The following is a 72,089-nucleotide window of genomic DNA, read 5'->3' as shown; positions in this document are numbered from 1 at the left end:
CCTCCTACTTTGAATATTGATATTTTCAGGGTGCATTGCTTTGAAAAACTAAATGAGTTCTCATAGTGAAACACTGTGCTAGACGTGGCAGTTTCTACCATTGATGGATTTCTTTGCATACATGCATGTGTATCTTCAATTCACCCAAATAGGCCTATTTAGAGTAAGCACATGCTCTCTCCACCTTGAAACACCTAAGTGGCAGTAAGTATTCCTTTCAAAAATAACTCAAGTCTCAGAGGGAAACAACGTGCACAATGCAAATGCTTCCATCACAGACGGTTTCCTTTTGAGAGGTACATGTGTTACATCTCCTTAGGGGAAAAGGCCTATTTGGAGCAAAATGATCCTTTCTCCACTGTGAAAACTATGACTTGCAGGACGTATTCCTTTCAAAAAGTAACTCAAGTCTCACAAGGAAACAAAGTGGTAGGTTCTTTGCATCTAACACAGATTTTTTTCTTTCGAGATACACACAGGTTTCATCAACTTACTTGAACTGGCCTATTTGCAAGAAAATGAGACTTTCTCCACCTTGAAAAGTAGGATTTGCACGAGTTATTCTTCCAAAACCTATCTGAAGTCTCACAGGGAAACAATCTGGTTGAAACTCCTGCTTCTAACTCCATGGTTTTCTTTCTAGGAATGCATGTGTTTCATCAACTTAGTTGCCTAGGCCTATTTGGAACACAATGAGCCTATCTTCAACCTGAAAACTGTGATTAGCAGGATGTATTCCTTTCCAAAACTTCCTTAATTCTCAAAGGGAAACAAAGAGCTAGAAGCTGCGGCTTCCAGCATAGGTGATTGTCTTTGCAGGGATACATGTGTTTCTTCAACTCAGCAGAATACGCCTACTTAGTGCAAAGAGAGACCTTCTGCACCTTGAAACAACTATGTTGCAAGAAATAGTCCTTTCCAAAACTAATCTAATTGTCACAAGAACAAGGTGCGGAATGCTGCAGTTTCTAGCATACATAGTTTTCTTTGGGGAGGAACACGTGTTACTTCAACTCAGCTGAATAGGCCTATTTGGAGCAAACACAGCCTGTCTCCACTTTGAAACACCAAAGTTGCAGGAAGCGTTCCTTTCCAAAAGGGACACAATTCTCACTGGAATACAATGTGTTAAATGCTCCGGCTTCGAACATAGATGGTTTTCTTTGGAGAGATACATGTGTTTCTTAAACTCAGCTGAATATACTTTAAGGGAGTAAACAGAGTCTATCTCCACCTTCAGCCACCTAAGTTCCAGGAAGTATTCCTTTAAAAAACTATCTGAATACTACAGGGAAACAATGTGGTAGAAGCTCCTGGTTCTAAGACAGATGATTTTCTTTCAACAGATACATGTGTTTCTACAAGTTAGCTGAATAGGCCAATTTGGAACAAAATGAGCCTTTCTCCACCTAAAAAATATTGATTCTCAGGAGTTATTCCATTCAAAACCAAATTCAATTTTGACAGGCAAACAGTGTGCTAGGTGCTCGCGCTTCAAACACGAATTGTTTTCTTTCGAGAAATACCTGTGTTTCTTCACTGGAGCCGAGTAGGGTATTTGGAATAAAATGAGCCTTTTCGACCTTGAAAAGTGTGATTTGCAGGGATTACTCATTTCAAAAACTAATTCAACTCTCAAACTGAAATAATGTGTTCTGCTACAGCTTCTAGCATACATGCTTTTCTTTGAAGAGGTACATGAATTTCTTCAACTCAGCTGGATAGCCCTAATAGACCAAACGCAGTCTATATTAACCCTTCAACACCTAAGATTCAGGAAGTTTTCCTTTATAAACTAATGCAGTTCTCAGAGGAAAACAGAGTGCTTCTAACATGGATGGTTTTAAGGGAGAGATATATGTGCTTCTTCAACTCAGGGGAAAAGGCATAATTGGAGCAAAGAGAGACAATCTATCTTGAAATTCCTTAGTTGCATGAAGCATTGCATTGAAAACCTAACTCAATACTCCCAAGGAATCAATGTTCTACATGCTCCTGCATCTAATAGTGATGGTTTTCTTTGAGAGATACCTGTGTTTCTTCCACTTGGGTGAATAGGCCTTTTTGGAACAAAATGAGCTTTTCTGCACTTTGAAAACTATCATGAACTACAGGAAGTGTTTCTTTCCAAACCTAACACTATTCTCATAATTACAGAGATGCTGAATGCTGCAGCTTCTAACATAGATGGTTTTCTTATGAGAGATACAAGGGTTTCTTCACCTCAGCTGAATATACGTTAAGTTAACAAACAGAGTCGATCCCCACATTGAATCACCTAAGTTCCAGGAAGTATTCCTTTAAAAAACTAAGTGAATTCTACAGGGAAACAATGTGGTAGAAGCTCCTGGTCATAAGACAGATAGATTTCTTTCCAGAGATACATGTGTTTCTTCAAGTTAGCTGAATAGGCCTACTTAGAACAACGTGAGCCTTTCTCCACCTAGAAAATTCTGATATGCAACAGATATTCCTTTCAAAACCAAATTCAATTCTCACAGGGGAACAATGTGGTAGATGCTGCATCTTTGAAAACAGGTGCTTTTCTTTAAGGAGACAGATGTGTACCTTCAACTGAATGGAAAAAGCCTAGTTGGAGCCAATGGAATCTATCTGCACCTTGAAACACCTAAGTTGCAGGATGTGTTTTTTCAGAACAAACTGAATTCTCACAGGAAAAGCATGTGCGACATTCTCCTGCATGGGACAATGAAGGATTTCCTTGAGAGACACATGTGTTTCATCACCTCACCTGAATAGGTGTATTTGAAGCAAAAGGAGCCTTTCTGCCCTTTGAACATTTTGGTTTGCAGGAATTAGTCCTTTCAAAACATAACACAAGTCTCCCTGGAAGAAAGTTAGATGCTCCTGCTTCTAACACAGGTGTTTTTCTTTTGAGGGATACAAGGGTTCCTTCAATTTAGCTGAATAGGTCTATTTGCAACAAAATGAGCCCTTCTCCACCTGGAAAACTATCGTTCACAGGAATTATTCCTTTCAAAACTAACTCAATTCTCTGAAGGAGACAATGCACAAGATGCTGCGGCTTCTATCATAGTTGGTTGTCTTTGGAGAGATACACGTGTTTCCTCCCCTCAGTTGAATAGGCCTATTGGGAGCAAAAAGTGCCTATCTCCACCTTGAAGCACCTAATTTTCACAAAGTAGTTCTTTCAAAAGTTAACTCAGTTATCACAGAGAAACAATGTGCTGCTAGCTTCTGTTTCTACACAGATGGATTTCCTTCGAGAGATACATGTGTTTCTTCAAGTAAGATGAATTGGTGGATCTGCAGCAAAATGAGCCTTTTCCATCTTGAAACCTTTGGTTTGCAGGAAGTACTCCTTTCAAAAACTACCTGAGTTCTCATGGCATAACAATATGCTCGATGTGGCAGCCACTTTCATAGCTGGTTTTCTTTGGAGCGATACATATGGTTCTTCAACTCAGGTGAATAGGCCTACTTGGAGCAAACTGAGGCTATTTCCACCTTGAAAGACAGTGGTTGCAGTAAGTATTCTTTTCCAAAACGGACACAATTCTCACAGGAAAACAATGTGCTAGGTGCTCCTGCTTCCATCAGGGATGGTTTTCTTTCGAGAAATACCTGTGTTTCTTCAACTTAGCCAAGTAGGGCTATTTGGAATCAAATGAGCCTTTTCGACCTGGAAAACTGTGAATTGCAGGAATTACTCTTCTCCAAATCCAATTCAACCCTCAAAGGGAAACATTGTGCTAGATGCTAGAGCTTCTTCCATGCATACTTTTCTTTTAGAGGTACATGTACTTCCTCTACTCAGCTGAATAGCCCTCATGGACCAAACGCAGCCTATCTCCCCCTGCAAACACCTAAGATTCATGAAGAATTCCTTTCACAAACTAACACAGTTCTCACAGGAAAACATGTGCTTCTAACATGGATGGTTTTCCTTTGAGAGATACATGTGTTTCTTCAACTTAGCTGAATAGGCCTATTTGAAATGAGGTGAGCCTCCTACTTTGAATATTGATATTTTCAGGGTGCATTGCTTTGAAAAACTAAATGAGTTCTCATAGTGAAACACTGTGCTAGACGTGGCAGTTTCTACCATTGATGGATTTCTTTGCATACATGCATGTGTATCTTCAATTCACCCAAATAGGCCTATTTAGAGTAAGCACATGCTCTCTCCACCTTGAAACACCTAAGTGGCAGTAAGTATTCCTTTCAAAAATAACTCAAGTCTCAGAGGGAAACAACGTGCACAATGCAAATGCTTCCATCACAGACGGTTTCCTTTTGAGAGGTACATGTGTTACATCTCCTTAGGGGAAAAGGCCTATTTGGAGCAAAATGATCCTTTCTCCACTGTGAAAACTATGACTTGCAGGACGTATTCCTTTCAAAAAGTAACTCAAGTCTCACAAGGAAACAAAGTGGTAGGTTCTTTGCATCTAACACAGATTTTTTTCTTTCGAGATACACACAGGTTTCATCAACTTACTTGAACTGGCCTATTTGCAAGAAAATGAGACTTTCTCCACCTTGAAAAGTAGGATTTGCACGAGTTATTCTTCCAAAACCTATCTGAAGTCTCACAGGGAAACAATGTGGTTGAAACTCCTGCTTCTAACTCCATGGTTTTCTTTCTAGGAATGCATGTGTTTCATCAACTTAGTTGCCTAGGCCTATTTGGAACACAATGAGCCTATCTTCAACCTGAAAACTGTGATTAGCAGGATGTATTCCTTTCCAAAACTTCCTTAATTCTCAAAGGGAAACAAAGAGCTAGAAGCTGCGGCTTCCAGCATAGGTGATTGTCTTTGCAGGGATACATGTGTTTCTTCAACTCAGCAGAATGCGCCTACTTAGTGCAAAGAGAGACCTTCTGCACCTTGAAACAACTATGTTGCAAGAAATAGTCCTTTCCAAAACTAATCTAATTGTCACAAGAACAAGGTGCGGAATGCTGCAGTTTCTAGCATACATAGTTTTCTTTGGGGAGGAACACGTGTTACTTCAACTCAGCTGAATAGGCCTATTTGGAGCAAACACAGCCTGTCTCCACTTTGAAACACCAAAGTTGCAGGAAGCGTTCCTTTCCAAAAGGGACACAATTCTCACGGAATACAATGTGTTAAATGCTCCGGCTTCGAACATAGATGGTTTTCTTTGGAGAGATACATGTGTTTCTTAAACTCAGCTGAATATACTTTAAGGGAGTAAACAGAGTCTATCTCCACCTTCAGACACCTAAGTTCCAGGAAGTATTCCTTTAAAAAACTAACTGAATACTACAGGGAAACAATGTGGTAGAAGCTCCTGGTTCTAAGACAGATGATTTTCTTTCAACAGATACATGTGTTTCTACAAGTTAGCTGAATAGGCCAATTTGGAACAAAATGAGCCTTTCTCCACCTAAAAAATATTGATTCTCAGGAGTTATTCCATTCAAAACCAAATTCAATTTTCACAGGCAAACAGTGTGCTAGGTGCTCGCGCTTCAAACACGAATTGTTTTCTTTCGAGAAATACCTGTGTTTCTTCACTGGAGCCGAGTAGGGTATTTGGAATAAAATGAGCCTTTTCGACCTTGAAAAGTGTGATTTGCAGGGATTACTCATTTCAAAAACTAATTCAACTCTCAAACTGAAATAATGTGTTCTGCTACAGCTTCTAGCATACATGCTTTTCTTTGAAGAGGTACATGAATTTCTTCAACTCAGCTGGATAGCCCTAATAGACCAAACGCACTCTATATTAACCCTTCAACACCTAAGATTCAGGAAGTTTTCCTTTATAAACTAATGCAGTTCTCAGAGGAAAACAGAGTGCTTCTAACATGGATGGTTTTAAGTGAGAGATATATGTGCTTCTTCAACTCAGGGGAAAAGGCATAATTGGAGCAAAGAGAGACAATCTATCTTGAAATTCCTTAGTTGCATGAAGCATTGCATTGAAAACCTAACTCAATACTCCCAAGGAATCAATGTTCTACATGCTCCTGCATCTAATAGTGATGGTTTTCTTTGAGAGATACCTGTGTTTCTTCCACTTGGGTGAATAGGCCTTTTTGGAACAAAATGAGCTTTTCTGCACTTTGAAAACTATCATGAACTACAGGAAGTGTTTCTTTCCAAACCTAACACTATTCTCATAATTACAGAGATGCTGAATGCTGCAGCTTCTAACATAGATGGTTTTCTTATGAGAGATACAAGGGTTTCTTCACCTCAGCTGAATATACGTTAAGTTAACAAACAGAGTCGATCCCCACATTGAATCACCTAAGTTCCAGGAAGTATTCCTTTAAAAAACTAAGTGAATTCTACAGGGAAACAATGTGGTAGAAGCTCCTGGTCATAAGACAGATAGATTTCTTTCCAGAGATACATGTGTTTCTTCAAGTTAGCTGAATAGGCCTACTTAGAACAACGTGAGCCTTTCTCCACCTAGAAAATTCTGATATGCAACAGATATTCCTTTCAAAACCAAATTCAATTCTCACAGGGGAACAATGTGGTAGATGCTGCATCTTTGAAAACAGGTGCTTTTCTTTAAGGAGACAGATGTGTACCTTCAACTGAATGGAAAAAGCCTAGTTGGAGCCAATGGAATCTATCTGCACCTTGAAACACCTAAGTTGCAGGATGTGTTTTTTCAGAACAAACTGAATTCTCACAGGAAAAGCATGTGCGACATTCTCCTGCATGGGACAATGAAGGATTTCCTTGAGAGACACATGTGTTTCATCACCTCACCTGAATAGGTGTATTTGAAGCAAAAGGAGCCTTTCTGCCCTTTGAACATTTTGGTTTGCAGGAATTAGTCCTTTCAAAACATAACACAAGTCTCCCTGGAAGAAAGTTAGATGCTCCTGCTTCTAACACAGGTGTTTTTCTTTTGAGGGATACAAGGGTTCCTTCAATTTAGCTGAATAGGTCTATTTGCAACAAAATGAGCCCTTCTCCACCTGGAAAACTATCGTTCACAGGAATTATTCCTTTCAAAACTAACTCAATTCTCTGAAGGAGACAATGCACAAGATGCTGCGGCTTCTATCATAGTTGGTTGTCTTTGGAGAGATACACGTGTTTCCTCCCCTCAGTTGAATAGGACTATTGGGAGCAAAAAGTGCCTATCTCCACCTTGAAGCACCTAATTTTCACAAAGTAGTTCTTTCAAAAGTTAACTCAGTTATCACAGAGAAACAATGTGCTGCTAGCTTCTGTTTCTACACAGATGGATTTCCTTCGAGAGATACATGTGTTTCTTCAAGTAAGATAAATTGGTGGATCTGCAGCAAAATGAGCCTTTTCCATCTTGAAACCTTTGGTTTGCAGGAAGTACTCCTTTCAAAAACTACCTGAGTTCTCATGGCATAACAATATGCTCGATGGGGCAGCCACTTTCATAGCTGGTTTTCTTTGGAGCGATACATATGGTTCTTCAACTCAGGTGAATAGGCCTACTTGGAGCAAACTGAGGCTATTTCCACCTTGAAAGACAGTGGTTGCAGGAAGTATTCTTTTCCAAAACGGACACAATTCTCACAGGAAAACAATGTGCTAGGTGCTCCTGCTTCCAACAGGGGTGGTTTTCTTTCGAGAAATACCTGTGTTTCTTCAACTTAGCCAAGTAGGGCTATTTGCAATCAAATGAGCCTTTTCGACCTGGAAAACTGTGAATTGCAGGAATTACTCTTCTCCAAATCCAATTCAACTCTCAAAGGGAAACATTGTGCTAGATGCTAGAGCTTCTTCCATGCATACTTTTCTTTTAGAGGTACATGTACTTCCTCTACTCAGCTGAATAGCCCTCATGGACCAAACGCAGCCTATCTCCCCCTGCAAACACCTAAGATTCATGAAGAATTCCTTTCACAAATTAACACAGTTCTCACAGGAAATCATGTGCTTCTAACATGGATGTTTTTCCTTTGAGAGATACATGTGTTTCTTCAACTTAGCTGAATAGGCCTATTTGAAATGAGGTGAGCCTCCTACTTTGAATATTGATATTTGCAGGGTGCATTGCTTTGAAAAACTAAATGAGTTCTCTTAGTGAAACACTGTGCTAGATGTGCCAGTATCTACCATTGATGGATTTCTTTGCATACATGCATGTGTATCTTCAATTCACCCAAATAGGCCTATTTAGAGTAAGCACATGCTCTCTCCACCTTGAAACACCTAAGTGGCAGTAAGTATTCCTTTCAAAAATAACTCAAGTCTCAGAGGGAAACAACGTGCACAATGCAAATGCTTCCATCACAGACGGTTTCCTTTTGAGATGTACATGTGTTACATCTCCTTAGGGGAAAAGGCCTATTTGGAGCAAAATGATCCTTTCTCCACTGTGAAAACTATGATTTCCAGGACGTATTCCTTTCAAAAAGTAACTCAAGTCTCACAAGGAAACAAAGTGGTAGGTTCTTTGCATCTAACACAGATTTTTTTCTTTCGAGATACACACAGGTTTCATCAACTTACTTGAACTGGCCTATTTGCAAGAAAATGAGACTTTCTCCCCCTTGAAAAGTAGGATTTGCACGAGTTATTCTTCCAAAACCTATCTGAAGTCTCACAGGGAAACAATCTGGTTGAAACTCCTGCTTCTAACTCCATGGTTTTCTTTCTAGGAATGCATGTGTTTCATCAACTTAGCTGCCTAGGCCTATTTGGAACACAATGAGCCTATCTTCAACCTGAAAACTGTGATTAGCAGGATGTATTCCTTTCCAAAACTTCCTTAATTCTCAAAGGGAAACAAAGAGCTAGAAGCTGCGGCTTCCAGCATAGGTGATTGTCTTTGCAGGGATACATGTGTTTCTTCAACTCAGCAGAATATGCCTACTTAGTGCAAAGAGAGACCTTCTGCACCTTGAAACAACTATGTTGCAAGAAATAGTCCTTTCCAAAACTAATCTAATTGTCACAAGAACAAGGTGCGGAATGCTGCAGTTTCTAGCATACATAGTTTTCTTTGGGGAGGAACACGTGTTACTTCAACTCAGCTGAATAGGCCTATTTGGAGCAAACACAGCCTGTCTCCACTTTGGAACACCAAAGTTGCAGGAAGCGTTCCTTTCCAAAAGGGACACAATTCTCACTGGAATACAATGTGTTAAATGCTCCGGCTTCGAACATAGATGGTTTTCTTTGGAGAGATACATGTGTTTCTTAAACTCAGCTGAATATACTTTAAGGGAGTAAACAGAGTCTATCTCCACCTTCAGACACCTAAGTTCCAGGAAGTATTCCTTTAAAAAACTAACTGAATACTACAGGGAAACAATGTGGTAGAAGCTCCTGGTTCTAAGACAGATGATTTTCTTTCAACAGATACATGTGTTTCTACAAGTTAGCTGAATAGGCCAATTTGGAACAAAATGAGCCTTTCTCCACCTAAAAAATATTGATTCTCAGGAGTTATTCCATTCAAAACCAAATTCAGTTTTGACAGGCAAAGAGTGTGCTAGGTGCTCCCGCTTCAAACACGAATTGTTTTCTTTCGAGAAATACCTGTGTTTCTTCACTGGAGCCGAGTAGGGTATTTGGAATAAAATGAGCTTTTCGACCTTGAAAAGTGTGATTTGCAGGGATTACTCATTTCAAAAACTAATTCAACTCTCAAACTGAAATAATGTGTTCTGCTACAGCTTCTAGCATACATGCTTTTCTTTGAAGAGGTACATGAATTTCTTCAACTCAGCTGGATAGCCCTAATAGACCAAACGCAGTCTATATTAACCCTTCAACACCTAAGATTCAGGAAGTTTTCCTTTATAAACTAATGCAGTTCTCAGAGGAAAACAGAGTGCTTCTAACATGGATGGTTTTAAGGGAGAGATATATGTGCTTCTTCAATTCAGGGGAAAAGGCATAATTGGAGCAAAGAGAGACAATCTATCTTGAAATTCCTTAGTTGCATGAAGCATTGCATTGAAAACCTAACTCAATACTCCCAAGGAATCAATGTTCTACATGCTCCTGCATCTAATAGTGATGGTTTTCTTTGAGAGATACCTGTGTTTCTTCCACTTGGGTGAATAGGCCTTTTTGGAACAAAATGAGCTTTTCTGCACTTTGAAAATCATCATGAACTACAGGAAGTGTTTCTTTCCAAACCTAACACTATTCTCATAATTACAGAGATGCTGAATGCTGCAGCTTCTAACATAGATGGTTTTCTTATGAGAGATACAAGGGTTTCTTCACCTCAGCTGAATATACGTTAAGTTAACAAACAGAGTCGATCCCCACATTGAATCACCTAAGTTCCAGGAAGTATTCCTTTAAAAAACTTAGTGAATTCTACAGGGAAACAATGTGGTAGAAGCTCCTGGTCATAAGACAGATAGATTTCTTTCCAGAGATACATGTGTTTCTTCAAGTTAGCTGAATAGGCCTACTTAGAACAACGTGAGCCTTTCTCCACCTAGAATATTCTGATATGCAACAGATATTCTTTTCAAAACCAAATTCAATTCTCACAGGGGAACAATGTGGTAGATGCTGCATCTTTGAAAACAGGTGCTTTTCTTTAAGGAGACAGATGTGTACCTTCAACTGAATGGAAAAAGCCTAGTTGGAGCCAATGGAATCTATCTGCACCTTGAAACACCTAAGTTGCAGGATGTGTTTTTTCAGAACAAACTGAATTCTCACAGGAAAAGCATGTGCGACATTCTCCTGCATGGGACAATGAAGGATTTCCTTGAGAGACACATGTGTTTCATCACCTCACCTGAATAGGTGTATTTGAAGCAAAAGGAGCCTTTCTGCCCTTTGAACATTTTGGTTTGCAGGAATTAGTCCTTTCAAAACACAACACAAGTCTCCCTGGAAGAAAGTTAGATGCTCCTGCATCTAACACAGGTGTTTTTCTTTTGAGGGATACAAGGGTTCCTTCAATTTAGCTGAATAGGTCTATTTGCAACAAAATGAGCCCTTCTCCACCTGGAAAACTATCGTTCACAGGAATTATTCCTTTCAAAACTAACTCAATTCTCTGAAGGAGACAATGCACAAGATGCTGCGGCTTCTATCATAGTTGGTTGTCTTTGGAGAGATACACGTGTTTCCTCCCCTCAGATGAATAGGCCTATTGGGAGCAAAAAGTGCCTATCTCCACCTTGAAGCACATAATTTTCACAAAGTAGTTCTTTCAAAAGTTAACTCAGTTATCACAGAGAAACAATGTGCTGCTAGCATCTGTTTCTACACAGATGGATTTCCTTCGAGAGATACATGTGTTTCTTCAAGTAAGATGAATTGGTGGATCTGCAGCAAAATGAGCCTTTTAAACCATCTTGAAACCTTTGGTTTGCAGGAAGTACTCCTTTCAAAAACTACCTGAGTTCTCATGGCATAACAATATGCTCGATGGGGCAGCCACTTTCATAGCTGGTTTTCTTTGGAGAGATACATATGGTTCTTCAACTCAGGTGAATAGGCCTACTTGGAGCAAACTGAGGCTATTTCCACCTTGAAAGACAGTGGTTGCAGGAAGTATTCTTTTCCAAAACGGACACAATTCTCACAGGAAAACAATGTGCTAGGTGCTCCTGCTTGCATCAGGGATGGTTTTCTTTCGAGAAATACCTGTGTTTCTTCAACTTAGCCAAGTAGGGCTATTTGGAATCAAATGAGCCTTTTCGACCTGGAAAACTGTGAATTGCAGGAATTACTCTTCTCCAAATCCAATTCAACTCTCAAAGGGAAACATTGTGCTAGATGCTAGAGCTTCTTCCATGCATACTTTTCTTTTAGAGGTACATGTAATTCCTCTACTCAGCTGAATAGCCCTCATGGACCAAACGCAGCCTATCTTCCCCTGCAAACACCTAAGATTCATGAAGAATTCCTTTCACAAACTAACACAGTTCTCACAGGAAAACATGTGCTTCTAACATGGATGTTTTTCCTTTGAGAGATACATGTGTTTCTTCAACTTAGCTGAATAGGCCTATTTGAAATGAGGTGAGCCTCCTACTTTGAATATTGATATTTGCAGGGTGCATTGCTTTGAAAAACTAAATGAGTTCTCATAGTGAAACACTGTGCTAGATGTGCCAGTATCTACCATTGATGGATTTCTTTGCATACATGCATGTGTATCTTCAATTCACCCAAATAGGCCTATTTAGAGTAAGCACATGCTCTCTCCACCTTGAAACACCTAAGTGGCAGTAAGTATTCCTTTCAAAAATAACTCAAGTCTCAGAGGGAAACAACGTGCACAATGCAAATGCTTCCATCACAGACGGTTTCCTTTTGAGAGGTACATGTGTTACATCTCCTTAGGGGAAAAGGCCTATTTGGAGCAAAATGATCCTTTCTCCACTGTGAAAACTATGACTTGCAGGACGTATTCCTTTCAAAAAGTAACTCAAGTCTCACAAGGAAACAAAGTGGTAGGTTCTTTGCATCTAACACAGATTTTTTTCTTTCAAGATACACACAGGTTTCATCAACTTACTTGAACTGGCCTATTTGCAAGAAAATGAGACTTTCTCCACCTTGAAAAGTAGGATTTGCACGAGTTATTCTTCCAAAACCTATCTGAAGTCTCACAGGGAAACAATGTGGTTGAAACTCCTGCTTCTAACTCCATGGTTTTCTTTCTAGGAATGCATGTGTTTCATCAACTTAGTTGCCTAGGCCTATTTGGAACACAATGAGCCTATCTTCAACCTGAAAACTGTGATTAGCAGGATGTATTCCTTTCCAAAACTTCCTTAATTCTCAAAGGGAAACAAAGAGCTAGAAGCTGCGGCTTCCAGCATAGGTGATTGTCTTTGCAGGGATACATGTGTTTCTTCAACTCAGCAGAATACGCCTACTTAGTGCAAAGAGAGACCTTCTGCACCTTGAAACAACTATGTTGCAAGAAATAGTCCTTTCCAAAACTAATCTAATTGTCACAAGAACAAGGTGCGGAATGCTGCAGTTTCTAGCATACATAGTTTTCTTTGGGGAGGAACACGTGTTACTTCAACTCAGCTGAATAGGCCTATTTGGAGCAAACACAGCCTGTCTCCACTTTGAAACACCAAAGTTGCAGGAAGCGTTCCTTTCCAAAAGGGACACAATTCTCACTGGAATACAATGTGTTAAATGCTCCGGCTTCGAACATAGATGGTTTTCTTTGGAGAGATACATGTGTTTCTTAAACTCAGCTGAATATACTTTAAGGGAGTAAACAGAGTCTATCTCCACCTTCAGACACCTAAGTTCCAGGAAGTATTCCTTTAAAAAACTAACTGAATACTACAGGGAAACAATGTGGTAGAAGCTCCTGGTTCTAAGACAGATGATTTTCTTTCAAGAGATACATGTGTTTCTACAAGTTAGCTGAATAGGCCAATTTGGAACAAAATGAGCCTTTCTCCACCTAAAAAATATTGATTCTCAGGAGTTATTCCATTCAAAACCAAATTCAATTTTGACAGGCAAACAGTGTGCTAGGTGCTCCCGCTTCAAACACGAATTGTTTTCTTTCGAGAAATACCTGTGTTTCTTCACTGGAGCCGAGTAGGGTATTTGGAATAAAATGAGCCTTTTCGACCTTGAAAAGTGTGATTTGCAGGGATTACTCATTTCAAAAACTAATTCAACTCTCAAACTGAAATAATGTGTTCTGCTACAGCTTCTAGCATACATGCTTTTCTTTGAAGAGGTACATGAATTTCTTCAACTCAGCTGGATAGCCCTAATAGACCAAACGCAGTCTATATTAACCCTTCAACACCTAAGATTCAGGAAGTTTTCCTTTATAAACTAATGCAGTTCTCAGAGGAAAACAGAGTGCTTCTAACATGGATGGTTTTAAGGGAGAGATATATGTGCTTCTTCAACTCAGGGGAAAAGGCATAATTGGAGCAAAGAGAGACAATCTATCTTGAAATTCCTTAGTTGCATGAAGCATTGCATTGAAAACCTAACTCAATACTCCCAAGGAATCAATGTTCTACATGCTCCTGCATCTAATAGCAATGGTTTTCTTTGAGAGATACCTGTGTTTCTTCCACTTGGGTGAATAGGCCTTTTTGGAACAAAATGAGCTTTTCTGCACTTTGAAAACCATCATGAACTACAGGAAGTGTTTCTTTCCAAACCTAACACTATTCTCATAATTACAGAGATGCTGAATGCTGCAGCTTCTAACATAGATGGTTTTCTTATGAGAGATACAAGGGTTTCTTCACCTCAGCTGAATATACGTTAAGTTAACAAACAGAGTCGATCCCCACATTGAATCACCTAAGTTCCAGGAAGTATTCCTTTAAAAAACTTAGTGAATTCTACAGGGAAACAATGTGGTAGAAGCTCCTGGTCATAAGACAGATAGATTTCTTTCCAGAGATACATGTGTTTATTCAAGTTAGCTGAATAGGCCTACTTAGAACAACGTGAGCCTTTCTCCACCTAGAAAATTCTGATATGCAACAGATATTCCTTTCAAAACCAAATTCAATTCTCACAGGGGAACAATGTGGTAGATGCTGCATCTTTGAAAACAGGTGCTTTTCTTTAAGGAGACAGATGTGTACCTTCAACTGAATGGAAAAAGCCTAGTTGGAGCCAATGGAATCTATCTGCACCTTGAAACACCTAAGTTGCAGGATGTGTTTTTTCAGAACAAACTGAATTCTCACAGGAAAAGCATGTGCGACATTCTCCTGCATGGGACAATGAAGGATTTCCTTGAGAGACACATGTGTTTCATCACCTCACCTGAATAGGTGTATTTGAAGCAAAAGGAGCCTTTCTGCCCTTTGAACATTTTGGTTTGCAGGAATTAGTCCTTTCAAAACATAACACAATTCTCCCTGGAAGAAAGTTAGATGCTCCTGCTTCTAACACAGGTGTTTTTCTTTTGAGGGATACAAGGGTTCCTTCAATTTAGCTGAATAGGTCTATTTGCAACAACATGAGCCCTTCTCCACCTGGAAAACTATCGTTCACAGGAATTATTCCTTTCAAAACTAACTCAATTCTCTGAAGGAGACAATGCACAAGATGCTGCGGCTTCTATCATAGTTGGTTGTCTTTGGAGAGATACACGTGTTTCCTCCCCTCAGTTGAATAGGCCTATTGGGAGCAAAAAGTGCCTATCTCCACCTTGAAGCACCTAATTTTCACAAAGTAGTTCTTTCAAAAGTTAACTCAGTTATCACAGAGAAACAATGTGCTGCTAGCTTCTGTTTCTACACAGATGGATTTCCTTCGAGAGATACATGTGTTTCTTCAAGTAAGATGAATTGGTGCATCTGCAGCAAAATGAGCCTTTTCCATCTTGAAACCTTTGGTTTGCAGGAAGTACTCCTTTCAAAAACTACCTGAGTTCTCATGGCATAACAATATGCTCGATGTGGCAGCCACTTTCATAGCTGGTTTTCTTTGGAGCGATACATATGGTTCTTCAACTCAGGTGAATAGGCCTACTTGGAGCAAACTGAGGCTATTTCCACCTTGAAAGACAGTGGTTGCAGGAAGTATTCTTTTCCAAAACGGACACAATTCTCACAGGAAAACAATGTGCTAGGTGCTCCTGCTTCCAACAGGGATGGTTTTCTTTCGAGAAATACCTGTGTTTCTTCAACTTAGCCAAGTAGGGCTATTTGCATTCAAATGAGCCTTTTCGACCTGGAAGCCAAGTAGGGCTATTTGCAATCAAATGAGCCTTTTCGACCTGGAAAACTGTGAATTGCAGGAATTACTCTTCTCCAAATCCAATTCAACTCTCAAAGGGAAACATTGTGCTAGATGCTAGAGCTTCTTCCATGCATACTTTTCTTTTAGAATAGCCCTCATGGACCAAACGCAGCCTATCTCCCCCTGCAAACACCTAAGATTCATGAAGAATTCCTTTCACAAACTAACACAGTTCTCACAGGAAAACATGTGCTTCTAACATGGATGTTTTTCCTTTGAGAGATACATGTGTTTCTTCAACTTAGCTGAATAGGCCTATTTGAAATGAGGTGAGCCTCCTACTTTGAATATTGATATTTGCAGGGTGCATTGCTTTGAAAAACTAAATAAGTTCTCATAGTGAAACACTGTGCTAGATGTGCCAGTATCTACCATTGATGGATTTCTTTGCATACATGCATGTGTATCTTCAATTCACCCAAATAGGCCTATTTAGAGTAAGCACATGCTCTCTCCACCTTGAAACACCTAAGTGGCAGTAAGTATTCCTTTCAAAAATAACTCAAGTCTCAGAGGGAAACAACGTGCACAATGCAAATGCTTCCATCACAGACGGTTTCCTTTTGAGAGGTACATGTGTTACATCTCCTTAGGGGAAAAGGCCTATTTGGAGCAAAATGATCCTTTCTCCACTGTGAAAACTATGACTTGCAGGACGTATTCCTTTCAAAAAGTAACTCAAGTCTCACAAGGAAACAAAGTGGTAGGTTCTTTGCATCTAACACAGATTTTTTTCTTTCGAGATACACACAGGTTTCATCAACTTACTTGAACTGGCCTATTTGCAAGAAAATGAGACTTTCTCCACCTTGAAAAGTAGGATTTGCACGAGTTATTCTTCCAAAACCTATCTGAAGTCTCACAGGGAAACAATGTGGTTGAAACTCCTGCTTCTAACTCCATGGTTTTCTTTCTAGGAATGCATGTGTTTCATCAACTTAGTTGCCTAGGCCTATTTGGAACACAATGAGCCTATCTTCAACCTGAAAACTGTGATTAGCAGGATGTATTCCTTTCCAAAACTTCCTTAATTCTCAAAGGGAAACAAAGAGCTAGAAGCTGCGGCTTCCAGCATAGGTGATTGTCTTTGCAGGGATACATGTGTTTCTTCAACTCAGCAGAATACGCCTACTTAGTGCAAAGAGAGACCTTCTGCACCTTGAAACAACTATGTTGCAAGAAATAGTCCTTTCCAAAACTAATCTAATTGTCACAAGAACAAGGTGCGGAATGCTGCAGTTTCTAGCATACATAGTTATCTTTGGGGAGGAACACGTGTTACTTCAACTCAGCTGAATAGGCCTATTTGGAGCAAACACAGCCTGTCTCCACTTTGAAACACCAAAGTTGCAGGAAGCGTTCCTTTCCAAAAGGGACACAATTCTCACTGGAATACAATGTGTTAAATGCTCCGGCTTCGAACATAGATGGTTTTCTTTGGAGAGATACATGTGTTTCTTAAACTCAGCTGAATATACTTTAAGGGAGTAAACAGAGTCTATCTCCACCTTCAGACACCTAAGTTCCAGGAAGTATTCCTTTAAAAAACTAACTGAATACTACAGGGAAACAATGTGGTAGAAGCTCCTGGTTCTAAGACAGATGATTTTCTTTCAAGAGATACATGTGTTTCTACAAGTTAGCTGAATAGGCCAATTTGGAACAAAATGAGCCTTTCTCCACCTAAAAAATATTGATTCTCAGGAGTTATTCCATTCAAAACCAAATTCAGTTTTGACAGGCAAACAGTGTGCTAGGTGCTCCCGCTTCAAACACGAATTGTTTTCTTTCGAGAAATACCTGTGTTTCTTCACTGGAGCCGAGTAGGGTATTTGGAATAAAATGAGCCTTTTCGACCTTGAAAAGTGTGATTTGCAGGGATTACTCATTTCAAAAACTAATTCAACTCTCAAACTGAAATAATGTGTTCTGCTACAGCTTCTAGCATACATGCTTTTCTTTGAAGAGGTACATGAATTTCTTCAACTCAGCTGGATAGCCCTAATAGACCAAACGCAGTCTATATTAACCCTTCAACACCTAAGATTCAGGAAGTTTTCCTTTATAAACTAATGCAGTTCTCAGAGGAAAACAGAGTGCTTCTAACATGGATGGTTTTAAGGGAGAGATATATGTGCTTCTTCAACTCAGGGGAAAAGGCATAATTGGAGCAAAGAGAGACAATCTATCTTGAAATTCCTTAGTTGCATGAAGCATTGCATTGAAAACCTAACTCAATACTCCCAAGGAATCAATGTTCTACATGCTCCTGCATCTAATAGCGATGGTTTTCTTTGAGAGATACCTGTGTTTCTTCCACTTGGGTGAATAGGCCTTTTTGGAACAAAATGAGCTTTTCTGCACTTTGAAAATCATCATGAACTACAGGAAGTGTTTCTTTCCAAACCTAACACTATTCTCATAATTACAGAGATGCTGAATGCTGCAGCTTCTAACATAGATGGTTTTCTTATGAGAGATACAAGGGTTTCTTCACCTCAGCTGAATATACGTTAAGTTAACAAACAGAGTCGATCCCCACATTGAATCACCTAAGTTCCAGGAAGTATTCCTTTAAAAAACTTAGTGAATTCTACAGGGAAACAATGTGGTAGAAGCTCCTGGTCATAAGACAGATAGATTTCTTTCCAGAGATACATGTGTTTCTTCAAGTTAGCTGAATAGGCCTACTTAGAACAACGTGAGCCTTTCTCCACCTAGAATATTCTGATATGCAACAGATATTCTTTTCAAAACCAAATTCAATTCTCACAGGGGAACAATGTGGTAGATGCTGCATCTTTGAAAACAGGTGCTTTTCTTTAAGGAGACAGATGTGTACCTTCAACTGAATGGAAAAAGCCTAGTTGGAGCCAATGGAATCTATCTGCACCTTGAAACACCTAAGTTGCAGGATGTGTTTTTTCAGAACAAACTGAATTCTCACAGGAAAAGCATGTGCGACATTCTCCTGCATGGGACAATGAAGGATTTCCTTGAGAGACACATGTGTTTCATCACCTCACCTGAATAGGTGTATTTGAAGCAAAAGGAGCCTTTCTGCCCTTTGAACATTTTGGTTTGCAGGAATTAGTCCTTTCAAAACACAACACAAGTCTCCCTGGAAGAAAGTTAGATGCTCCTGCATCTAACACAGGTGTTTTTCTTTTGAGGGATACAAGGGTTCCTTCAATTTAGCTGAATAGGTCTATTTGCAACAAAATGAGCCCTTCTCCACCTGGAAAACTATCGTTCACAGGAATTATTCCTTTCAAAACTAACTCAATTCTCTGAAGGAGACAATGCACAAGATGCTGCGGCTTCTATCATAGTTGGTTGTCTTTGGAGAGATACACGTGTTTCCTCCCCTCAGATGAATAGGCCTATTGGGAGCAAAAAGTGCCTATCTCCACCTTGAAGCACATAATTTTCACAAAGTAGTTCTTTCAAAAGTTAACTCAGTTATCACAGAGAAACAATGTGCTGCTAGCATCTGTTTCTACACAGATGGATTTCCTTCGAGAGATACATGTGTTTCTTCAAGTAAGATGAATTGGTGGATCTGCAGCAAAATGAGCCTTTTAAACCATCTTGAAACCTTTGGTTTGCAGGAAGTACTCCTTTCAAAAACTACCTGAGTTCTCATGGCATAACAATATGCTCGATGGGGCAGCCACTTTCATAGCTGGTTTTCTTTGGAGAGATACATATGGTTCTTCAACTCAGGTGAATAGGCCTACTTGGAGCAAACTGAGGCTATTTCCACCTTGAAAGACAGTGGTTGCAGGAAGTATTCTTTTCCAAAACGGACACAATTCTCACAGGAAAACAATGTGCTAGGTGCTCCTGCTTGCATCAGGGATGGTTTTCTTTCGAGAAATACCTGTGTTTCTTCAACTTAGCCAAGTAGGGCTATTTGGAATCAAATGAGCCTTTTCGACCTGGAAAACTGTGAATTGCAGGAATTACTCTTCTCCAAATCCAATTCAACTCTCAAAGGGAAACATTGTGGTAGATGCTAGAGCTTCTTCCATGCATACTTTTCTTTTAGAGGTACATGTACTTCCTCTACTCAGCTGAATAGCCCTCATGGACCAAACGCAGCCTATCTTCCCCTGCAAACACCTAAGATTCATGAAGAATTCCTTTCACAAACTAACACAGTTCTCACAGGAAAACATGTGCTTCTAACATGGATGTTTTTCCTTTGAGAGATACATGTGTTTCTTCAACTTAGCTGAATAGGCCTATTTGAAATGAGGTGAGCCTCCTACTTTGAATATTGATATTTGCAGGGTGCATTGCTTTGAAAAACTAAATGAGTTCTCATAGTGAAACACTGTGCTAGATGTGCCAGTATCTACCATTGATGGATTTCTTTGCATACATGCATGTGTATCTTCAATTCACCCAAATAGGCCTATTTAGAGTAAGCACATGCTCTCTCCACCTTGAAACACCTAAGTGGCAGTAAGTATTCCTTTCAAAAATAACTCAAGTCTCAGAGGGAAACAACGTGCACAATGCAAATGCTTCCATCACAGACGGTTTCCTTTTGAGAGGTACATGTGTTACATCTCCTTAGGGGAAAAGGCCTATTTGGAGCAAAATGATCCTTTCTCCACTGTGAAAACTATGACTTGCAGGACGTATTCCTTTCAAAAAGTAACTCAAGTCTCACAAGGAAACAAAGTGGTAGGTTCTTTGCATCTAACACAGATTTTTTTCTTTCGAGATACACACAGGTTTCATCAACTTACTTGAACTGGCCTATTTGCAAGAAAATGAGACTTTCTCCACCTTGAAAAGTAGGATTTGCACGAGTTATTCTTCCAAAACCTATCTGAAGTCTCACAGGGAAACAATGTGGTTGAAACTCCTGCTTCTAACTCCATGGTTTTCTTTCTAGGAATGCATGTGTTTCATCAACTTAGTTGCCTAGGCCTATTTGGAACACAATGAGCCTATCTTCAACCTGAAAACTGTGATTAGCAGGATGTATTCCTTTCCAAAACTTCCTTAATTCTCAAAGGGAAACAAAGAGCTAGAAGCTGCGGCTTCCAGCATAGGTGATTGTCTTTGCAGGGATACATGTGTTTCTTCAACTCAGCAGAATACGCCTACTTAGTGCAAAGAGAGACCTTCTGCACCTTGAAACAACTATGTTGCAAGAAATAGTCCTTTCCAAAACTAATCTAATTGTCACAAGAACAAGGTGCGGAATGCTGCAGTTTCTAGCATACATAGTTTTCTTTGGGGAGGAACACGTGTTACTTCAACTCAGCTGAATAGGCCTATTTGGAGCAAACACAGCCTGTCTCCACTTTGAAACACCAAAGTTGCAGGAAGCGTTCCTTTCCAAAAGGGACACAATTCTCACTGGAATACAATGTGTTAAATGCTCCGGCTTCGAACATAGATGGTTTTCTTTGGAGAGATACATGTGTTTCTTAAACTCAGCTGAATATACTTTAAGGGAGTAAACAGAGTCTATCTCCACCTTCAGACACCTAAGTTCCAGGAAGTATTCCTTTAAAAAACTAACTGAATACTACAGGGAAACAATGTGGTAGAAGCTCCTGGTTCTAAGACAGATGATTTTCTTTCAAGAGATACATGTGTTTCTACAAGTTAGCTGAATAGGCCAATTTGGAACAAAATGAGCCTTTCTCCACCTAAAAAATATTGATTCTCAGGAGTTATTCCATTCAAAACCAAATTCAATTTTGACAGGCAAACAGTGTGCTAGGTGCTCCCGCTTCAAACACGAATTGTTTTCTTTCGAGAAATACCTGTGTTTCTTCACTGGAGCCGAGTAGGGTATTTGGAATAAAATGAGCCTTTTCGACCTTGAAAAGTGTGATTTGCAGGGATTACTCATTTCAAAAACTAATTCAACTCTCAAACTGAAATAATGTGTTCTGCTACAGCTTCTAGCATACATGCTTTTCTTTGAAGAGGTACATGAATTTCTTCAACTCAGCTGGATAGCCCTAATAGACCAAACGCAGTCTATATTAACCCTTCAACACCTAAGATTCAGGAAGTTTTCCTTTATAAACTAATGCAGTTCTCAGAGGAAAACAGAGTGCTTCTAACATGGATGGTTTTAAGGGAGAGATATATGTGCTTCTTCAATTCAGGGGAAAAGGCATAATTGGAGCAAAGAGAGACAATCTATCTTGAAATTCCTTAGTTGCATGAAGCATTGCATTGAAACCCTAACTCAATACTCCCAAGGAATCAATGTTCTACATGCTCCTGCATCTAATAGCGATGGTTTTCTTTGAGAGATACCTGTGTTTCTTCCACTTGGGTGAATAGGCCTTTTTGGAACAAAATGAGCTTTTCTGCACTTTGAAAACCATCATGAACTACAGGAAGTGTTTCTTTCCAAACCTAACACTATTCTCATAATTACAGAGATGCTGAATGCTGCAGCTTCTAACATAGATGGTTTTCTTATGAGAGATACAAGGGTTTCTTCACCTCAGCTGAATATACGTTAAGTTAACAAACAGAGTCGATCCCCACATTAAATCACCTAAGTTCCAGGAAGTATTCCTTTAAAAAACTAAGTGAATTCTACAGGGAAACAATGTGGTAGAAGCTCCTGGTCATAAGACAGATAGATTTCTTTCCAGAGATACATGTGTTTATTCAAGTTAGCTGAATAGGCCTACTTAGAACAACGTGAGCCTTTCTCCACCTAGAAAATTCTGATATGCAACAGATATTCCTTTCAAAACCAAATTCAATTCTCACAGGGGAACAATGTGGTAGATGCTGCATCTTTGAAAACAGGTGCTTTTCTTTAAGGAGACAGATGTGTACCTTCAACTGAATGGAAAAAGCCTAGTTGGAGCCAATGGAATCTATCTGCACCTTGAAACACCTAAGTTGCAGGATGTGTTTTTTCAGAACAAACTGAATTCTCACAGGAAAAGCATGTGCGACATTCTCCTGCATGGGACAATGAAGGATTTCCTTGAGAGACACATGTGTTTCATCACCTCACCTGAATAGGTGTATTTGAAGCAAAAGGAGCCTTTCTGCCCTTTGAACATTTTGGTTTGCAGGAATTAGTCCTTTCAAAACATAACACAATTCTCCCTGGAAGAAAGTTAGATGCTCCTGCTTCTAACACAGGTGTTTTTCTTTTGAGGGATACAAGGGTTCCTTCAATTTAGCTGAATAGGTCTATTTGCAACAACATGAGCCCTTCTCCACCTGGAAAACTATCGTTCACAGGAATTATTCCTTTCAAAACTAACTCAATTCTCTGAAGGAGACAATGCACAAGATGCTGCGGCTTCTATCATAGTTGGTTGTCTTTGGAGAGATACACGTGTTTCCTCCCCTCAGTTGAATAGGCCTATTGGGAGCAAAAAGTGCCTATCTCCACCTTGAAGCACCTAATTTTCACAAAGTAGTTCTTTCAAAAGTTAACTCAGTTATCACAGAGAAACAATGTGCTGCTAGCTTCTGTTTCTACACAGATGGATTTCCTTCGAGAGATACATGTGTTTCTTCAAGTAAGATGAATTGGTGCATCTGCAGCAAAATGAGCCTTTTCCATCTTGAAACCTTTGGTTTGCAGGAAGTACTCCTTTCAAAAACTACCTGAGTTCTCATGGCATAACAATATGCTCGATGTGGCAGCCACTTTCATAGCTGGTTTTCTTTGGAGCGATACATATGGTTCTTCAACTCAGGTGAATAGGCCTACTTGGAGCAAACTGAGGCTATTTCCACCTTGAAAGACAGTGGTTGCAGGAAGTATTCTTTTCCAAAACGGACACAATTCTCACAGGAAAACAATGTGCTAGGTGCTCCTGCTTCCAACAGGGATGGTTTTCTTTCGAGAAATACCTGTGTTTCTTCAACTTAGCCAAGTAGGGCTATTTGCATTCAAATGAGCCTTTTCGACCTGGAAGCCAAGTAGGGCTATTTGCAATCAAATGAGCCTTTTCGACCTGGAAAACTGTGAATTGCAGGAATTACTCTTCTCCAAATCCAATTCAACTCTCAAAGGGAAACATTGTGCTAGATGCTAGAGCTTCTTCCATGCATACTTTTCTTTTAGAATAGCCCTCATGGACCAAACGCAGCCTATCTCCCCCTGCAAACACCTAAGATTCATGAAGAATTCCTTTCACAAACTAACACAGTTCTCACAGGAAAACATGTGCTTCTAACATGGATGTTTTTCCTTTGAGAGATACATGTGTTTCTTCAACTTAGCTGAATAGGCCTATTTGAAATGAGGTGAGCCTCCTACTTTGAATATTGATATTTGCAGGGTGCATTGCTTTGAAAAACTAAATAAGTTCTCATAGTGAAACACTGTGCTAGATGTGCCAGTATCTACCATTGATGGATTTCTTTGCATACATGCATGTGTATCTTCAATTCACCCAAATAGGCCTATTTAGAGTAAGCACATGCTCTCTCCACCTTGAAACACCTAAGTGGCAGTAAGTATTCCTTTCAAAAATAACTCAAGTCTCAGAGGGAAACAACGTGCACAATGCAAATGCTTCCATCACAGACGGTTTCCTTTTGAGAGGTACATGTGTTACATCTCCTTAGGGGAAAAGGCCTATTTGGAGCAAAATGATCCTTTCTCCACTGTGAAAACTATGACTTGCAGGACGTATTCCTTTCAAAAAGTAACTCAAGTCTCACAAGGAAACAAAGTGGTAGGTTCTTTGCATCTAACACAGATTTTTTTCTTTCGAGATACACACAGGTTTCATCAACTTACTTGAACTGGCCTATTTGCAAGAAAATGAGACTTTCTCCACCTTGAAAAGTAGGATTTGCACGAGTTATTCTTCCAAAACCTATCTGAAGTCTCACAGGGAAACAATGTGGTTGAAACTCCTGCTTCTAACTCCATGGTTTTCTTTCTAGGAATGCATGTGTTTCATCAACTTAGTTGCCTAGGCCTATTTGGAACACAATGAGCCTATCTTCAACCTGAAAACTGTGATTAGCAGGATGTATTCCTTTCCAAAACTTCCTTAATTCTCAAAGGGAAACAAAGAGCTAGAAGCTGCGGCTTCCAGCATAGGTGATTGTCTTTGCAGGGATACATGTGTTTCTTCAACTCAGCAGAATACGCCTACTTAGTGCAAAGAGAGACCTTCTGCACCTTGAAACAACTATGTTGCAAGAAACAGTCCTTTCCAAAACTAATCTAATTGTCACAAGAACAAGGTGCGGAATGCTGCAGTTTCTAGCATACATAGTTTTCTTTGGGGAGGAACACGTGTTACTTCAACTCAGCTGAATAGGCCTATTTGGAGCAAACACAGCCTGTCTCCACTTTGAAACACCAAAGTTGCAGGAAGCGTTCCTTTCCAAAAGGGACACAATTCTCACTGGAATACAATGTGTTAAATGCTCCGGCTTCGAACATAGATGGTTTTCTTTGGAGAGATACATGTGTTTCTTAAACTCAGCTGAATATACTTTAAGGGAGTAAACAGAGTCTATCTCCACCTTCAGACACCTAAGTTCCAGGAAGTATTCCTTTAAAAAACTAACTGAATACTACAGGGAAACAATGTGGTAGAAGCTCCTGGTTCTAAGACAGATGATTTTCTTTCAAGAGATACATGTGTTTCTACAAGTTAGCTGAATAGGCCAATTTGGAACAAAATGAGCCTTTCTCCACCTAAAAAATATTGATTCTCAGGAGTTATTCCATTCAAAACCAAATTCAGTTTTGACAGGCAAACAGTGTGCTAGGTGCTCCCGCTTCAAACACGAATTGTTTTCTTTCGAGAAATACCTGTGTTTCTTCACTGGAGCCGAGTAGGGTATTTGGAATAAAATGAGCCTTTTCGACCTTGAAAAGTGTGATTTGCAGGGATTACTCATTTCAAAAACTAATTCAACTCTCAAACTGAAATAATGTGTTCTGCTACAGCTTCTAGCATACATGCTTTTCTTTGAAGAGGTACATGAATTTCTTCAACTCAGCTGGATAGCCCTAATAGACCAAACGCAGTCTATATTAACCCTTCAACACCTAAGATTCAGGAAGTTTTCCTTTATAAACTAATGCAGTTCTCAGAGGAAAACAGAGTGCTTCTAACATGGATGGTTTTAAGGGAGAGATATATGTGCTTCTTCAACTCAGGGGAAAAGGCATAATTGGAGCAAAGAGAGACAATCTATCTTGAAATTCCTTAGTTGCATGAAGCATTGCATTGAAAACCTAACTCAATACTCCCAAGGAATCAATGTTCTACATGCTCCTGCATCTAATAGCGATGGTTTTCTTTGAGAGATACCTGTGTTTCTTCCACTTGGGTGAATAGGCCTTTTTGGAACAAAATGAGCTTTTCTGCACTTTGAAAATCATCATGAACTACAGGAAGTGTTTCTTTCCAAACCTAACACTATTCTCATAATTACAGAGATGCTGAATGCTGCAGCTTCTAACATAGATGGTTTTCTTATGAGAGATACAAGGGTTTCTTCACCTCAGCTGAATATACGTTAAGTTAACAAACAGAGTCGATCCCCACATTGAATCACCTAAGTTCCAGGAAGTATTCCTTTAAAAAACTTAGTGAATTCTACAGGGAAACAATGTGGTAGAAGCTCCTGGTCATAAGACAGATAGATTTCTTTCCAGAGATACATGTGTTTCTTCAAGTTAGCTGAATAGGCCTACTTAGAACAACGTGAGCCTTTCTCCACCTAGAATATTCTGATATGCAACAGATATTCTTTTCAAAACCAAATTCAATTCTCACAGGGGAACAATGTGGTAGATGCTGCATCTTTGAAAACAGGTGCTTTTCTTTAAGGAGACAGATGTGTACCTTCAACTGAATGGAAAAAGCCTAGTTGGAGCCAATGGAATCTATCTGCACCTTGAAACACCTAAGTTGCAGGATGTGTTTTTTCAGAACAAACTGAATTCTCACAGGAAAAGCATGTGCGACATTCTCCTGCATGGGACAATGAAGGATTTCCTTGAGAGACACATGTGTTTCATCACCTCACCTGAATAGGTGTATTTGAAGCAAAAGGAGCCTTTCTGCCCTTTGAACATTTTGGTTTGCAGGAATTAGTCCTTTCAAAACATAACACAAGTCTCCCTGGAAGAAAGTTAGATGCTCCTGCTTCTAACACAGGTGTTTTTCTTTTGAGGGATACAAGGGTTCCTTCAATTTAGCTGAATAGGTCTATTTGCAACAAAATGAGCCCTTCTCCACCTGGAAAACTATCGTTCACAGGAATTATTCCTTTCAAAACTAACTCAATTCTCTGAAGGAGACAATGCACAAGATGCTGCGGCTTCTATCATAGTTGGTTGTCTTTGGAGAGATACACGTGTTTCCTCCCCTCAGTTGAATAGGCCTATTGGGAGCAAAAAGTGCCTATCTCCACCTTGAAGCACCTAATTTTCACAAAGTAGTTCTTTCAAAAGTTAACTCAGTTATCACAGAGAAACAATGTGCTGCTAGCTTCTGTTTCTACACAGATGGATTTCCTTCGAGAGATACATGTGTTTCTTCAAGTAAGATGAATTGGTGGATCTGCAGCAAAATGAGCCTTTTCCATCTTGAAACCTTTGGTTTGCAGGAAGTACTCCTTTCAAAAACTACCTGAGTTCTCGTGGCATAACAATATGCTCGATGTGGCAGCCATTTTCATAGCTGGTTTTCTTTGGAGAGATACATATGGTTCTTCAACTCAGGTGAATAGGCCTACTTGGAGGAAACTGAGGCTATTTCCACCTTGAAAGACAGTGGTTGCAGGAAGTATTCTTTTCCAAAACAGACACAATTCTCACAGGAAAACAATGTGCTAGGTGCTCCTGCTTCCATCAGGGATGGTTTTCTTTCGAGAAATACCTGTGTTTCTTCAACTTAGCCAAGTAGGGCTATTTGGAATCAAATGAGCCTTTTCGACCTGGAAAACTGTGAATTGCAGGAATTACTCTTCTCCAAATCCAATTCAACTCTCAAAGGGAAACATTGTGCTAGATGCTAGAGCTTCTTCCATGCATACTTTTCTTTTAGAGGTACATGTAATTCCTCTACTCAGCTGAATAGCCCTCATGGACCAAACGCAGCCTATCTCCCCCTGCAAACACCTAAGATTCATGAAGAATTCCTTTCACAAACTAACACAGTTCTCACAGGAAAACATGTGCTTCTAACATGGATGTTTTTCCTTTGAGAGATACATGTGTTTCTTCAACTTAGCTGAATAGGCCTATTTGAAATGAGGTGAGCCTCCTACTTTGAATATTGATATTTGCAGGGTGCATTGCTTTGAAAAACTAAATGAGTTCTCATAGTGAAACACTGTGCTAGATGTGGCAGTTTCTACCATTGATGGATTTCTTTGCATACATGCATGTGTATCTTCAATTCACCCAAATAGGCCTATTTAGAGTAAGCACATGCTCTCTCCACCTTGAAACACCTAAGTGGCAGTAAGTATTCCTTTCAAAAATAACTCAAGTCTCAGAGGGAAACAACGTGCACAATGCAAATGCTTCCATCACAGACGGTTTCCTTTTGAGAGGTACATGTGTTACATCTCCTTAGGGGAAAAGGCCTATTTGGAGCAAAATGATCCTTTCTCCACTGTGAAAACTATGACTTGCAGGACGTATTCCTTTCAAAAAGTAACTCAAGTCTCACAAGGAAACAAAGTGGTAGGTTCTTTGCATCTAACACAAATTTTTTTCTTTCGAGATACACACAGGTTTCATCAACTTACTTGAACTGGCCTATTTGCAAGAAAATGAGACTTTCTCCACCTTGAAAAGTAGGATTTGCACGAGTTATTCTTCCAAAACCTATCTGAAGTCTCACAGGGAAACAATGTGGTTGAAACTCCTGCTTCTAACTCCATGGTTTTCTTTCTAGGAATGCATGTGTTTCATCAACTTAGTTGCCTAGGCCTATTTGGAACACAATGAGCCTATCTTCAACCTGAAAACTGTGATTAGCAGGATGTATTCCTTTCCAAAACTTCCTTAATTCTCAAAGGGAAACAAAGAGCTAGAAGCTGCGGCTTCCAGCATAGGTGATTGTCTTTGCAGGGATACATGTGTTTCTTCAACTCAGCAGAATACGCCTACTTAGTGCAAAGAGAGACATTCTGCACCTTGAAACAACTATGTTGCAAGAAATAGTCCTTTCCAAAACTAATCTAATTGTCACAAGAACAAGGTGCGGAATGCTGCAGTTTCTAGCATACATAGTTTTCTTTGGGGAGGAACACGTGTTACTTCAACTCAGCTGAATAGGCCTATTTGGAGCAAACACAGCCTGTCTCCACTTTGAAACACCAAAGTTGCAGGAAGCGTTCCTTTCCAAAAGGGACACAATTCTCACTGGAATACAATGTGTTAAATGCTCCGGCTTCGAACATAGATGGTTTTCTTTGGAGAGATACATGTGTTTCTTAAACTCAGCTGAATATACTTTAAGGGAGTAAACAGAGTCTATCACCACCTTCAGCCACCTAAGTTCCAGGAAGTATTCCTTTAAAAAACTAACTGAATACTACAGGGAAACAATGTGGTAGAAGCTCCTGGTTCTAAGACAGATGATTTTCTTTCAAGAGATACATGTGCTTCTACAAGTTAGCTGAATAGGCCAATTTGGAACAAAATGAGCCTTTCTCCACCTAAAAAATATTGATTCTCAGGAGTTATTCCATTCAAAACCAAATTCAATTTTGACAGGCAAACAGTGTGCTAGGTGCTCCCGCTTCAAACACGAATTGTTTTCTTTCGAGAAATACCTGTGTTTCTTCACTGGAGCCGAGTAGTGTATTTGGAATAAAATGAGCCTTTTCGACCTTGAAAAGTGTGATTTGCAGGGATTACTCATTTCAAAAACTAATTCAACTCTCAAACTGAAATAATGTGTTCTGCTACAGCTTCTAGCATACATGCTTTTCTTTGAAGAGGTACATGAATTTCTTCAACTCAGCTGGATAGCCCTAATAGACCAAACGCAGTCTATATTAACCCTTCAACACCTAAGATTCAGGAAGTTTTCCTTTATAAACTAATGCAGTTCTCAGAGGAAAACAGAGTGCTTCTAACATGGATGGTTTTAAGGGAGAGATATATGTGCTTCTTCAACTCAGGGGAAAAGGCATTATTGGAGCAAAGAGAGACAATCTATCTTGAAATTCCTTAGTTTCATGAAGCATTGCATTGAAAACCTAACTCAATACTCCCAAGGAATCAATGTTCTACATGCTCCTGCATCTAATAGCGATGGTTTTCTTTGAGAGATACCTGTGTTTCTTCCACTTGGGTGAATAGGCCTTTTTGGAACAAAATGAGCTTTTCTGCACTTTGAAAACCATCATGAACTACAGGAAGTGTTTCTTTCCAAACCTAACTCTATTCTCATAATTACAGAGATGCTGAATGCTGCAGCTTCTAACATAGATGGTTTTCTTATGAGAAATACAAGGGTTTCTTCACCTCAGCTGAATATACGTTAAGTTAACAAACAGAGTCGATCCCCACATTGAATCACCTAAGTTCCAGGAAGTATTCCTTTAAAAAACTAAGTGAATTCTACAGGGAACCAATGTGGTAGAAGCTCCTGGTCATAAGACAGATAGATTTCTTTCCAGAGATACATGTGTTTCTTCAAGTTAGCTGAATAGGCCTACTTAGAACAACGTGAGCCTTTCTCCACCTATAAAATTCTGATATGCAACAGATATTCCTTTCAAAACCAAATTCAATTCTCACAGGGGAACAATGTGGTAGATGCTGCATCTTTGAAAACAGGTGCTTTTCTTTAAGGACACAGATGTGTACCTTCAACTGAATGGAAAAAGCCTAGTTGGAGCCAATGGAATCTATCTGCACCTTGAAACACCTAAGTTGCAGGATGTGTTTTTTCAGAACAAACTGAATTCTCACAGGAAAAGCATGTGCGACATTCTCCTGCATGGGACAATGAAGGATTTCCTTGAGAGACACATGTGTTTCATCACCTCACCTGAATAGGTGTATTTGAAGCAAAAGGAGCCTTTCTGCCCTTTGAACATTTTGGTTTGCAGGAATTAGTCCTTTCAAAACATAACACAAGTCTCCCTGGAAGAAAGTTAGATGCTCCTGCTTCTAACACAGGTGTTTTTCTTTTGAGGGATACAAGGGTTCCTTCAATTTAGCTGAATAGGTCTATTTGCAACAAAATGAGCCCTTCTCCACCTGGAAAACTATCGTTCACAGGAATTATTCCTTTCAAAACTAACTCAATTCTCTGAAGGAGACAATGCACAAGATGCTGCGGCTTCTATCATAGTTGGTTGTCTTTGGAGAGATACACGTGTTTCCTCCCCTCAGTTGAATAGGCCTATTGGGAGCAAAAAGTGCCTATCTCCACCTTGAAGCACCTAATTTTCACAAAGTAGTTCTTTCAAAAGTTAACTCAGTTATCACAGAGAAACAATGTGCTGCTAGCTTCTGTTTCTACACAGATGGATTTCCTTCGAGAGATACATGTGTTTCTTCAAGTAAGATGAATTGGTGGATCTGCAGCAAAATGAGCCTTTTCCATCTTGAAACCTTTGGTTTGCAGGAAGTACTCCTTTCAAAAACTACCTGAGTTCTCATGGCATAACAATATGCTCGATGTGGCAGCCACTTTCATAGCTGGTTTTCTTTGGAGCGATACATATGATTCTTCAACTCAGGTGAATAGGCCTACTTGGAGCAAACTGAGGCTATTTCCACCTTGAAAGACAGTGGTTCCAGGAAGTATTCTTTTCCAAAACGGACACAATTCTCACAGGAAAACAATGTGCTAGGTGCTCCTGCTTCCAACAGGGATGGTTTTCTTTCGAGAAATACCTGTGTTTCTTCAACTTAGCCAAGTAGGGCTATTTGCAATCAAATGAGCCTTTTCGACCTGGAAAACTGTGAATTGCAGGAATTACTCTTCTCCAAATCCAATTCAACTCTCAAAGGGAAACATTGTGCTAGATGCTAGAGCTTCTTCCATGCATACTTTTCTTTTAGAGGTACATGTACTTCCTCTACTCAGCTGAATAGCCCTCATGGACCAAACGCAGCCTATCTCCCCCTGCAAACACCTAAGAGTCATGAAGAATTCCTTTCACAAACTAACACAGTTCTCACAGGAAAACATGTGCTTCTAACATGGATGTTTTTCCTTTGAGAGATACATGTGTTTCTTCAACTTAGCTGAATAGGCCTATTTGAAATGAGGTGAGCCTCCTACTTTGAATATTGATATTTGCAGGGTGCATTGCTTTGAAAAACTAAATGAGTTCTCATAGTGAAACACTGTGCTAGATGTGCCAGTATCTACCATTGATGGATTTCTTTGCATACATGCATGTGTATCTTGAATTCACCCAAATAGGCGTTTTTAGAGTAAGCACATGCTCTCTCCATCTTGAAACACCTAAGTGGCAGTAAGTATTCCTTTCAAAAATAACTCAAGTCTCAGAGGGAAACAACGTGCACAATGCAAATGCTTCCATCACAGACGGTTTCCTTTTGAGAGGTACATGTGTTACATCTCCTTAGGGGAAAAGGCCTATTTGGAGCAAAATGATCCTTTCTCCACTGTGAAAACTATGATTTCCAGGACGTATTCCTTTCAGAAAGTAACTCAAGTCTCACAAGGAAACAAAGTGGTAGGTTCTTTGCATCTAACACAGATTTTTTTCTTTCGAGATACACACAGGTTTCATCAACTTACTTGAACTGGCCTATTTGCAAGAAAATGAGACTTTCTCCACCTTGAAAAGTAGGATTTGCACGAGTTATTCTTCCAAAACCTATCTGAAGTCTCACAGGGAAACAATGTGGTTGAAACTCCTGCTTCTAACTCCATGGTTTTCTTTCTAGGAATGCATGTGTTTCATCAACTTAGTTGCCTAGGCCTATTTGGAACACAATGAGCCTATCTTCAACCTGAAAACTGTGATTAGAAGGATGTATTCCTTTCCAAAACTTCCTTAATTCTCAAAGGGAAACAAAGAGCTAGAAGCTGCGGCTTCCAGCATAGGTGATTGTCTTTGCAGGGATACATGTGTTTCTTCAACTCAGCAGAATACGCCTACTTAGTGCAAAGAGAGACATTCTGCAACTTGAAACAACTATGTTGCAAGAAATAGTCCTTTCCAAAACTAATCTAATTGTCACAAGAACAAGGTGCGGAATGCTGCAGTTTCTAGCATACATAGTTTTCTTTGGGGAGGAACACGTGTTACTTCAACTCAGCTGAATAGGCCTATTTGGAGCAAACACAGCCTGTCTCCACTTTGAAACACCAAAGTTGCAGGAAGCGTTCCTTTCCAAAAGGGACACAATTCTCACTGGAATACAATGTGTTAAATGCTCCGGCTTCGAACATAGATGCTTTTCTTTGGAGAGATACATGTGTTTCTTAAACTCAGCTGAATATACTTTAAGGGAGTAAACAGAGTCTATCTCCACCTTCAGACACCTAAGTTCCAGGAAGTATTCCTTTAAAAAACTAACTGAATACTACAGGGAAACAATGTGGTAGAAGCTCCTGGTTCTAACACAGATGATTTTCTTTCAAGAGATACATGTGCTTCTACAAGTTAGCTGAATAGGCCAATTTGGAACAAAATGAGCCTTTCTCCACCTAAAAAATATTGATTCTCAGGAGTTATTCCATTCAAAACCAAATTCAATTTTGACAGGCAAACAGTGTGCTAGGTGCTCCCGCTTCAAACACGAATTGTTTTCTTTCGAGAAATACCTGTGTTTCTTCACTGGAGCCGAGTAGGGTATTTGGAATAAAATGAGCCTTTTCGACCTTGAAAAGTGTGATTTGCAGGGATTACTCATTTCAAAAACTAATTCAACTCTCAAACTGAAATAATGTGTTCTGCTACAGCTTCTAGCATACATGCTTTTCTTTGAAGAGGTACATGAATTTCTTCAACTCAGCTGGATAGCCCTAATAGACCAAACGCAGTCTATATTAACCCTTCAACACCTAAGATTCAGGAAGTTTTCCTTTATAAACTAATGCAGTTCTCAGAGGAAAACAGAGTGCTTCTAACATGGATGGTTTTAAGGGAGAGATATATGTGCTTCTTCAACTCAGGGGAAAAGGCATAATTGGAGCAAAGAGAGACAATCTATCTTGAAATTCCTTAGTTGCATGAAGCATTGCATTGAAAACCTAACTCAATACTCCCAAGGAATCAATGTTCTACATGCTCCTGCATCTAATAGCGAAGGTTTTCTTTGAGAGATACCTGTGTTTCTTCCACTTGGGTGAATAGGCCTTTTTGGAACAGAATGAGCTTTTCTGCACTTTGAAAACCATCATGAACTACAGGAAGTGTTTCTTTCCAAACCTAACACTATTCTCATAATTACAGAGATGCTGAATGCTGCAGCTTCTAACATAGATGGTTTTCTTATGAGAGATACAAGGGTTTCTTCACCTCAGCTGAATATACGTTAAGTTAACAAACAGAGTCGATCCCCACATTAAATCACCTAAGTTCCAGGAAGTATTCCTTTAAAAAACTAAGTGAATTCTACAGGGAAACAATGTGGTAGATGCTCCTGGTCATAAGACAGATAGATTTCTTTCCAGAGATACATGTGTTTCTTCAAGTTAGCTGAATACGCCTACTTAGAACAACGTGAGCCTTTCTCCACCTAGAATATTCTGATATGCAACAGATATTCTTTTCAAAACCAAATTCAATTCTCACAGGGGAACAATGTGGTAGATGCTGCATCTTTGAAAACAGGTGCTTTTCTTTAAGGAGACAGATGTGTACCTTCAACTGAATGGAAAAAGCCTAGTTGGAGCCAATGGAATCTATCTGCACCTTGAAACACCTAAGTTGCAGGATGTGTTTTTTCAGAACAAACTGAATTCTGACAGGAAAAGCATGTGCGACATTCTCCTGCATGGGACAATGAAGGAATCCTTGAGAGACACATGTGTTTCATCACCTCACCTGAATAGGTGTATTTGAAGCAAAAGGAGCCTTTCTGCCCTTTGAACATTTTGGTTTGCAGGAATTAGTCCTTTCAAAACACAACACAAGTCTCCCTGGAAGAAAGTTAGATGCTCCTGCATCTAACACAGGTGTTTTTCTTTTGAGGGATACAAGGGTTCCTTCAATTTAGCTGAATAGGTCTATTTGCAACAAAATGAGCCCTTCTCCACCTGGAAAACTATCGTTCACAGGAATTATTCCTTTCAAAACTAACTCAATTCTCTGAAGGAGACAATGCACAAGATGCTGCGGCTTCTATCATAGTTGGTTGTCTTTGGAGAGATACACGTGTTTCCTCCCCTCAGATGAATAGGCATATTGGGAGCAAAAAGTGCCTATCTCCACCTTGAAGCACCTAATTTTCACAAAGTAGTTCTTTCAAAAGTTAACTCAGTTATCACAGAGAAACAATGTGCTGCTAGCTTCTGTTTCTACACAGATGGATTTCCTTCGAGAGATACATGTGTTTCTTCAAGTAAGATGAATTGGTGGATCTGCAGCAAAATGAGCCTTTTAAACCATCTTGAAACCTTTGGTTTGCAGGAAGTACTCCTTTCAAAAACTACCTGAGTTCTCATTGCATAACAATATGCTCGATGTGGCAGCCATTTTCATAGCTGGTTTTCTTTGGAGAGATAAATATGGTTCTTCAACTCAGGTGAATAGGCCTACTTGGAGCAAACTGAGGCTATTTCCACCTTGAAAGACAGTGGTTGCAGGAAGTATTCTTTTCCAAAACGGACACAATTCTCACAGGAAAACAATGTGCTAGGTGCTCCTGCTTCCATCAGGGATGGTTTTCTTTCGAGAAATACCTGTGTTTCTTCAACTTAGCCAAGTAGGGCTATTTGGAATCAAATGAGCCTTTTCGACCTGGAAAACTGTGAATTGCAGGAATTACTCTTCTCCAAATCCAATTCAACTCTCAAAGGGAAACATTGTGCTAGATGCTAGAGCTTCTTCCATGCATACTTTTCTTTTAGAGGTACATGTAATTCCTCTACTCAGCTGAATAGCCCTCATGGACCAAACGCAGCCTATCTCCCCCTGCAAACACCTAAGATTCATGAAGAATTCCTTTCACAAACTAACACAGTTCTCACAGGAAAACATGTGCTTCTAACATGGATGTTTTTCCTTTGAGAGATACATGTGTTTCTTCAACTTAGCTGAATAGGCCTATTTGAAATGAGGTGAGCCTCCTACTTTGAATATTGATATTTGCAGGGTGCATTGCTTTGAAAAACTAAATGAGTTCTCATAGTGAAACACTGTGCTAGATGTGGCAGTTTCTACCATTGATGGATTTCTTTGCATACATGCATGTGTATCTTCAATTCACCCAAATAGGCCTATTTAGAGTAAGCACATGCTCTCTCCACCTTGAAACACCTAAGTGGCAGTAAGTATTCCTTTCAAAAATAACTCAAGTCTCAGAGGGAAACAACGTGCACAATGCAAATGCTTCCATCACAGACGGTTTCCTTTTGAGAGGTACATGTGTTACATCTCCTTAGGGGAAAAGGCCTATTTGGAGCAAAATGATCCTTTCTCCACTGTGAAAACTATGACTTGCAGGAAGTATTCCTTTCAAAAAGTAACTCAAGTCTCACAAGGAAACAAAGTGGTAGGTTCTTTGCATCTAACACAGATTTTTTTCTTTCGAGATACACACAGGTTTCATCAACTTACTTGAACTGGCCTATTTGCAAGAAAATGAGACTTTCTCCACCTTGAAAAGTAGGATTTGCACGAGTTATTCTTCCAAAACCTATCTGAAGTCTCACAGGGAAACAATGTGGTTGAAACTCCTGCTTCTAACTCCATGGTTTTCTTTCTAGGAATGCATGTGTTTCATCAACTTAGTTGCCTAGGCCTATTTGGAACACAATGAGCCTATCTTCAACCTGAAAACTGTGATTAGCAGGATGTATTCCTTTCCAAAACTTCCTTAATTCTCAAAGGGAAACAAAGAGCTAGAAGCTGCGGCTTCCAGCATAGGTGATTGTCTTTGCAGGGATACATGTGTTTCTTCAACTCAGCAGAATACGCCTACTTAGTGCAAAGAGAGACCTTCTGCACCTTGAAACAACTATGTTGCAAGAAATAGTCCTTTCCAAAACTAATCTAATTGTCACAAGAACAAGGTGCGGAATGCTGCAGTTTCTAGCATACATAGTTTTCTTTGGGGAGGAACACGTGTTACTTCAACTCAGCTGAATAGGCCTATTTGGAGCAAACACAGCCTGTCTCCACTTTGAAACACCAAAGTTGCAGGAAGCGTTCCTTTCCAAAAGGGACACAATTCTCACTGGAATACAATGTGTTAAATGCTCCGGCTTCGAACATAGATGGTTTTCTTTGGAGAGATACATGTGTTTCTTAAACTCAGCTGAATATACTTTAAGGGAGTAAACAGAGTCTATCACCACCTTCAGCCACCTAAGTTCCAGGAAGTATTCCTTTAAAAAACTAACTGAATACTACAGGGAAACAATGTGGTAGAAGCTCCTGGTTCTAACACAGATGATTTTCTTTCAAGAGATACATGTGCTTCTACAAGTTAGCTGAATAGGCCAATTTGGAACAAAATGAGCCTTTCTCCACCTAAAAAATATTGATTCTCAGGAGTTATTCCATTCAAAACCAAATTCAATTTTGACAGGCAAACAGTGTGCTAGGTGCTCCCGCTTCAAACACGAATTGTTTTCTTTCGAGAAATACCTGTGTTTCTTCACTGGAGCCGAGTAGGGTATTTGGAATAAAATGAGCCTTTTCGACCTTGAAAAGTGTGATTTGCAGGGATTACTCATTTCAAAAACTAATTCAACTCTCAAACTGAAATAATGTGTTCTGCTACAGCTTCTAGCATACATGCTTTTCTTTGAAGAGGTACATGAATTTCTTCAACTCAGCTGGATAGCCCTAATAGACCAAACGCAGTCTATATTAACCCTTCAACACCTAAGATTCAGGAAGTTTTCCTTTATAAACTAATACAGTTCTCAGAGGAAAACAGAGTGCTTCTAACATGGATGGTTTTAAGGGAGAGATATATGTGCTTCTTCAACTCAGGGGAAAAGGCATAATTGGAGCAAAGAGAGACAATCTATCTTGAAATTCCTTAGTTGCATGAAGCATTGCATTGAAAACCTAACTCAATACTCCCAAGGAATCAATGTTCTACATGCTCCTGCATCTAATAGCGATGGTTTTCTTTGAGAGATACCTGTGTTTCTTCCACTTGGGTGAATAGGCCTTTTTGGAACAAAATGAGCTTTTCTGCACTTTGAAAACCATCATGAACTACAGGAAGTGTTTCTTTCCAAACCTAACACTATTCTCATAATTACACAGATGCTGAATGCTGCAGCTTCTAACATAGATGGTTTTCTTATGAGAGATACAAGGGTTTCTTCACCTCAGCTGAATATACGTTAAGTTAACAAACAGAGTCGATCCCCACATTAAATCACCTAAGTTCCAGGAAGTATTCCTTTAAAAAACTAAGTGAATTCTACAGGGAAACAATGTGGTAGAAGCTCCTGGTCATAAGACAGATAGATTTCTTTCCAGAGATACATGTGTTTCTTCAAGTTAGCTGAATAGGCCTACTTAGAACAACGTGAGCCTTTCTCCACCTAGAATATTCTGATATGCAACAGATATTCTTTTCAAAACCAAATTCAATTCTCACAGGGGAACAATGTGGTAGATGCTGCATCTTTGAAAACAGGTGCTTTTCTTTAAGGAGACAGATGTGTACCTTCAACTGAATGGAAAAAGCCTAGTTGGAGCCAATGGAATCTATCTGCACCTTGAAACACCTAAGTTGCAGGATGTGTTTTTTCAGAACAAACTGAATTCTGACAGGAAAAGCATGTGCGACATTCTCCTGCATGGGACAATGAAGGATTTCCTTGAGAGACACATGTGTTTCATCACCTCACATGAATAGGTGTATTTGAAGCAAAAGGAGCCTTTCTGCCCTTTGAACATTTTGGTTTGCAGGAATTAGTCCTTTCAAAACACAACACAAGTCTCCCTGGAAGAAAGTTAGATGCTCCTGCATCTAACACAGGTGTTTTTCTTTTGAGGGATACAAGGGTTCCTTCAATTTAGCTGAATAGGTCTATTTGCAACAAAATGAGCCCTTCTCCACCTGGAAAACTATCGTTCACAGGAATTATTCCTTTCAAAACTAACTCAATTCTCTGAAGGAGACAATGCACAAGATGCTGCGGCTTCTATCATAGTTGGTTGTCTTTGGAGAGATACACGTGTTTCCTCCCCTCAGATGAATAGGCATATTGGGAGCAAAAAGTGCCTATCTCCACCTTGAAGCACCTAATTTTCACAAAGTAGTTCTTTCAAAAGTTAACTCAGTTATCACAGAGAAACAATGTGCTGCTAGCTTCTGTTTCTACACAGATGGATTTCCTTCGAGAGATACATGTGTTTCTTCAAGTAAGATGAATTGGTGGATCTGCAGGAAAATGAGCCTTTTAAACCATCTTGAAACCTTTGGTTTGCAGGAAGTACTCCTTTCAAAAACTACCTGAGTTCTCATGGCATAACAATATGCTCGATGTGGCAGCCATTTTCATAGCTGGTTTTCTTTGGAGAGATACATATGGTTCTTCAACTCAGGTGAATAGGCCTACTTGGAGCAAACTGAGGCTATTTCCACCTTGAAAGACAGTGGTTGCAGGAAGTATTCTTTTCCAAAACGGACACAATTCTCACAGGAAAACAATGTGCTAGGTGCTCCTGCTTCCATCAGGGATGGTTTTCTTGCGAGAAATACCTGTGTTTCTTCAACTTAGCCAAGTAGGGCTATTTGGAATCAAATGAGCCTTTTCGACCTGGAAAACTGTGAATTGCAGGAATTACTCTTCTCCAAATCCAATTCAACTCTCAAAGGGAAACATTGTGGTAGATGCTAGAGCTTCTTCCATGCATACTTTTCTTTTAGAGGTACATGTACTTCCTCTACTCAGCTGAATAGCCCTCATGGACCAAACGCAGCCTATCTCCCCCTGCAAACACCTAAGATTCATGAAGAATTCCTTTCACAAACTAACACAGTTCTCACAGGAAAACATGTGCTTCTAACATGGATGTTTTTCCTTTGAGAGATACATGTGTTTCTTCAACTTAGCTGAATAGGCCTATTTGAAATGAGGTGAGCCTCCTACTTTGAATATTGATATTTTCAGGGTGCATTGCTTTGAAAAACTAAATGAGTTCTCATAGTGAAACACTGTGCTAGATGTGGCAGTTTCTACCATTGATGGATTTCTTTGCATACATGCATGTGTATCTTCAATTCACCCAAATAGGCCTATTTAGAGTAAGCACATGCTCTCTCCACCTTGAAACACCTAAGTGGCAGTAAGTATTCCTTTAAAAAATAACTCAAGTCTCAGAGGGAAACAACGTGCACAATGCAAATGCTTCCATCACAGACGGTTTCCTTTTGAGAGGTACATGTGTTACATCTCCTTAGGGGAAAAGGCCTATTTGGAGCAAAATGATCCTTTCTCCACTGTGAAAACTATGACTTGCAGGACGTATTCCTTTCAAAAAGTAACTCAAGTCTCACAAGGAAACAAAGTGGTAGGTTCTTTGCATCTAACACAGATTTTTTTCTTTCGAGATACACACAGGTTTCATCAACTTACTTGAACTGGCCTATTTGCAAGAAAATGAGACTTTCTCCACCTTGAAAAGTAGGATTTGCACGAGTTATTCTTCCAAAACCTATCTGAAGTCTCACAGGGAAACAATGTGGTTGAAACTCCTGCTACTAACTCCATGGTTTTCTTTCTAGGAATGCATGTGTTTCATCAACTTAGTTGCCTAGGCCTATTTGGAACACAATGAGCCTATCTTCAACCTGAAAACTGTGATTAGCAGGATGTATTCCTTTCCAAAACTTCCTTAATTCTCAAAGGGAAGCAAAGAGCTAGAAGCTGCGGCTTCCAGCATAGGTGATTGTCTTTGCAGGGATACATGTGTTTCTTCAACTCAGCAGAATACGCCTACTTAGTGCAAAGAGAGACCTTCTGCACCTTGAAACAACTATGTTGCAAGAAATAGTCCTTTCCAAAACTAATCTAATTGTCACAAGAACAAGGTGCGGAATGCTGCAGTTTCTAGCATACATAGTTTTCTTTGGGGAGGAACACGTGTTACTTCAACTCAGCTGAATAGGCCTATTTGGAGCAAACACAGCCTGTCTCCACTTTGAAACACCAAAGTTGCAGGAAGCGTTCCTTTCCAAAAGGGACACAATTCTCACTGGAATACAATGTGTTAAATGCTCCGGCTTCGAACATAGATGCTTTTCTTTGGAGAGATACATGTGTTTCTTAAACTCAGCTGAATATACTTTAAGGGAGTAAACAGAGTCTATCTCCACCTTCAGACACCTAAGTTCCAGGAAGTATTCCTTTAAAAAACTAACTGAATACTACAGGGAAACAATGTGGTAGAAGCTCCTGGTTCTAACACAGATGATTTTCTTTCAAGAGATACATGTGCTTCTACAAGTTAGCTGAATAGGCCAATTTGGAACAAAATGAGCCTTTCTCCACCTAAAAAATATTGATTCTCAGGAGTTATTCCATTCAAAACCAAATTCAATTTTGACAGGCAAACAGTGTGCTAGGTGCTCCCGCTTCAAACACGAATTGTTTTCTTTCGAGAAATACCTGTGTTTCTTCACTGGAGCCGAGTAGGGTATTTGGAATAAAATGAGCCTTTTCGACCTTGAAAAGTGTGATTTGCAGGGATTACTCATTTCAAAAACTAATTCAACTCTCAAACTGAAATAATGTGTTCTGCTACAGCTTCTAGCATACATGCTTTTCTTTGAAGAGGTACATGAATTTCTTCAACTCAGCTGGATAGCCCTAATAGACCAAACGCAGTCTATATTAACCCTTCAACACCTAAGATTCAGGAAGTTTTCCTTTATAAACTAATGCAGTTCTCAGAGGAAAACAGAGTGCTTCTAACATGGATGGTTTTAAGGGAGAGATATATGTGCTTCTTCAACTCAGGGGAAAAGGCATAATTGGAGCAAAGAGAGACAATCTATCTTGAAATTCCTTAGTTGCATGAAGCATTGCATTGAAAACCTAACTCAATACTCCCAAGGAATCAATGTTCTACATGCTCCTGCATCTAATAGCGAAGGTTTTCTTTGAGAGATACCTGTGTTTCTTCCACTTGGGTGAATAGGCCTTTTTGGAACAGAATGAGCTTTTCTGCACTTTGAAAACCATCATGAACTACAGGAAGTGTTTCTTTCCAAACCTAACACTATTCTCATAATTACAGAGATGCTGAATGCTGCAGCTTCTAACATAGATGGTTTTCTTATGAGAGATACAAGGGTTTCTTCACCTCAGCTGAATATACGTTAAGTTAACAAACAGAGTCGATCCCCACATTAAATCACCTAAGTTCCAGGAAGTATTCCTTTAAAAAACTAAGTGAATTCTACAGGGAAACAATGTGGTAGATGCTCCTGATCATAAGACAGATAGATTTCTTTCCAGAGATACATGTGTTTCTTCAAGTTAGCTGAATACGCCTACTTAGAACAACGTGAGCCTTTCTCCACCTAGAATATTCTGATATGCAACAGATATTCTTTTCAAAACCAAATTCAATTCTCACAGGGGAACAATGTGGTAGATGCTGCATCTTTGAAAACAGGTGCTTTTCTTTAAGGAGACAGATGTGTACCTTCAACTGAATGGAAAAAGCCTAGTTGGAGCCAATGGAATCTATCTGCACCTTGAAACACCTAAGTTGCAGGATGTGTTTTTTCAGAACAAACTGAATTCTGACAGGAAAAGCATGTGCGACATTCTCCTGCATGGGACAATGAAGGAATCCTTGAGAGACACATGTGTTTCATCACCTCACCTGAATAGGTGTATTTGAAGCAAAAGGAGCCTTTCTGCCCTTTGAACATTTTGGTTTGCAGGAATTAGTCCTTTCAAAACACAACACAAGTCTCCCTGGAAGAAAGTTAGATGCTCCTGCATCTAACACAGGTGTTTTTCTTTTGAGGGATACAAGGGTTCCTTCAATTTAGCTGAATAGGTCTATTTGCAACAAAATGAGCCCTTCTCCACCTGGAAAACTATCGTTCACAGGAATTATTCCTTTCAAAACTAACTCAATTCTCTGAAGGAGACAATGCACAAGATGCTGCGGCTTCTATCATAGTTGGTTGTCTTTGGAGAGATACACGTGTTTCCTCCCCTCAGATGAATAGGCATATTGGGAGCAAAAAGTGCCTATCTCCACCTTGAAGCACCTAATTTTCACAAAGTAGTTCTTTCAAAAGTTAACTCAGTTATCACAGAGAAACAATGTGCTGCTAGCTTCTGTTTCTACACAGATGGAGTTCCTTCGAGAGATACATGTGTTTCTTCAAGTAAGATGAATTGGTGGATCTGCAGCCAAATGAGCCTTTTCCATCTTGAAACCTTTGGTTTGCAGGAAGTACTCCTTTCAAAAACTACCTGAGTTCTCATTGCATAACAATATGCTCGATGTGGCAGCCATTTTCATAGCTGGTTTTCTTTGGAGAGATAAATATGGTTCTTCAACTCAGGTGAATAGGCCTACTTGGAGCAAACTGAGGCTATTTCCACCTTGAAAGACAGTGGTTGCAGGAAGTATTCTTTTCCAAAACGGACACAATTCTCACAGGAAAACAATGTGCTAGGTGCTCCTGCTTCCATCAGGGATGGTTTTCTTTCGAGAAATACCTGTGTTTCTTCAACTTAGCCAAGTAGGGCTATTTGGAATCAAATGAGCCTTTTCGACCTGGAAAACTGTGAATTGCAGGAATTACTCTTCTCCAAATCCAATTCAACTCTCAAAGGGAAACATTGTGCTAGATGCTAGAGCTTCTTCCATGCATACTTTTCTTTTAGAGGTACATGTACTTCCTCTACTCAGCTGAATAGCCCTCATGGACCAAACGCAGCCTATCTCCCCCTGCAAACACCTAAGATTCATGAAGAATTCCTTTCACAAACTAACACAGTTCTCACAGGAAAACATGTGCTTCTAACATGGATGTTTTTCCTTTGAGAGATACATGTGTTTCTTCAACTTAGCTGAATAGGCCTATTTGAAATGAGGTGAGCCTCCTACTTTGAATATTGATATTTGCAGGGTGCATTGCTTTGAAAAACTAAATGAGTTCTCATAGTGAAACACTGTGCTAGATGTGGCAGTTTCTACCATTGATGGATTTCTTTGCATACATGCATGTGTATCTTCAATTCACCCAAATAGGCCTATTTAGAGTAAGCACATGCTCTCTCCACCTTGAAACACCTAAGTGGCAGTAAGTATTCCTTTCAAAAATAACTCAAGTCTCAGAGAGAAACAACGTGCACAATGCAAATGCTTCCATCACAGACGGTTTCCTTTTGAGAGGTACATGTGTTACATCTCCTTAGGGGAAAAGGCCTATTTGGAGCAAAATGATCCTTTCTCCACTGTGAAAACTATGACTTGCAGGAAGTATTCCTTTCAAAAAGTAACTCAAGTCTCACAAGGAAACAAAGTGGTAGGTTCTTTGCATCTAACACAGATTTTTTTCTTTCGAGATACACACAGGTTTCATCAACTTACTTGAACTGGCCTATTTGCAAGAAAATGAGACTTTCTCCACCTTGAAAAGTAGGATTTGCACGAGTTATTCTTCCAAAACCTATCTGAAGTCTCACAGGGAAACAATGTGGTTGAAACTCCTGCTTCTAACTCCATGGTTTTCTTTCTAGGAATGCATGTGTTTCATCAACTTAGTTGCCTAGGCCTATTTGGAACACAATGAGCCTATCTTCAACCTGAAAACTGTGATTAGCAGGATGTATTCCTTTCCAAAACTTCCTTAATTCTCAAAGGGAAACAAAGAGCTAGAAGCTGCGGCTTCCAGCATAGGTGATTGTCTTTGCAGGGATACATGTGTTTCTTCAACTCAGCAGAATACGCCTACTTAGTGCAAAGAGAGACCTTCTGCACCTTGAAACAACTATGTTGCAAGAAATAGTCCTTTCCAAAACTAATCTAATTGTCACAAGAACAAGGTGCGGAATGCTGCAGTTTCTAGCATACATAGTTTTCTTTGGGGAGGAACACGTGTTACTTCAACTCAGCTGAATAGGCCTATTTGGAGCAAACACAGCCTGTCTCCACTTTGAAACACCAAAGTTGCAGGAAGCGTTCCTTTCCAAAAGGGACACAATTCTCACTGGAATACAATGTGTTAAATGCTCCGGCTTCGAACATAGATGGTTTTCTTTGGAGAGATACATGTGTTTCTTAAACTCAGCTGAATATACTTTAAGGGAGTAAACAGAGTCTATCACCACCTTCAGCCACCTAAGTTCCAGGAAGTATTCCTTTAAAAAACTAACTGAATACTACAGGGAAACAATGTGGTAGAAGCTCCTGGTTCTAACACAGATGATTTTCTTTCAAGAGATACATGTGCTTCTACAAGTTAGCTGAATAGGCCAATTTGGAACAAAATGAGCCTTTCTCCACCTAAAAAATATTGATTCTCAGGAGTTATTCCATTCAAAACCAAATTCAATTTTGACAGGCAAACAGTGTGCTAGGTGCTCCCGCTTCAAACACGAATTGTTTTCTTTCGAGAAATACCTGTGTTTCTTCACTGGAGCCGAGTAGAGTATTTGGAATAAAATGAGCCTTTTCGACCTTGAAAAGTGTGATTTGCAGGGATTACTCATTTCAAAAACTAATTCAACTCTCAAACTGAAATAATGTGTTCTGCTACAGCTTCTAGCATACATGCTTTTCTTTGAAGAGGTACATGAATTTCTTCAACTCAGCTGGATAGCCCTAATAGACCAAACGCAGTCTATATTAACCCTTCAACACCTAAGATTCAGGAAGTTTTCCTTTATAAACTAATGCAGTTCTCAGAGGAAAACAGAGTGCTTCTAACATGGATGGTTTTAAGGGAGAGATATATGTGCTTCTTCAACTCAGGGGAAAAGGCATAATTGGAGCAAAGAGAGACAATCTATCTTGAAATTCCTTAGTTGCATGAAGCATTGCATTGAAAACCTAACTCAATACTCCCAAGGAATCAATGTTCTACATGCTCCTGCATCTAATAGCGATGGTTTTCTTTGAGAGATACCTGTGTTTCTTCCACTTGGGTGAATAGGCCTTTTTGGAACAAAATGAGCTTTTCTGCACTTTGAAAACCATCATGAACTACAGGAAGTGTTTCTTTCCAAACCTAACACTATTCTCATAATTACACAGATGCTGAATGCTGCAGCTTCTAACATAGATGGTTTTCTTATGAGAGATACAAGGGTTTCTTCACCTCAGCTGAATATACGTTAAGTTAACAAACAGAGTCGATCCCCACATTAAATCACCTAAGTTCCAGGAAGTATTCCTTTAAAAAACTAAGTGAATTCTACAGGGAAACAATGTGGTAGAAGCTCCTGGTCATAAGACAGATAGATTTCTTTCCAGAGATACATGTGTTTCTTCAAGTTAGCTGAATAGGCCTACTTAGAACAACGTGAGCCTTTCTCCACCTAGAATATTCTGATATGCAACAGATATTCTTTTCAAAACCAAATTCAATTCTCACAGGGGAACAATGTGGTAGATGCTGCATCTTTGAAAACAGGTGCTTTTCTTTAAGGAGACAGATGTGTACCTTCAACTGAATGGAAAAAGCCTAGTTGGAGCCAATGGAATCTATCTGCACCTTGAAACACCTAAGTTGCAGGATGTGTTTTTTCAGAACAAACTGAATTCTGACAGGAAAAGCATGTGCGACATTCTCCTGCATGGGACAATGAAGGAATCCTTGAGAGACACATGTGTTTCATCACCTCACATGAATAGGTGTATTTGAAGCAAAAGGAGCCTTTCTGCCCTTTGAACATTTTGGTTTGCAGGAATTAGTCCTTTCAAAACACAACACAAGTCTCCCTGGAAGAAAGTTAGATGCTCCTGCATCTAACACAGGTGTTTTTCTTTTGAGGGATACAAGGGTTCCTTCAATTTAGCTGAATAGGTCTATTTGCAACAAAATGAGCCCTTCTCCACCTGGAAAACTATCGTTCACAGGAATTATTCCTTTCAAAACTAACTCAATTCTCTGAAGGAGACAATGCACAAGATGCTGCGGCTTCTATCATAGTTGGTTGTCTTTGGAGAGATACACGTGTTTCCTCCCCTCAGATGAATAGGCATATTGGGAGCAAAAAGTGCCTATCTCCACCTTGAAGCACCTAATTTTCACAAAGTAGTTCTTTCAAAAGTTAACTCAGTTATCACAGAGAAACAATGTGCTGCTAGCTTCTGTTTCTACACAGATGGATTTCCTTCGAGAGATACATGTGTTTCTTCAAGTAAGATGAATTGGTGGATCTGCAGGAAAATGAGCCTTTTAAACCATCTTGAAACCTTTGGTTTGCAGGAAGTACTCCTTTCAAAAACTACCTGAGTTCTCATGGCATAACAATATGCTCGATGTGGCAGCCATTTTCATAGCTGGTTTTCTTTGGAGAGATACATATGGTTCTTCAACTCAGGTGAATAGGCCTACTTGGAGCAAACTGAGGCTATTTCCACCTTGAAAGACAGTGGTTGCAGGAAGTATTCTTTTCCAAAACGGACACAATTCTCACAGGAAAACAATGTGCTAGGTGCTCCTGCTTCCATCAGGGATGGTTTTCTTGCGAGAAATACCTGTGTTTCTTCAACTTAGCCAAGTAGGGCTATTTGGAATCAAATGAGCCTTTTCGACCTGGAAAACTGTGAATTGCAGGAATTACTCTTCTCCAAATCCAATTCAACTCTCAAAGGGAAACATTGTGGTAGATGCTAGAGCTTCTTCCATGCATACTTTTCTTTTAGAGGTACATGTACTTCCTCTACTCAGCTGAATAGCCCTCATGGACCAAACGCAGCCTATCTCCCCCTGCAAACACCTAAGATTCATGAAGAATTCCTTTCACAAACTAACACAGTTCTCACAGGAAAACATGTGCTTCTAACATGGATGTTTTTCCTTTGAGAGATACATGTGTTTCTTCAACTTAGCTGAATAGGCCTATTTGAAATGAGGTGAGCCTCCTACTTTGAATATTGATATTTTCAGGGTGCATTGCTTTGAAAAACTAAATGAGTTCTCATAGTGAAACACTGTGCTAGATGTGGCAGTTTCTACCATTGATGGATTTCTTTGCATACATGCATGTGTATCTTCAATTCACCCAAATAGGCCTATTTAGAGTAAGCACATGCTCTCTCCACCTTGAAACACCTAAGTGGCAGTAAGTATTCCTTTAAAAAATAACTCAAGTCTCAGAGGGAAACAACGTGCACAATGCAAATGCTTCCATCACAGACGGTTTCCTTTTGAGAGGTACATGTGTTACATCTCCTTAGGGGAAAAGGCCTATTTGGAGCAAAATGATCCTTTCTCCACTGTGAAAACTATGACTTGCAGGACGTATTCCTTTCAAAAAGTAACTCAAGTCTCACAAGGAAACAAAGTGGTAGGTTCTTTGCATCTAACACAGATTTTTTTCTTTCGAGATACACACAGGTTTCATCAACTTACTTGAACTGGCCTATTTGCAAGAAAATGAGACTTTCTCCACCTTGAAAAGTAGGATTTGCACGAGTTATTCTTCCAAAACCTATCTGAAGTCTCACAGGGAAACAATGTGGTTGAAACTCCTGCTACTAACTCCATGGTTTTCTTTCTAGGAATGCATGTGTTTCATCAACTTAGTTGCCTAGGCCTATTTGGAACACAATGAGCCTATCTTCAACCTGAAAACTGTGATTAGCAGGATGTATTCCTTTCCAAAACTTCCTTAATTCTCAAAGGGAAGCAAAGAGCTAGAAGCTGCGGCTTCCAGCATAGGTGATTGTCTTTGCAGGGATACATGTGTTTCTTCAACTCAGCAGAATACGCCTACTTAGTGCAAAGAGAGACCTTCTGCACCTTGAAACAACTATGTTGCAAGAAATAGTCCTTTCCAAAACTAATCTAATTGTCACAAGAACAAGGTGCGGAATGCTGCAGTTTCTAGCATACATAGTTTTCTTTGGGGAGGAACACGTGTTACTTCAACTCAGCTGAATAGGCCTATTTGGAGCAAACACAGCCTGTCTCCACTTTGAAACACCAAAGTTGCAGGAAGCGTTCCTTTCCAAAAGGGACACAATTCTCACTGGAATACAATGTGTTAAATGCTCCAGCTTCGAACATAGATGCTTTTCTTTGGAGAGATACATGTGTTTCTCAAACTCAGCTGAATATACTTTAAGGGAGTAAACAGAGTCTACCACCACCTTCAGCCACCTAAGTTCCAGGAAGTATTCCTTTAAAAAACTAACTGAATACTACAGGGAAACAATGTGGTAGAAGCTCCTGGTTCTAAGACAGATGATTTTCTTTCAAGAGATACATGTGCTTCTACAAGTTAGCTGAATAGGCCAATTTGGAACAAAATGAGCCTTTCTCCACCTAAAAAATATTGATTCTCAGGAGTTATTCCATTCAAAACCAAATTCAATTTTGACAGGCAAACAGCGTGCTAGGTACTCCCGCTTCAAACACGAATTGTTTTCTTTCCAGAAATACCTGTGTTTCTTCACTGGAGCCGAGTAGGGTATTTGGAATAAAATGAGCCTTTTCGACCTTGAAAAGTGTGATTTGCAGGGATTACTCATTTCAAAAACTAATTCAACTCTCAAACTGAAATAATGTGTTCTGCTACAGCTTCTAGCATACATGCTTTTCTTTGAAGAGGTACATGAATTTCTTCAACTCAGCTGGATAGCCCTAATAGACCAAACGCAGTCTATATTAACCCTTCAACACCTAAGATTCAGGAAGTTTTCCTTTATAAACTAATGCAGTTCTCAGAGGAAAACAGAGTGCTTCTAACATGGATGGTTTTAAGGGAGAGATATATGTGCTTCTTCAACTCAGGGGAAAAGGCATAATTGAAGCAAAGAGAGACAATCTATCTTGAAATTCCTTAGTTGCATGAAGCATTGCATTGAAAACCTAACTCAATACTCCCAAGGAATCAATGTTCTACATGCTCCTGCATCTAATAGCGATGGTTTTCTTTGAGAGATACCTGTGTTTCTTCCACTTGGGTGAATAGGCCTTTTTGGAACAAAATGAGCTTTTCTGCACTTTGAAAACCATCATGAACTACAGGAAGTGTTTCTTTCCAAACCTAACACTATTCTCATAATTACAGAGATGCTGAATGCTGCAGCTTCTAACATAGATGGTTTTCTTATGAGAGATACAAGGGTTTCTTCACCTCAGCTGAATATACGTTAAGTTAACAAACAGAGTCGATCCCCACATTGAATCACCTAAGTTCCAGGAAGTATTCCTTTAAAAAACTAAGTGAATTCTACAGGGAAACAATGTGGTAGAAGCACCTGGTCATAAGACAGATAGATTTCTTTCCAGAGATACATGTGTTTCTTCAAGTTAGCTGAATAGGCCTACCTAGAACAACGTGAGCCTTTCTCCACCTAGAAAATTCTGATATGCAACAGATATTCCTATCAAAACCAAATTCAATTCTCACAGGGGAACAATGTGGTAGATGCTGCATCTTTGAAAACAGGTGCTTTTCTTTAAGGAGACAGATGTGTACCTTCAACTGAATGGAAAAAGCCTAGTTGGAGCCAATGGAATCTATCTGCACCTTGAAACACCTAAGTTGCAGGATGTGTTTTTTCAGAACAAACTGAATTCTCACAGGAAAAGCATGTGCGACATTCTCCTGCATGGGACAATGAAGGATTTCCTTGAGAGACACATGTGTTTCATCACCTCACCTGAATAGGTGTATTTGAAGCAAAAGGAGCCTTTCTGCCCTTTGAACATTTTGGTTTGCAGGAATTAGTCCTTTCAAAACACAACACAAGTCTCCCTGGAAGAAAGTTAGATGCTCCTGCATCTAACACAGGTGTTTTTCTTTTGAGGGATACAAGGGTTCCTTCAATTTAGCTGAATAGGTCTATTTGCAACAAAATGAGCCCTTCTCCACCTGGAAAACTATCGTTCACTGGAATTATTCCTTTCAAAACTAACTCAATTCTCTGAAGGAGACAATGCACAAGATGCTGCGGCTTCTATCATAGTTGGTTGTCTTTGGAGAGATACACGTGTTTCCTCCCCTCAGTTGAATAGGCCTATTGGGAGCAAAAAGTGCCTATCTCCACCTTGAAGCACCTAATTTTCACAAAGTAGTTCTTTCAAAAGTTAACTCAGTTATCACAGAGAAACAATGTGCTGCTAGCTTCTGTTTCTACACAGATGGATTTCCTTCGAGAGATACATGTGTTTCTTCAAGTAAGATGAATTGGTGGATCTGCAGCAAAATGAGCCTTTTCCATCTTGAAAAATTTGGTTTGCAGGAAGTACTCCTTTCAAAAACTACCTGAGTTCTCATGGCATAACAATATGCTCGATGTGGCAGCCACTTTCATAGCTGGTTTTTTTGGAGAGATACATATGGTTCTTCAACTCAGGTGAATAGGCCTACTTGGAGCAAACTGAGGCTATTTCCACCTTGAAAGACAGTGGTTGCAGGAAGTATTCTTTTCCAAAACGGACACAATTCTCACAGGAAAACAATGTGCTAGGTGCTCCTGCTTCCATCAGGGATGGTTTTCTTTCGAGAAATACCTGTGTTTCTTCAACTTAGCCAAGTAGGGCTATTTGGAATCAAATGAGCCTTTTCGACCTGGAAAACTGTGAATTGCAGGAATTACTCTTCTCCAAATCCAATTCAACTCTCAAAGGGAAACATTGTGGTAGATGCTAGAGCTTCTTCCATGCATACTTTTCTTTTAGAGGTACATGTACTTCCTCTACTCAGCTGAATAGCCCTCATGGACCAAACGCAGCCTATCTCCCCCTGCAAACACCTAAGATTCATGAAGAATTCCTTTCACAAACTAACACAGTTCTCACAGGAAAACATGTGCTTCTAACATGGATGTTTTTCCTTTGAGAGATACATGTGTTTCTTCAACTTAGCTGAATAGGCCTATTTGAAATGAGGTGAGCCTCCTACTTTGAATATTGATATTTGCAGGGTACATTGCTTTAAAAAACTAAGTGAATTCTCATAGTGAAACACTGTGCTAGACGTGGCAGTTTCTAACATTGATATATTTCTTTGCATACAAGCAGTTGTATCTTTAATTCTCCCAAATAGGCCTATTTGGAGTAAGCACATACTCTCTCCACCTTGAAACACCTAAGTGGCAGTATGTATTCCTTTTAAAAATAACTCAAGTCTCAAAGGGAAACAACGTGCTAAATGCAAATGCTTCCATCACAGACGGTTTCCTTTTGAGAGGTACATGTGTTACATCTCCTTAGGGGAATACGCGTCTTTGGAGCAAAATGATCCTTTCTCCACGTTTGAAACTATGATGTGCAGGACGTGTTCCATTCAAAAAGTAACTCAAGTCTCACAAGGAAACAAAGTGTTAGATTCTTTGCATCTAACACAGATTTTTTTTCTTTCAAGATATACTCATGTTTCATCAACTTCCTTGAACTGGCTTACTTGCAACAAAATGAGACTTTCTCCACCTTGAAAAGTATGATTTGCAGGAGTTATTCTTCCAAAACCTATCTGAAGTCTCACAGGGAAACAATGTGCTTGAAACTCCTGCTTCTAACTCGATGGCTTTCTTTCTAGGAATGCATGTGTTTCATCAACTTAGTTGACTAGGCCTACTTGGAACACAATGAGCCTATCTCCAACCTGAAAACTGTGATTAGCAGGATGTATTCCTTTCCAAAACTTCCTTAATTCTCAAAGGGAAACAATGTGCTAGAAGCTGCGGTTTCCAACATAGGTGATTGTCTTTGCAGGGATACATGTGTTTCTTCAACTCACCTGAATAGGCCTACTTAGTGCAAAGAGAGACCTTCTCCACCTTGAAACAACTACGTTGCAAGAAACAGTCCTTTCCAAAACTAATTTAATTGTTACAAGAACAAGGTGCTGAATGCTGCAGTTTCTAGCATACATGGTTTTCTTTGGGGAGGAACATGTGTTACTTCAACTCAGCTGAATAGGCCTATTTGGAGCAAACACAGCCTATCTCCACTTTGAAAGATCAAAGTTGCAGGAAGCATTCCTTGCCAAAACGGACACGGTTCTCCCTTTAATACAATGTGTTTAGACGCTCTGGCGTCGAACAGAAATGGATTACTTTGGAGAAATACATGGGTTTCTTCACCTCACCTGAATATACTTTAAAGGAGCAAACAGAGTCTATCTCCACCGTCAACCACCTTAGTTCCAGGAAGTACTCCTTTGAAAAACGAACTTAATTCTACAGGGAAACAATGTGGTAGAACCTCCTGGTTCTAACACAGATGATTTCCTTTCAGGAGATACCTGTGTTTCTTCAAGTTAGCTGCATAGGCCTATTTGGAACAAAATGAGTCTTTCTCCACCTAGAAAATACTGATTCGCAGGGCTTATTCCTTTCAAAAGAAATTCAATTCTCATAGGGAAACAATGGGCTAGATGCTGCATCTTAAATAACAGATATTTTTGTTGGAAGAGAAAGATGACTTCCTTCAACTCAATGGAAAATGCCTAGTTGGAGCCAACGGCATCTATCTCCACCTTGAAACACCAAAGTTGCAGGAAGTATTTCTCTCAAAACTAACTCAGTTCTCCCAGGAAAAGAAGGTGACAGATGCTCCTGCATGGAACAATGAAGGATTTCCTCGAGAGACACATGTGTTTCATCACCTCCCCTGAATAGGCCTCTTTGAAGCCCAAGGAGTCTTTCTCCCCTTTGAAAACTTTGGTTTGCAGGAATTTTTCCTTTCAAAACATAACACAAGTCTCACATGGAAGAAAGGTGCTAGATGCTCCTGCTGCTCGTACAGGTGTTTTTCCTTTGAGGGATACATGGGTTCCTTCAACTTAGCTGAATAGGCCTATTTGCAACAAAATGAGGGCTTTTCCACCTTGAAAACAATAGTTTACAAGAACTGTTCCTTTCACAACTAACTCAATTCTCAGAGGAATACAATGTGCTAGGTGCTTCCTTTCTACCATGTATGGTTGTCTTTGGAGAGTTACATGCGTTTCCTCCCCTCACTTGAATAGGCTTATTTGGAGCAAAAAGGGCCTATCTCCACCTTGAATCACCTAATTTTCACGAAGTCTTTCTTTCAAAAGTTAACTCAGTTATCACAGAGAAACAATGTGCTGCTAGCTTCTGCTTCTACACAGATGGATTTCCTTGGAGAGATACATGTGTTTCTTGAAGTAAGATGAATTGGTGGATTTGCAGCAAAATGAGCCTTTTCCATCTTGAAAACTTTGGTTTGTACGAAGTACTCCTTTCAAAAACTTTCTGAGTCTCCCGGGATAACAATGTGCTCCACGCGGTAGCCACTTTCATAGCTGGTTTTCTTTGGAGAGATACATATGGTTCTTCAACTCAGGTGAATAGGCCTATTTGGAGCACACTGAGGCTATTTCCACCTTGAAAGACCGTGGTTGCAGGACGTATTCTTTTCCACACTAATGCAATTCTCACAGGAAAACCATGTGCTAGATGCTCGTGCTTCAACCAGGGATGGTTTTCTTTCGACAAATACCTGTGTTTCTTCAACTTAGCCAAGTAGGGCTATTTGGAATAAAATGAGCCTTTTCGACCTTGAAAACAGTGACTTGCAGGAATGACCCTTCTCCAAATCCAATTCAACTCTCAAAGGGAAACATTGTGCTAGATGCTAGAGTTTCCACCAAGCCTACTTTTCTTTTAGAGGTACATGTCCTTCCTCTACTCAGCTGAATAGCCCTCATGGACCAAACGCAGCCTATCTCCCCCTGCAAACACCTAAGACTCATGAAGAATTACTTTCAAAAACTAACACAGTTCTCCCAGGAAAACATGTGCTTCTAACATGGATGGTTTTCCTTTGAGAGATACATGTGTTTCTTCAACTTAGCTGAATAGGCCTATTTGAAATGAGGTGAGCCTCCTACTTTGAATATTGGTATTTGCAGGGTGCATTGCTTTAAAAAACTAAATGAATTCTCATAGTGAAACACTGTGCTAGATGTGGCAGTTTCTAACATTGATATATTTCTTTGCATACAAGCAGGTGTATCTTGAATTCTCCCAAGTAGACCTATTTGGAGTAAGCACGTACTCTCTCTACCTTGAAACACCTAAGTGGCAGTATGTATTCCTTTCAAAAATAACTCAAGTCTCAAAGGGAAACAACGTGCTAAATGCAAATGCTTCCATCACAGACGGTTTCCTTTTGAGAGGTACATGTGTTACATCTCCTTAGGGGAATAGGCGTCTTTGGAGCAAAATGATCCTTTCTCCACGTTTAAAACTATGATGTGCAGGACGTGTTCCATTCAAAAAGTAACTCAAGTCTCACAAGGAAACAAAGTGTTAGATTCTTTGCATCTAACACAGATTTTTTTTCTTTCGAGATATACTCATATTTCATCAACTTCCTTGAACTGGCTTACTTGCAACAAAATGAGACTTTCTCCACCTTGAAAAGTATGATTTGCAGGAGTTATTCTTCCAAAACCTATCTGAAGTCTCACAGGGAAACAATGTGCTTGAAACTCCTGCTTTTAACTCGATGGCTTTCTTTCTAGGAATGCCTGTGTTTCATCAACTTACTTGACTAGGCCTACTTGGAACACAATGAGCCTATCTCCAACCTGAAAACTGTGATTAGCAGGATGTATTCCTTTCACAAACTTCCTTAATTCTCAAAGGGAAACAATGTGCTAAAAGCTGCTTCTTCCAACATAGGTGATTGTCTTTGCAGGGATACATGTGTTTCTTCAACTCACCTGAATAGGCCTACTTAGTGCAAAGAGAGACCTTCTCCACCTTGAAACAACTACGTCGCAAGAAACAGTCCTTTCAAAAACTAATTTAATTGTCACAAGAACAAGGTGCTGAATGCTGCAGTTTCTAGCATACATGGTTTTCTTTGGGGAGGAACATGTGTTACTTCAACTCAGCTGAATAGGCCTATTTGGAGAAAACACAGCCTATCTCCACTTTGAAAGATCAAAGTTGCAGGAAGCATTCCTTGCCAAAACTGACACGGTTCTCCCTGGAATACAATGTGTTTAGATGCTCCTGCGTCGAACAGAAATGGTTTTCTTTGGAGAGATACATGGGTTTCTTCACCTCACCTGAATATACTTTAAAGGAGCAAACAGAGTCTATCTCCACCGTCAACCACCTTAGTTCCAGGAAGTACTCCTTTGAAAAACGAACTTAATTCTACGGGGAAACAATGTGGTAAAACCTCCTGGTTCTAACACAGATGATTTCCTTTCAGGAGATACCTGTGTTTCTTCAAGTTAGCTGCATAGGCCTATTTGGAACAAAATGAGTCTTTCTCCACCTAGAAAATACTGATTCGCAGGAGTTATTCCTTTCTAAACCAAATTCAATTCTCATAGGGAAACAATGGGCTAAATGCTGCATCTTATAAAACAGATATTTTTGTTGGAAGAGAAAGATGTCTTCCTTCAACTCAATGGAAAATGCCTAGTTGGAGCCAACGGCATCTATCTCCACCTTGAAACACCAAAGTTGCAGGAAGTATTTCTCTCAAAACTAACTCAGTTCTCCCAGGAAAAGAATGTGACAGATGCTCCTGCATGGAACAATGAAGGATTTCCTCGAGAGACACATGTGTTTCATCACCTCCCCTGAATAGGCCTCTTTGAAGCCCAAGGAGTCTTTCTCCCCTTTGAAAACTTTGGTTTGCAGGAATTTTTCCTTTCAAAACATAACACAAGTCTCACATGGAAAAAAGGTGCTAGATGCTCCTGCTGCTAGTACAGGTGTTTTCCCTTTGAGGGATACATGGCTTCCTTCAACTTCGCTGAATAGGCCTATTTGCAACAAAATGAGGGCTTTTCCACCTTGAAAACAATGGTTTACAAGAACTGTTCCTTTCACAACTAACTCAATTCTCAGAGGAATACAATGTGCTAGATGCTTCCTTTCTACCATGTATGGTTGTCTTTGGAGAGTTACATGCGTTTCCTCCCCTCACTTGAATAGGCTTATTTGGAGCAAAAAGGGAATATCTCCACCTTGAATCACCTAGTTTTCACCAAGTCTTTCTTTCAAAAGTTAACTCAGTTATCACAGAGAAACAATGTGCTGCTAGCTTCTGCTTCTACACAGATGGATTTCCTTGGAGAGATACATGTGTTTCTTGAAGTAAGATGAATTGGTGGATTTGCAGCAAAATCAGCCTTTTCCATCTTGAAAACTTTGGTTTGTACGAAGTACTCCTTTCAAAAACTTTCTGAGTCTCCCGGGATAACAATGTGCTCCACGCGGTAGCCACTTTCATAGCTGGTTTTCTTTGGAGAGATACATGTGGTTCTTCAACTCTGGTGAATAGTCCTCTTTGGAGCATACTGAGGCTATTTCCACCTTGAAAGACCGTGGTTGCAGGAAGTATTCTTTTCCAAACTAATGCAATTCTCACAGGAAAACCATGTGCTAGATGCTCGTGCTTCAACCAGGGATGGTTTTCTTTCGACAAATACCTGTGTTTCTTCAACTTAGCCAAGTAGGGCTATTTGGAATAAAATGAGCCTTTTCGACCTTGAAAACAGTGACTTGCAGGAATGACCCTTCTCCAAATCCAATTCAACTCTCAAAGGGAAACATTGTGCTAGATGCTAGAGTTTCCACCAAGCCTACTTTTCTTTTAGAGGTACATGTCCTTCCTCTACTCAGCTGAATAGCCCTCATGGACCAAACGCAGCCTATCTCCCCCTGCAAACACCTAAGACTCATGAAGAATTACTTTCAAAAACTAACACAGCTCTCCCAGGAAAACATGTGCTTCTAACATGGATGGTTTTCCTTTGAGAGATACATGTGTTTCTTCAACTTAGCTGAATAGGCCTATTTGAAATGAGGTGAGCCTCCTACTTTGAATATTGGTATTTGCAGGGTGCATTGCTTTAAAAAACTAAATGAATTCTCATAGTGAAACACTGTGCTAGATGTGGCAGTTTCTAACATTGATGTATTTCTTTGCATACAAGCAGGTGTATCTTGAATTCTCCCAAGTAGACCTATTTGGAGTAAGCACGTACTCTCTCTACCTTGAAACACCTAAGTGGCAGTATGTATTCCTTTCAAAAATAACTCAAGTCTCAAAGGGAAACAACGTGCTAAATGCAAATGCTTCCATCACAGACGGTTTCCTTTTGAGAGGTACATGTGTTACATCTCCTTAGGGGAATAGGCGTCTTTGGAGCAAAATGATCCTTTCTCCACGTTTAAAACTATGATGTGCAGGACGTGTTCCATTCAAAAAGTAACTCAAGTCTCACAAGGAAACAAAGTGTTAGATTCTTTGCATCTAACACAGATTTTTTTTCTTTCGAGATATACTCATATTTCATCAACTTCCTTGAACTGGCTTACTTGCAACAAAATGAGACTTTCTCCACCTTGAAAAGTATGATTTGCAGGAGTTATTCTTCCAAAACCTATCTGAAGTCTCACAGGGAAACAATGTGCTTGAAACTCCTGCTTCTAACTCGATGGCTTTCTTTCTAGGAATGCCTGTGTTTCATCAACTTACTTGACTAGGCCTACTTGGAACACAATGAGCCTATCTCCAACCTGAAAACTGTGATTAGCAGGATGTATTCCTTTCACAAACTTCCTTAATTCTCAAAGGGAAACAATGTGCTAAAAGCTGCTTCTTCCAACATAGGTGATTGTCTTTGCAGGGATACATGTGTTTCTTCAACTCACCTGAATAGGCCTACTTAGTGCAAAGAGAGACCTTCTCCACCTTGAAACAACTACGTCGCAAGAAACAGTCCTTTCAAAAACTAATTTAATTGTCACAAGAACAAGGTGCTGAATGCTGCAGTTTCTAGCATACATGGTTTTCTTTGGGGAGGAACATGTGTTACTTCAACTCAGCTGAATAGGCCTATTTGGAGAAAACACAGCCTATCTCCACTTTGAAAGATCAAAGTTGCAGGAAGCATTCCTTGCCAAAACTGACACGGTTCTCCCTGGAATACAATGTGTTTAGATGCTCCGGCGTCGAACAGAAATGGTTTTCTTTGGAGAGATACATGGGTTTCTTCACCTCACCTGAATATACTTTAAAGGAGCAAACAGAGTCTATCTCCACCGTCAACCACCTTAGTTCCAGGAAGTACTCCTTTGAAAAACGAACTTAATTCTACGGGGAAACAATGTGGTAAAACCTCCTGGTTCTAACACAGATGATTTCCTTTCAGGAGATACCTGTGTTTCTTCAAGTTAGCTGCATAGGCCTATTTGGAACAAAATGAGTCTTTCTCCACCTAGAAAATACTGATTCGCAGGAGTTATTCCTTTCTAAACCAAATTCAATTCTCATAGGGAAACAATGGGCTAAATGCTGCATCTTATAAAACAGATATTTTTGTTGGAAGAGAAAGATGTCTTCCTTCAACTCAATGGAAAATGCCTCGTTGGAGCCAACGGCATCTATCTGCACCTTGAAACACCAAAGTTGCAGGAAGTATTTCTCTCAAAACTAACTCAGTTCTCCCAGGAAAAGAATGTGACAGATGCTCCTGCATGGAACAATGAAGGATTTCCTCGAGAGACACATGTGTTTCATCACCTCCCCTGAATAGGCCTCTTTGAAGCCCAAGGAGTCTTTCTCCCCTTTGAAAACTTTGGTTTGCAGGAATTTTTCCTTTCAAAACATAACACAAGTCTCACATGGAAAAAAGGTGCTAGATGCTCCTGCTGCTAGTACAGGTGTTTTCCCTTTGAGGGATACATGGCTTCCTTCAACTTCGCTGAATAGGCCTATTTGCAACAAAATGAGGGCTTTTCCACCTTGAAAACAATGGTTTACAAGAACTGTTCCTTTCACAACTAACTCAATTCTCAGAGGAATACAATGTGCTAGATGCTTCCTTTCTACCATGTATGGTTGTCTTTGGAGAGTTACATGCGTTTCCTCCCCTCACTTGAATAGGCTTATTTGGAGCAAAAAGGGAATATCTCCACCTTGAATCACCTAGTTTTCACCAAGTCTTTCTTTCAAAAGTTAACTCAGTTATCACAGAGAAACAATGTGCTGCTAGCTTCTGCTTCTACACAGATGGATTTCCTTGGAGAGATACATGTGTTTCTTGAAGTAAGATGAATTGGTGGATTTGCAGCAAAATCAGCCTTTTCCATCTTGAAAACTTTGGTTTGTACGAAGTACTCCTTTCAAAAACTTTCTGAGTCTCCTGGGATAACAATGTGCTCCACGCGGTAGCCACTTTCATAGCTGGTTTTCTTTGGAGAGATACATGTGGTTCTTCAACTCTGGTGAATAGTCCTCTTTGGAGCATACTGAGGCTATTTCCACCTTGAAAGACCGTGGTTGCAGGAAGTATTCTTTTCCAAACTAATGCAATTCTCACAGGAAAACCATGTGCTAGATGCTCGTGCTTCAACCAGGGATGGTTTTCTTTCGACAAATACCTGTGTTTCTTCAACTTAGCCAAGTAGGGCTATTTGGAATAAAATGAGCCTTTTCGACCTTGAAAACAGTGACTTGCAGGAATGACCCTTCTCCAAATCCAATTCAACTCTCAAAGGGAAACATTGTGCTAGATGCTAGAGTTTCCACCAAGCCTACTTTTCTTTTAGAGGTACATGTCCTTCCTCTACTCAGCTGAATAGCCCTCATGGACCAAACGCAGCCTATCTCCCCCTGCAAACACCTAAGACTCATGAAGAATTACTTTCAAAAACTAACACAGCTCTCCCAGGAAAACATGTGCTTCTAACATGGATGGTTTTCCTTTGAGAGATACATGTGTTTCTTCAACTTAGCTGAATAGGCCTATTTGAAATGAGGTGAGCCTCCTACTTTGAATATTGGTATTTGCAGGGTGCATTGCTTTAAAAAACTAAATGAATTCTCATAGTGAAACACTGTGCTAGATGTGGCAGTTTCTAACATTGATGTATTTCTTTGCATACAAGCAGGTGTATCTTGAATTCTCCCAAGTAGACCTATTTGGAGTAAGCACGTACTCTCTCTACCTTGAAACACCTAAGTGGCAGTATGTATTCCTTTCAAAAATAACTCAAGTCTCAAAGGGAAACAACGTGCTAAATGCAAATGCTTCCATCACAGACGGTTTCCTTTTGAGAGGTACATGTGTTACATCTCCTTAGGGGAATAGGCGTCTTTGGAGCAAAATGATCCTTTCTCCACGTTTAAAACTATGATGTGCAGGACGTGTTCCATTCAAAAAGTAACTCAAGTCTCACAAGGAAACAAAGTGTTAGATTCTTTGCATCTAACACAGATTTTTTTTCTTTCGAGATATACTCATGTTTCATCAACTTCCTTGAACTGGCTTACTTGCAACAAAATGAGACTTTCTCCACCTTGAAAAGTATGATTTGCAGGAGTTATTCTTCCAAAACCTATCTGAAGTCTCACAGGGAAACAATGTGCTTGAAACTCCTGCTTCTAACTCGATGGCTTTCTTTCTAGGAATGCCTGTGTTTCATCAACTTACTTGACTAGGCCTACTTGGAACACAATGAGCCTATCTCCAACCTGAAAACTGTGATTAGCAGGATGTATTCCTTTCACAAACTTCCTTAATTCTCAAAGGGAAACAATGTGCTAAAAGCTGCTTCTTCCAACATAGGTGATTGTCTTTGCAGGGATACATGTGTTTCTTCAACTCACCTGAATAGGCCTACTTAGTGCAAAGAGAGACCTTCTCCACCTTGAAACAACTACATCGCAAGAAACAGTCCTTTCAAAAACTAATTTAATTGTCACAAGAACAAGGTGCTGAATGCTGCAGTTTCTAGCATACATGGTTTTCTTTGGGGAGGAACATGTGTTACTTCAACTCAGCTGAATAGGCCTATTTGGAGAAAACACAGCCTATCTCCACTTTGAAAGATCAAAGTTGCAGGAAGCATTCCTTGCCAAAACTGACACGGTTCTCCCTGGAATACAATGTGTTTAGATGCTCCGGCGTCGAACAGAAATGGTTTTCTTTGGAGAGATACATGGGTTTCTTCACCTCACCTGAATATACTTTAAAGGAGCAAACAGAGTCTATCTCCACCGTCAACCACCTTAGTTCCAGGAAGTACTCCTTTGAAAAACGAACTTAATTCTACGGGGAAACAATGTGGTAAAACCTCCTGGTTCTAACACAGATGATTTCCTTTCAGGAGATACCTGTGTTTCTTCAAGTTAGCTGCATAGGCCTATTTGGAACAAAATGAGTCTTTCTCCACCTAGAAAATACTGATTCGCAGGAGTTATTCCTTTCTAAACCAAATTCAATTCTCATAGGGAAACAATGGGCTAAATGCTGCATCTTATAAAACAGATATTTTTGTTGGAAGAGAAAGATGTCTTCCTTCAACTCAATGGAAAATGCCTCGTTGGAGCCAACGGCATCTATCTGCACCTTGAAACACCAAAGTTGCAGGAAGTATTTCTCTCAAAACTAACTCAGTTCTCCCAGGAAAAGAATGTGACAGATGCTCCTGCATGGAACAATGAAGGATTTCCTCGAGAGACACATGTGTTTCATCACCTCCCCTGAATAGGCCTCTTTGAAGCCCAAGGAGTCTTTCTCCCCTTTGAAAACTTTGGTTTGCAGGAATTTTTCCTTTCAAAACATAACACAAGTCTCACATGGAAAAAAGGTGCTAGATGCTCCTGCTGCTAGTACAGGTGTTTTCCCTTTGAGGGATACATGGCTTCCTTCAACTTCGCTGAATAGGCCTATTTGCAACAAAATGAGGGCTTTTCCACCTTGAAAACAATGGTTTACAAGAACTGTTCCTTTCACAACTAACTCAATTCTCAGAGGAATACAATGTGCTAGATGCTTCCTTTCTACCATGTATGGTTGTCTTTGGAGAGTTACATGCGTTTCCTCCCCTCACTTGAATAGGCTTATTTGGAGCAAAAAGGGAATATCTCCACCTTGAATCACCTAGTTTTCACCAAGTCTTTCTTTCAAAAGTTAACTCAGTTATCACAGAGAAACAATGTGCTGCTAGCTTCTGCTTCTACACAGATGGATTTCCTTGGAGAGATACATGTGTTTCTTGAAGTAAGATGAATTGGTGGATTTGCAGCAAAATCAGCCTTTTCCATCTTGAAAACTTTGGTTTGTACGAAGTACTCCTTTCAAAAACTTTCTGAGTCTCCCGGGATAACAATGTGCTCCACGCGGTAGCCACTTTCATAGCTGGTTTTCTTTGGAGAGATACATGTGGTTCTTCAACTCTGGTGAATAGTCCTCTTTGGAGCATACTGAGGCTATTTCCACCTTGAAAGACCGTGGTTGCAGGAAGTATTCTTTTCCAAACTAATGCAATTCTCACAGGAAAACCATGTGCTAGATGCTCGTGCTTCAACCAGGGATGGTTTTCTTTCGACAAATACCTGTGTTTCTTCAACTTAGCCAAGTAGGGCTATTTGGAATAAAATGAGCCTTTTCGACCTTGAAAACAGTGACTTGCAGGAATGACCCTTCTCCAAATCCAATTCAACTCTCAAAGGGAAACATTGTGCTAGATGCTAGAGTTTCCACCAAGCCTACTTTTCTTTTAGAGGTACATGTCCTTCCTCTACTCAGCTGAATAGCCCTCATGGACCAAACGCAGCCTATCTCCCCCTGCAAACACCTAAGACTCATGAAGAATTACTTTCAAAAACTAACACAGCTCTCCCAGGAAAACATGTGCTTCTAACATGGATGGTTTTCCTTTGAGAGATACATGTGTTTCTTCAACTTAGCTGAATAGGCCTATTTGAAATGAGGTGAGCCTCCTACTTTGAATATTGGTATTTGCAGGGTGCATTGCTTTAAAAAACTAAATGAATTCTCATAGTGAAACACTGTGCTAGATGTGGCAGTTTCTAACATTGATGTATTTCTTTGCATACAAGCAGGTGTATCTTGAATTCTCCCAAGTAGACCTATTTGGAGTAAGCACGTACTCTCTCTACCTTGAAACACCTAAGTGGCAGTATGTATTCCTTTCAAAAATAACTCAAGTCTCAAAGGGAAACAACGTGCTAAATGCAAATGCTTCCATCACAGACGGTTTCCTTTTGAGAGGTACATGTGTTACATCTCCTTAGGGGAATAGGCGTCTTTGGAGCAAAATGATCCTTTCTCCACGTTTAAAACTATGATGTGCAGGACGTGTTCCATTCAAAAAGTAACTCAAGTCTCACAAGGAAACAAAGTGTTAGATTCTTTGCATCTAACACAGATTTTTTTTCTTTCGAGATATACTCATATTTCATCAACTTCCTTGAACTGGCTTACTTGCAACAAAATGAGACTTTCTCCACCTTGAAAAGTATGATTTGCAGGAGTTATTCTTCCAAAACCTATCTGAAGTCTCACAGGGAAACAATGTGCTTGAAACTCCTGCTTCTAACTCGATGGCTTTCTTTCTAGGAATGCCTGTGTTTCATCAACTTACTTGACTAGGCCTACTTGGAACACAATGAGCCTATCTCCAACCTGAAAACTGTGATTAGCAGGATGTATTCCTTTCACAAACTTCCTTAATTCTCAAAGGGAAACAATGTGCTAAAAGCTGCTTCTTCCAACATAGGTGATTGTCTTTGCAGGGATACATGTGTTTCTTCAACTCACCTGAATAGGCCTACTTAGTGCAAAGAGAGACCTTCTCCACCTTGAAACAACTACATCGCAAGAAACAGTCCTTTCAAAAACTAATTTAATTGTCACAAGAACAAGGTGCTGAATGCTGCAGTTTCTAGCATACATGGTTTTCTTTGGGGAGGAACATGTGTTACTTCAACTCAGCTGAATAGGCCTATTTGGAGAAAACACAGCCTATCTCCACTTTGAAAGATCAAAGTTGCAGGAAGCATTCCTTGCCAAAACTGACACGGTTCTCCCTGGAATACAATGTGTTTAGATGCTCCGGCGTCGAACAGAAATGGTTTTCTTTGGAGAGATACATGGGTTTCTTCACCTCACCTGAATATACTTTAAAGGAGCAAACAGAGTCTATCTCCACCGTCAACCACCTTAGTTCCAGGAAGTACTCCTTTGAAAAACGAACTTAATTCTACGGGGAAACAATGTGGTAAAACCTCCTGGTTCTAACACAGATGATTTCCTTTCAGGAGATACCTGTGTTTCTTCAAGTTAGCTGCATAGGCCTATTTGGAACAAAATGAGTCTTTCTCCACCTAGAAAATACTGATTCGCAGGAGTTATTCCTTTCTAAACCAAATTCAATTCTCATAGGGAAACAATGGGCTAAATGCTGCATCTTATAAAACAGATATTTTTGTTGGAAGAGAAAGATGTCTTCCTTCAACTCAATGGAAAATGCCTCGTTGGAGCCAACGGCATCTATCTGCACCTTGAAACACCAAAGTTGCAGGAAGTATTTCTCTCAAAACTAACTCAGTTCTCCCAGGAAAAGAATGTGACAGATGCTCCTGCATGGAACAATGAAGGATTTCCTCGAGAGACACATGTGTTTCATCACCTCCCCTGAATAGGCCTCTTTGAAGCCCAAGGAGTCTTTCTCCCCTTTGAAAACTTTGGTTTGCAGGAATTTTTCCTTTCAAAACATAACACAAGTCTCACATGGAAAAAAGGTGCTAGATGCTCCTGCTGCTAGTACAGGTGTTTTCCCTTTGAGGGATACATGGCTTCCTTCAACTTCGCTGAATAGGCCTATTTGCAACAAAATGAGGGCTTTTCCACCTTGAAAACAATGGTTTACAAGAACTGTTCCTTTCACAACTAACTCAATTCTCAGAGGAATACAATGTGCTAGATGCTTCCTTTCTACCATGTATGGTTGTCTTTGGAGAGTTACATGCGTTTCCTCCCCTCACTTGAATAGGCTTATTTGGAGCAAAAAGGGAATATCTCCACCTTGAATCACCTAGTTTTCACCAAGTCTTTCTTTCAAAAGTTAACTCAGTTATCACAGAGAAACAATGTGCTGCTAGCTTCTGCTTCTACACAGATGGATTTCCTTGGAGAGATACATGTGTTTCTTGAAGTAAGATGAATTGGTGGATTTGCAGCAAAATCAGCCTTTTCCATCTTGAAAACTTTGGTTTGTACGAAGTACTCCTTTCAAAAACTTTCTGAGTCTCCCGGGATAACAATGTGCTCCACGCGGTAGCCACTTTCATAGCTGGTTTTCTTTGGAGAGATACATGTGGTTCTTCAACTCTGGTGAATAGTCCTCTTTGGAGCATACTGAGGCTATTTCCACCTTGAAAGACCGTGGTTGCAGGAAGTATTCTTTTCCAAACTAATGCAATTCTCACAGGAAAACCATGTGCTAGATGCTCGTGCTTCAACCAGGGATGGTTTTCTTTCGACAAATACCTGTGTTTCTTCAACTTAGCCAAGTAGGGCTATTTGGAATAAAATGAGCCTTTTCGACCTTGAAAACAGTGACTTGCAGGAATGACCCTTCTCCAAATCCAATTCAACTCTCAAAGGGAAACATTGTGCTAGATGCTAGAGTTTCCACCAAGCCTACTTTTCTTTTAGAGGTACATGTCCTTCCTCTACTCAGCTGAATAGCCCTCATGGACCAAACGCAGCCTATCTCCCCCTGCAAACACCTAAGACTCATGAAGAATTACTTTCAAAAACTAACACAGCTCTCCCAGGAAAACATGTGCTTCTAACATGGATGGTTTTCCTTTGAGAGATACATGTGTTTCTTCAACTTAGCTGAATAGGCCTATTTGAAATGAGGTGAGCCTCCTACTTTGAATATTGGTATTTGCAGGGTGCATTGCTTTAAAAAACTAAATGAATTCTCATAGTGAAACACTGTGCTAGATGTGGCAGTTTCTAACATTGATGTATTTCTTTGCATACAAGCAGGTGTATCTTGAATTCTCCCAAGTAGACCTATTTGGAGTAAGCACGTACTCTCTCTACCTTGAAACACCTAAGTGGCAGTATGTATTCCTTTCAAAAATAACTCAAGTCTCAAAGGGAAACAACGTGCTAAATGCAAATGCTTCCATCACAGACGGTTTCCTTTTGAGAGGTACATGTGTTACATCTCCTTAGGGGAATAGGCGTCTTTGGAGCAAAATGATCCTTTCTCCACGTTTAAAACTATGATGTGCAGGACGTGTTCCATTCAAAAAGTAACTCAAGTCTCACAAGGAAACAAAGTGTTAGATTCTTTGCATCTAACACAGATTTTTTTTCTTTCGAGATATACTCATATTTCATCAACTTCCTTGAACTGGCTTACTTGCAACAAAATGAGACTTTCTCCACCTTGAAAAGTATGATTTGCAGGAGTTATTCTTCCAAAACCTATCTGAAGTCTCACAGGGAAACAATGTGCTTGAAACTCCTGCTTCTAACTCGATGGCTTTCTTTCTAGGAATGCCTGTGTTTCATCAACTTACTTGACTAGGCCTACTTGGAACACAATGAGCCTATCTCCAACCTGAAAACTGTGATTAGCAGGATGTATTCCTTTCACAAACTTCCTTAATTCTCAAAGGGAAACAATGTGCTAAAAGCTGCTTCTTCCAACATAGGTGATTGTCTTTGCAGGGATACATGTGTTTCTTCAACTCACCTGAATAGGCCTACTTAGTGCAAAGAGAGACCTTCTCCACCTTGAAACAACTACGTCGCAAGAAACAGTCCTTTCAAAAACTAATTTAATTGTCACAAGAACAAGGTGCTGAATGCTGCAGTTTCTAGCATACATGGTTTTCTTTGGGGAGGAACATGTGTTACTTCAACTCAGCTGAATAGGCCTATTTGGAGAAAACACAGCCTATCTCCACTTTGAAAGATCAAAGTTGCAGGAAGCATTCCTTGCCAAAACTGACACGGTTCTCCCTGGAATACAATGTGTTTAGATGCTCTGGCGTCGAACAGAAATGGTTTTCTTTGGAGAGATACATGGGTTTCTTCACCTCACCTGAATATACTTTAAAGGAGCAAACAGAGTCTATCTCCACCGTCAACCACCTTAGTTCCAGGAAGTACTCCTTTGAAAAACGAACTTAATTCTACGGGGAAACAATGTGGTAAAACCTCCTGGTTCTAACACAGATGATTTCCTTTCAGGAGATACCTGTGTTTCTTCAAGTTAGCTGCATAGGCCTATTTGGAACAAAATGAGTCTTTCTCCACCTAGAAAATACTGATTCGCAGGAGTTATTCCTTTCTAAACCAAATTCAATTCTCATAGGGAAACAATGGGCTAAATGCTGCATCTTATAAAACAGATATTTTTGTTGGAAGAGAAAGATGTCTTCCTTCAACTCAATGGAAAATGCCTAGTTGGAGCCAACGGCATCTATCTCCACCTTGAAACACCAAAGTTGCAGGAAGTATTTCTCTCAAAACTAACTCAGTTCTCCCAGGAAAAGAATGTGACAGATGCTCCTGCATGGAACAATGAAGGATTTCCTCGAGAGACACATGTGTTTCATCACCTCCCCTGAATAGGCCTCTTTGAAGCCCAAGGAGTCTTTCTCCCCTTTGAAAACTTTGGTTTGCAGGAATTTTTCCTTTCAAAACATAACACAAGTCTCACATGGAAAAAAGGTGCTAGATGCTCCTGCTGCTAGTACAGGTGTTTTCCCTTTGAGGGATACATGGCTTCCTTCAACTTCGCTGAATAGGCCTATTTGCAACAAAATGAGGGCTTTTCCACCTTGAAAACAATGGTTTACAAGAACTGTTCCTTTCACAACTAACTCAATTCTCAGAGGAATACAATGTGCTAGATGCTTCCTTTCTACCATGTATGGTTGTCTTTGGAGAGTTACATGCGTTTCCTCCCCTCACTTGAATAGGCTTATTTGGAGCAAAAAGGGAATATCTCCACCTTGAATCACCTAGTTTTCACCAAGTCTTTCTTTCAAAAGTTAACTCAGTTATCACAGAGAAACAATGTGCTGCTAGCTTCTGCTTCTACACAGATGGATTTCCTTGGAGAGATACATGTGTTTCTTGAAGTAAGATGAATTGGTGGATTTGCAGCAAAATCAGCCTTTTCCATCTTGAAAACTTTGGTTTGTACGAAGTACTCCTTTCAAAAACTTTCTGAGTCTCCCGGGATAACAATGTGCTCCACGCGGTAGCCACTTTCATAGCTGGTTTTCTTTGGAGAGATACATGTGGTTCTTCAACTCTGGTGAATAGTCCTCTTTGGAGCATACTGAGGCTATTTCCACCTTGAAAGACCGTGGTTGCAGGAAGTATTCTTTTCCAAACTAATGCAATTCTCACAGGAAAACCATGTGCTAGATGCTCGTGCTTCAACCAGGGATGGTTTTCTTTCGACAAATACCTGTGTTTCTTCAACTTAGCCAAGTAGGGCTATTTGGAATAAAATGAGCCTTTTCGACCTTGAAAACAGTGACTTGCAGGAATGACCCTTCTCCAAATCCAATTCAACTCTCAAAGGGAAACATTGTGCTAGATGCTAGAGTTTCCACCAAGCCTACTTTTCTTTTAGAGGTACATGTCCTTCCTCTACTCAGCTGAATAGCCCTCATGGACCAAACGCAGCCTATCTCCCCCTGCAAACACCTAAGACTCATGAAGAATTACTTTCAAAAACTAACACAGTTCTCCCAGGAAAACATGTGCTTCTAACATGGATGTTTTTCCTTTGAGAGATACATGTGTTTCTTCAACTTAGCTGAATAGGCCTATTTGAAATGAGGTGAGCCTCCTACTTTGAATATTGATATTTGCAGGGTACATTGCTTTAAAAAACTAAGTGAATTCTCATAGTGAAACACTGTGCTAGACGTGGCAGTTTCTAACATTGATATATTTCTTTGCATACAAGCAGTTGTATCTTTAATTCTCCCAAATAGGCCTATTTGGAGTAAGCACATACTCTCTCCACCTTGAAACACCTAAGTGGCAGTATGTATTCCTTTTAAAAATAACTCAAGTCTCAAAGGGAAACAACGTGCTAAATGCAAATGCTTCCATCACAGACGGTTTCCTTTTGAGAGGTACATGTGTTACATCTCCTTAGGGGAATACGCGTCTTTGGAGCAAAATGATCCTTTCTCCACGTTTGAAACTATGATGTGCAGGACGTGTTCCATTCAAAAAGTAACTCAAGTCTCACAAGGAAACAAAGTGTTAGATTCTTTGCATCTAACACAGATTTTTTTTCTTTCAAGATATACTCATGTTTCATCAACTTCCTTGAACTGGCTTACTTGCAACAAAATGAGACTTTCTCCACCTTGAAAAGTATGATTTGCAGGAGTTATTCTTCCAAAACCTATCTGAAGTCTCACAGGGAAACAATGTGCTTGAAACTCCTGCTTCTAACTCGATGGCTTTCTTTCTAGGAATGCATGTGTTTCATCAACTTAGTTGACTAGGCCTACTTGGAACACAATGAGCCTATCTCCAACCTGAAAACTGTGATTAGCAGGATGTATTCCTTTCCAAAACTTCCTTAATTCTCAAAGGGAAACAATGTGCTAGAAGCTGCGGTTTCCAACATAGGTGATTGTCTTTGCAGGGATACATGTGTTTCTTCAACTCACCTGAATAGGCCTACTTAGTGCAAAGAGAGACCTTCTCCACCTTGAAACAACTACGTTGCAAGAAACAGTCCTTTCCAAAACTAATTTAATTGTCACAAGAACAAGTTGCTGAATGCTGCAGTTTCTAGCATACATGGTTTTCTTTGGGGAGGAACATGTGTTACTTCAACTCAGCTGAATAGGCCTATTTGGAGCAAACACAGCCTATCTCCACTTTGAAAGATCAAAGTTGCAGGAAGCATTCCTTGCCAAAACGGACACGGTTCTCCCTTTAATACAATGTGTTTAGACGCTCTGGCGTCGAACAGAAATGGATTACTTTGGAGAAATACATGGGTTTCTTCACCTCACCTGAATATACTTTAAAGGAGCAAACAGAGTCTATCTCCACCGTCAACCACCTTAGTTCCAGGAAGTACTCCTTTGAAAAACGAACTTAATTCTACAGGGAAACAATGTGGTAGAACCTCCTGGTTCTAACACAGATGATTTCCTTTCAGGAGATACCTGTGTTTCTTCAAGTTAGCTGCATAGGCCTATTTGGAACAAAATGAGTCTTTCTCCACCTAGAAAATACTGATTCGCAGGGCTTATTCCTTTCAAAAGAAATTCAATTCTCATAGGGAAACAATGGGCTAGATGCTGCATCTTAAATAACAGATATTTTTGTTGGAAGAGAAAGATGACTTCCTTCAACTCAATGGAAAATGCCTAGTTGGAGCCAACGGCATCTATCTCCACCTTGAAACACCAAAGTTGCAGGAAGTATTTCTCTCAAAACTAACTCAGTTCTCCCAGGAAAAGAAGGTGACAGATGCTCCTGCATGGAACAATGAAGGATTTCCTCGAGAGACACATGTGTTTCATCACCTCCCCTGAATAGGCCTCTTTGAAGCCCAAGGAGTCTTTCTCCCCTTTGAAAACTTTGGTTTGCAGGAATTTTTCCTTTCAAAACATAACACAAGTCTCACATGGAAGAAAGGTGCTAGATGCTCCTGCTGCTCGTACAGGTGTTTTTCCTTTGAGGGATACATGGGTTCCTTCAACTTAGCTGAATAGGCCTATTTGCAACAAAATGAGGGCTTTTCCACCTTGAAAACAATGGTTTACAAGAACTGTTCCTTTCACAACTAACTCAATTCTCAGAGGAATACAATGTGCTAGGTGCTTCCTTTCTACCATGTATGGTTGTCTTTGGAGAGTTACATGCGTTTCCTCCCCTCACTTGAATAGGCTTATTTGGAGCAAAAAGGGCCTATCTCCACCTTGAATCACCTAATTTTCACGAAGTCTTTCTTTCAAAAGTTAACTGAGTTATCACAGAGAAACAATGTGCTGCTAGCTTCTGCTTCTACACAGATGGATTTCCTTGGAGAGATACATGTGTTTCTTGAAGTAAGATGAATTGGTGGATTTGCAGCAAAATGAGCCTTTTCCATCTTGAAAACTTTGGTTTGTACGAAGTACTCCTTTCAAAAACTTTCTGAGTCTCCCGGGATAACAATGTGCTCCACGCGGTAGCCACTTTCATAGCTGGTTTTCTTTGGAGAGATACATATGGTTCTTCAACTCAGGTGAATAGGCCTATT

Source organism: Castor canadensis, chromosome 8 (genome assembly GCF_047511655.1).
Source record: "Castor canadensis chromosome 8, mCasCan1.hap1v2, whole genome shotgun sequence".
NCBI lineage: Eukaryota > Metazoa > Chordata > Mammalia > Rodentia > Castoridae > Castor > Castor canadensis.
The sequence above is the reverse complement of the archived record's forward strand: the minus strand, read 5'-3'. Positions refer to the sequence as shown.